Source organism: Eriocheir sinensis, unplaced genomic scaffold (assembly GCF_024679095.1).
Source record: "Eriocheir sinensis breed Jianghai 21 unplaced genomic scaffold, ASM2467909v1 Scaffold46, whole genome shotgun sequence".
NCBI classification, from domain to species: Eukaryota; Metazoa; Arthropoda; class Malacostraca; order Decapoda; family Varunidae; genus Eriocheir; species Eriocheir sinensis.
Window position 1 is genome coordinate 983,731 of NW_026111787.1, and position 71,719 is coordinate 1,055,449.

Consider the following 71,719-nt stretch of genomic DNA (forward strand, 5'->3'; position numbering starts at 1 on the left):
TCTCTTCGTAGATGAGCCCGGAGATGCGCTTCACACCGCCACGGCGCGCCAGACGACGGATGGCCGGCTTGGTGATGCCCTGGATGTTGTCCCGAAGAACCTTGCGGTGACGCTTGGCGCCTCCCTTTCCGAGTCCCTTGCCTCCCTTGCCGCGGCCAGTCATGGTTCAGGTGGGTAGCTCAACAGTGGAGTGAGTGTTGGGCTGCCTTGCTTTAATAGTTTATTGATAACTTTTACATAAGATACAAAAATAAAAATAAACATGAAAATTACAAAAATAAGCGGTTACCAAAGCAGGCTCTAAACAAGCAGCCTGCCCGATGTACGATACATAGTTGGCACTAGTTACAATTGGACAAGATTACACATGGATGAAATGTCTTTTTATTCAGTGGTCACCGGCGTAGTAGCTTTCGAGCTCAGCGTCGGTGAGGTCTCTGTCTGCGTTGAGGAAGAAGTCGTCGTCCACGTCTCCGACGTCGACCTCGTCCTCCGAGACGTCTTCCTCCTCGTAAGTCGCCCACTCAACCTCCTGCCTGTGGTCGAAGTGACGTGGGGGGTTACCCAGTGGGCGGGCCGTGCGGATGGAGGCTGGGAGCGGCTTCCCTTCACGGAGTGTCCTCCTCACTAAGGGGAGGGCTGTCTCGTGCGGGATCCTCTCGAACCTAGCCTCCTCCTCTTGTTCAGTGAGGTGCTCGTAGCGGATCAGGAGATCCACCAACTCGCCCTCACTGAAATTGTAGGTCCGTGGGGTCTGGGTCGCCTGGCAGCTGCCGGGGGCCTCGCGGGGTGCTGGCTCCACTGCAGTCGCCGGCGCGTCCACCGTCTCGAGTGTCTGGTCCCTGGTCCTCTTTGTCTTCTTCGGCGCGGGTACATCTGGGGACACTACTGGGGGTGTCACCTCGGGTACATCTGGGGACACTACTGGGGGTGTCACCTCGGCGGTTGCCGCAGCCGTCTCCGTTCTCGTCGGCCGTGGTGGGTCCACCTCCATCTCCCTAGCGGGAGACTTTGGTGTCGGGACGCTCAGTTCCGTGGGTCCCGTCCTCCTCTTCCGTCTGCGGCGCCTCCTCTTTCGTCCTTCACCGTGGGGTGGCGTCCTCTCCTCCGTGGGCGGCTGCCTTGGCCGCGCTGCTGCCGGGTCCGCCGAAGACGTCGTCCTCTGCAGCTTGGCTCCCGGGATTCTGCGGAGTCGAGCGGGGCACCTGCGGTTCCAGGCATGGTGACCTGAACTGCAGTTGGGGCACACAGCCACCGGGCGCGCCACGCCTTCCCTAAGGCGGCGAACGCAGTCCCTCGTAGCGTGGTCCCCGCTGCACACGCCGCACAGCTCCTTCGTCCTGGTACACTGCCGCTGCCTGTGGCCGAAAGCCTGGCACTTGTAACAGCGCACAGGCTCCGGCACGTAGCGGCGGCAGGTAAAGCGTCCCCAGCATCCGAGGTCCAGCGAGGCGGGGACACGTCCCGCAGCGTCAGCTGCACGCTCCGGGTGGGCAGGCGTCGTCCGTGGCCGGCGTTGTAGTGGCACCTCACTGCAGCTGCAACGCAGGGGTGCGCCAACACCGGGTCCAATGGGAGGTGGGTTGGGTATCCAAGCAGGACACCCTTCACCGCCGCCTCCTTTTTCTCCAGGGTGATGCCGCGGGTCCGTCCAGCAGCAATCTCGTCCAGGGTGGTGGCGTGGTCCCAGTCCCACGCACGGATGAGGAAGTCCCCCGCGCGGGAGACCGTCACCCGGAGTCGCAGCTTCCGCTCGTCCTCCATCCACCGAATGGCCTGTTAGTGGGTGCTGAAGTCCGAAGACACCAGCCTCCACTCCGGCAGGGGTCCGCTCGATCGGTCCTCCCCGCCGTCCTCGTGAAGCGTCCTCCTTCGGGCCCGCTTGCTCTGCACGCGGGTCCATCCGTCCCCGTCGTCAGGAGCAGACTCCGTGGGCCGCTTCCTTCTTGCCGCCATAGCAGAGGCGGGAGCTGAGAGCTCAACCGGGCCGTCTGCAGGGGCAAGTCAGGGAGAGCAGCAGTGAGGAGAGAGGGTCTGCACTCACTGCTGTCTGCGCCGGAACTGTTGGGCTGCCATTGCTTTAATAGTTTATTGATAACTTTTACATAAGACATAATAAAAATAAACATGAAAATTACAAAAATAATCGGTTATCAAACAGGCTCTAAATAAACAGCCTGCCCGATGTACAGTACATAGGTTACACAGGATACAAATGTTCATAAATACACAGGGGAAAATGTCATATTATTCACAGGTCACCGGCGTAGTAGCTTGCGAGCTCTTCGTCGGTGAGGTCTCTGTCTGCATTCAGGAAGAGGTCTTCGTCCACGCCTCCGACGTCGACCTCGTCCTCCGAGACGTCTTCTTCCTCATACGTCGCCCACTCAACCTCCTGCTTATGATCGAAGTGGCGTGGGGGGTTGCCCAGTGGGCGGGCCGTGCAGATGGAGGCAGGGAGCGGCTTCCCTTCACGGAGTGTCCTCCTCACTAGGGGGAGGGCTGTCTCGTGCGGGATCCTCTCGAACCTGGCCTCCTCTTCTTGCTCAGTGAGGTGCTCGTAGCGGATCAGAAGATCCACCAGCTCGCCCTCACTGAAGGTGTAGATCCGTGGGGTCTGGGTCGCCTGGCAGCTACTGGGGGCCTCGCGGGGTGCTGGCTCCTCCGTAGTCGTCGGCGCGTCCCTCGTCTCAGGTGTCTGGTCCCTGGTCCTCTTTTTCTTCTTGCTGGCGGGTACCTCCGGGGACACAGCTGGGGGTGTCACCTCAGCGGTCACCGCTGCAGTCTCCGTCCTCGTCAGACGTGGTGGGTCCACCTCCATCTCCCTAGCGGGAGACTTTGGTGTCGGGACGCTCTGCTCCGTGGGTCCCGGCTTCCTCCTCCGTCTGCGGCGCCTCCTCTTCCGTCCTTCTCCGTGGGGTGTCGTCCTCTCCTCCGTGGGCGGCTGCATGGGCCGCGCTGCTGCCGGGTCCGCCGAAGACGTCGTCCTCCGCAGCTTGGCACCCGGGATTCTGCAGAGCCGAGCGGGGCACCTGCGGTTCCAGGCATGGTGCCCGGAACTGCAGTTGGGGCACACAGCCACCGGGCGCTGTTGCTCCTTTTCCCTGAGGGCAGCCCTGCGGATGGGACACCGCATGGCCCGAGCACTGTGCTCCCCGTCGCAGTTGGGGCACTTTTTTTGCTCGGCAGCACAGACTCTGAAGGAGTGCGGGCCCGAGCACTCCGAGCAAAGGGGGGCGGCGTCAGGTAAGGGGCAGTTGGGGGTGGTGTGCTGCTCGATTTTATGGCAGCGGTTGCAGGCCATGAGGGGGGTGTACACCTCCGCCCGGATTTGCTCCGGAGTCACGGAGAAAGAGAAGAGGAGAAGCCCCTTCTCGATCGCCTTCCGGGCCATCTCGCTGGACCGGAAGACGATCTTCAGGGTGTGGGAGTGAGGGAATTTGAAGATATCCTCCACTTTCGCCCACCCATGAGCCCTTTCGAGTTCAGTCCTGAGCTCGCCAGGGGCACCCGGATTCCCTCCTTTATGGCGGCGCCGCTTGATCGGGATCGCGGGGACGCGAGGCAGCACGCGCTCCCATTGGCAGGCTCGCCAGGCCGTCCCCGCCCTCCGATCCTGCGCTGCACTATATATAGGGCGAAAAAGCCGCGAAAGCAGGTATTCGCTCTCCGAGCCCACAGCAGAAGCGCAAGTCCACGCCCCCACCACTCACTGTCGACATGTCTGGACGCGGCAAGGGAGGAAAGGTGAAGGGGAAGTCAAAGTCCCGCTCCAGCCGTGCCGGCCTGCAGTTCCCCGTGGGCAGGATCCACCGTCTCCTGAGGAAGGGCAACTACGCCGAGCGCGTGGGCGCCGGCGCCCCCGTGTACCTGGCGGCCGTCATGGAGTACCTGGCCGCCGAGGTGCTCGAGCTGGCCGGCAACGCGGCCCGCGACAACAAGAAGACCCGCATCATCCCCCGCCACCTGCAGCTGGCCATCCGCAACGACGAGGAGCTGAACAAGCTCCTCTCCGGCGTCACCATTGCCCAGGGAGGTGTGCTGCCTAACATCCAGGCGGTGCTCCTGCCCAAGAAGACCGAGAAGTAATCGCCCTCGGCCTTTCAGGGACGACAACAGTACCGTTTAATCCGGCTCCCCTTGGGAGCCACACCCTTTTCCAAAAAGAGACTTCTGGACACACCCTCAACTACATAGTGACATTCCTAGGTCAATTCCTGCTGATATTACTAGGAAGAAGACCCTCAGTCATGACATCAATTAACAACCCCCACGTATGGCAGGCTTCCCACACTTAGTTTGTTTTCTTCACGGCAGGTAAGGGACTCCTCTGCTGACAACGACGATAACAACAACCCACAAGACATAACATAACAAATAAAAAAAAACGCAAAACAGAGCCGGGAGGTAGGTCGTTGAGACGATGATGGCCGTCGTGCAGATCGGATGCGGCGCTGCCCCCGCCGAGATGAAGTAGGTAGGTAGGTAGTAGCTGGGTGGGCTCCGACCCGCTGTGGCCTGTGGAGTAGGTCCGGAATGAGTAAAATGAATCAGTCAGTCAGTCACTGACGTCATGTATGATCCCCTGCCTCACCCGAGAAAGCATGCATCGGTTTGTACCTTCACCTTCACCTTCACACGGTATAGTTTAACCCAACCTAAACATCCGGCCTCACACACAGGTGCTAGGTGGCGAGGTAGACCCTGAGGAGAAGAAGAAAACGTTTGGGAGGGTAAGCTAAACTAAGCGCAAAACCACCAGGGCCAGCCAGCACAGACACTGCGATACAGGAGTCTCACCTCGCGCTAGCTAATAAGAATTAGAATTAGAATTAGAAGAACACACACACACACACACACACACACAAAAAAAAAAAAAAAAAAAAAAAAAGTTTAAGGAGAACCACGCACATAGCTCCGCCGTAGGTTCCCCTAGCGGACGGGGAACCCCACGAGTTGCTCTTCTGCTGTAACTAAAAGCCATTGCTAAGGAGTGATTTTTTTTTTTTCCTTGAGAAATAACTTTAGCATATTCTTTGGCCAGTATGTGGGTAGAGTTTATTACATTGTATGATTCTCTCTTGATTATATCTTTGAAGTCTTTTGCTACCATAAACCATACAGGAGCAGTATATTCACACCTACTATACATTTCAGCGGCGGACAAACGCTGTTTTTCGCAAATATCTCCTAAACGAATCATTGGATCAGTATGATATTTCAACACACTGCCTTTAACACCCGGACCTAATTTATGGCTAATATACCATGTTGCAATATGTGTTATGTTAGGAGCTTACTGAGTGATATTAAGCCTAATCCAGTCATCATATCTAAGGTGTTAAACAGAATCGGACGAGTGTGGGGTACTCCTCTAGCCCCTCCACCAACGCCCCGAACAACCCAAAGACCACTCCTTCCCTACTCCAATATCGCACTATCCCCCTCCTGGTTGCCCTCTTCACCCCCCTACTCACACCATCCCCCTTCCCCAGCCCGAGGCTATGACTTAAGCAGACTACACTATCATTATTATATATATATATATATATATATATATATATATATATATATATATATATATATATATATATATATATATATATATATATATATATATATATATATATAATTACATACTTTTTTCATATTGCTTCCACTTAATAAGTAGTGGAATGTATGTAATCGTATTTACAATAATACACGATGTACATATGTATATAGTAATGACTACGTATTACGCATGATAACCATATGTATAGATGGAGAAAAATATATGCGGTTTATAATTTTGGCAAAATATAAATATGAAAGAGACAAGTCAACAAAATAACATTATATTAGCTGGACCAAGTTGACATTTTATGATGAATATGTACTACACAGTATGTAATAACAGTAATAACTTTTCCTAGAAGGTCCAGACCACAGGTAATGCCAGTACATCGTGTTCACTTGGGTGACCATAAGAACTGCAAACATGGACCTTCTACATACTATATGTATGTAAACATGCTGTTGTACAGTAATTATCAACGTGAAATACGTCTTGCCTCCATGGAACTGTACCATGCTCTTAGTTAATAATCATACTATCTATACATATACACGTACATAACATTCTAATATATAATACAGTGATGGGAGAAATAGGGAGGGACACAAGAGTGATGAGGGAGGCGAGAAGTTAGGGGGAGAAGAGGAGGGATAACGAGAGCGAGAAGGGGGAGTAGTTGTGGCTAGGAATAGTTTGGGAGGGTGCAGGGGGGGGGGCACACTTTCCTTCGAATGCGTCAACATGACTCGTCGGGTTTGTGTTATTTTTCACAAGTAAACTCGTCACATAAGACATATAGTAATGTGGTAGGTTAGCCATAAATTAGGTCCGGGTATTATAGGTAGTGTGCTGAAATATCATACTGATCCAAAGATTCGTTTAGGAGATATTTGTATATGTATAGTAGGTGTTACGGGAGTTATGAATAGAGATCTTATATGATTTTTCTCCTTCGGTAATCATTACACTTTTAACTCTGAACTTTTTAGACTTTTTTGAGGTAGATTCTTAGAATAAAAGCCTTAACAAGCAATTACTTCCCTCTATACCTCTCACATACAATAATGAAAATATATCTGTTCTGGTTGTAGGTATTAGAATATTTCAGTAACTATGAAAGAGTTGATAAAAGCGCTGTTAGATTTCATTTTTCCTCCCATATGCACAGGATGTAAAAACAAACTTGTTCAAGGAGAATGATTTATTTGTACCATTTGCTTGAGTAACAGATAATCCTATTACCAATCGTTTTGTAGATACAGCCAACGTTGCCAGATTGTCGTACTCTGCCTTTAATGTTTGCCGATATCCTACCCCAAAACCGCTTTCATCACCCAAATAACTGCCTTCATATATGGTTATCGTTTAAATGGTTAATTATTGGTGCTTCTTGGCAACAGTTATGGGCCAGAAACCGGTAAATACGAGGCTCTGAGTACGATAATCTGGCAACTGTGGATACAGCTACTATTACCTATGGTCTTGCATTAAAAAAAAAAAAAAAAAAAAAAAAAACAATTGGGGAGGTATTAGGAGTTGAGTATTTTTGTATCAACATCCAGCTATTTCAGTGATAGATGAAATAATACTTATTCCATTGCACAGGCAAATATTGCAGGAAAGACACTATAATCCAAGTGATTATTTTCGCTGAAGGACTTTCAGAATCACTAAAGAGAGACAGTCATCTAACATATGTAAAAAGAAATCGCAATACTCCATCCCAAGCAAGCAACCCCCCCCCCAAAAAAAAAGGAAAGCCAACACGCATTACAAACCTCAACAAACTAAGAACCAAACTCCCACAACAAAACTAACTAACAAGTTAGCTTGCAACAAACAAACGAGCTAGCTCCCTAATTAGCTTTTTTGCTAGTTAGCTAGTTAGTTAGTTAGTTAGTTAGTTAGTTAGCTAGTTTGTTAGTTAGTTTGTTTCTTTGTTTATTTGTTTGTTTGCTTGCTTGCTTGCTAGTTAGCTTGTTATTTTGTTTGTTTGCTAGCTAGCTACCTTGTTAGTTAGTTAGTTAGTTAGTTAGTTAGTTAGTTAGTTAGTTAGTTAGTTAGTTAGTTAGTTTGTTTGTTTGTTTGTTTGTTTGTTTGTTTGTTTGTTAGTTAGTTAGTTAGTTAGTTAGTTAGTTAGTTTGTTTGTTTGTTTGTTTGTTTGCTAGCTAGCTTGTTTGCTTGCTTGCTAGCTAGCTTGTTTGTTTTTGTTTGTTTGTTTGTTTGTTTGTTTGCTAGTTAGCTTGTTATTTTGTTTGTTTGCTAGCTAGCAACCTTGTTTGTTTGTTAGTTAGTTAGTTAGTTAGTTTGTTTGTTTGTTTGTTTGCTAGCTAGCTTGTTTGCTTGCTTGCTTGCTTGCTAGCTAGCTAGTTTGTTTGTTTGTTTGTTTGTTTGTTTGCTAGTTAGCTTGTTATTTTGTTTGTTTGCTAGCTAGCTACCTTGTTTGTTTGTTTGTTTGTTTGTTTGTTTGTTTGTTTGCTAGCTAGCTTGTTTGCTTGCTTGCTAGCTAGCTAGCTAGTTTGTTTGTTTGTTTGTTTGTTTGTTTGTTTGCTAGTTAGCTTGTTATTTTGTTTGTTTGCTAGCTAGCTACCTTGTTTGTTTGTTTGTTTGTTTGCTAGCTAGCTTGTTTGCTTGCTTGCTTGCTAGCTAGCTAGTCAGTTTGTTTGTTTGTTTGTTTGTTTGTTTGCTAGCTAGCTAGTTTGTCTTTTAGTTTGTTAGCTAGCTAGTTTTGTGTTTGTCTGTTAGCTAGCCCGTTCGCTTTAATTGGCAGGCAGGCAGGCAGGCAGGCAGGCAGGCAGGCATTTTTTTTTTTTTTTTTTTTTTTTTTTTTTAGAGAGAGAGTGAAGAAGAAGAAGGGGGTGGAGAAGGGAAAGGGGAGAAGAGAGAAGTACAGGAGGAGGTAGAAAGATGGTGGGCGTCCACCTGACAAGGACATATTTATTCATAGTTATATAATTTTACATTGATTTCTGTATGTTGAATTGACAATATATATATATAGTTATTTTATAAATACACAAATAACGAATTTGATAGTTGTAGATGTTGGTGTTATGTAGTAGGTGTAGGTTTACAGTTTGTGTGTGTGTCGTGGTGTGGGTGTTTTGTTGTTTGGTATCTAGCTAGCTAGGTGTCGTCAGGGAGAGATGTGGGGTCAGTGAAAGAGCGGGGTGGGGATGGTGTTGAGTGCAGCCAGGCTGCTGGGGAATGATTGGTGGTAGCGGCGAACGTTATGGGCATTGTCAGTGAGAGTGGTGAGGTAGGGTAAGCTAGCTAGCTAGCTAGCTAGTTAGTTTGTTTGTTTGTTTGTTTGTTTGTTTGTTTGCTAGTTAGCTTGTTATTTTGTTTGTTTGCTAGCTAGCTAGCTTGTTTGTTTGTTTGTTTGCTAGCTAGCTTGTTTGCTTGCTTGCTTGCTTGCTAGCTAGCTAGTTTGTTTGTTTGTTTGTTTGCTAGCTAGCTAGTTTGTCTTTTAGTTTGTTAGCTAGCTAGTTTTGTGTTTGTCTGTTAGCTAGCCCGTTCGCTTTAATTGGCAGGCAGGCAGGCAGGCATTTTTTTTTATTTTTTTTTTTTTAGAGAGAGAGTGGGGGTGAAGGGAAGAAGGGGGGGGGTGGAGAAGGGAAAGGGGGGAGAAGAGAGAGAAGTACAGGAGGAGGTAGAAAGATGGTGGGCGTCCACCTGACAAGGACATATTTATTTATAGTTATATAATTTTACATTGATTTCTGTATGTTGAATTGACAATATATATATATATAGTTATTTTATAAATACACAAATAACGAATTTGATAGTTGTAGATGTTGGTGTTATGTAGTAGGTGTAGGTTTACAGTTTGTGTGTGTGTCGTGGTGTGGGTGTTTTGTTGTTTGGTATCTAGCTAGCTAGGTGTCGTCAGGGAGAGATGTGGGGTCAGTGAAAGAGCGGGGTGGGGATGGTGTTGAGTGCAGCCAGGCTGCTGGGGAATGATTGGTGGTAGCGGCGAACGTTATGGGCATTGTCAGTGAGAGTGGTGAGGTAGGGTAAGCGGAGTGACTCGAGGCGGAGCCACGTTTTGACAGCCCGGTCGTGAAGTCTTACGTTAAGGGGGAGGGTTTTTGTGGCAGTGTGTATTTGCTCTGTGTTCATCGTGAACGGGTAGTTTTGGTTCGTGGCGAACCGGAGTGCTTTGTTTTGGATGCGTTGCAGCTTCCCAAGCTGGGTGTTGCTTAGGGTGTGTGTGGGGATGGGGGGGTAATCAAGGATAGGAAGGATAAGGGTTTTAACAAGGTGGAGTTTGATTTTCGGAGGCATGAGTTTGAACCGGTACAGCCTAGTGAGTTGACTGTTTGCGTACTGCGCCCTGTGCTGGACATGCTTTTGATAGGCAGGCAGGCAGGCAGGCAGGCAGGCAGGCACACCTATTTACATGCCGGCACACCTACTTTCATAGCAACGTATTTGCAGCTTTTTAGTCATCCACCTGTCTACTGTTGGGCATGTAGACGCTTGCCCAGGGTTCCGGCGGGCTACTCGGTGGCGGGGCTGGTTCAACGTATCTGAAAAAGCGGGTCCAGTAAGAGAGGGCGCAACGTTATGATGAGGACGACAACGAGAAACAAGAAGAAGAAGAAGAAGAAGAAGAAGAAGAAGAAGAAGAAGAAGAAGAAGAAGAAGAAGAAGGAGGAGGAGGAGGAGGAGGAGGAGGAGGAGGAGGAGGAGGGAGAGGGAGAGGGAGATTCCCACTTCCTCAGCCTTTCCCTTTCAAAGGTCGCTCTGAGCCTGTCCCTCACCCTCTAACCCTACCCTTGCTTTCCTATACACTCCTGCACAATCCAAGAGACAATAGAAGGAGTGGATCAAGAAGGGGAGGCTTCTTTCTCTCTGTCTATATATTTGCCATCTTTCTCATTATTGCTTTCTTTCTCTTTTTCTCCTCCTTTTTTTCTTTCTCTTTCTTTCTTAACCTTTCTATGTCATTCTTCCTCTCTTTCTTTTCCTCTTCCCGTCCAGACGTCGCTTTGTTTTGTCTATATATTTTCCAACATAGTTTTCTCTCTCTCTCTCTCTCTCTCTCTCTCTCTCTCTCTCTCTCTCTCTCTCTCTCTCTCTCTCTCTTTTCATAAATATCCTGTTACTGATTTTACAAAGAATTGACAGGGACAGGGGATATTATGGCAAAATGATGTTTCTGTAAGAACTGAAACAAACAAATTGGAGCTTCCTAGTGGCAAATGAGGTGGATGGGGAGCAGTGGGCGGAGGTGTGAACCATCATTAGGGAGGGAGGGAGGGAGGGAAAAAGATGGGATTGAGGAAACAAACAAACTAGTGTCAAATGAGGTGGATGGGGAGCAGTGGGCGGAGGTGTGAACCATCATTAGGCAGGGGGGAGGGAGGGAGGGAGGGAGGGAGGAAACAGAAAGAAAGAAAGAAAGCAAATATAACTGAAGTAAAAAGTGTGCTACTATTCTCTTAGTGAATAAGAATGTGGACCTCAAAGAGGTCCGGGGTGGGTTAGGTCGGGCTCGCTCAGGCAGCGGCATTAACCACCGAAGCCGTACAGGGTGCGGCCCTGGCGTTTGAGGGCGTACACCACGTCCATGGCGGTGACGGTCTTGCGCTTGGCGTGCTCAGTGTAGGTGACGGCATCCCTGATGACGTTCTCCAGGAACACCTTGAGCACACCACGGGTCTCTTCGTAGATGAGCCCGGAGATGCGCTTCACACCGCCACGGCGCGCCAGACGACGGATGGCCGGCTTGGTGATGCCCTGGATGTTGTCCCGAAGAACCTTGCGGTGACGCTTGGCGCCTCCCTTTCCGAGTCCCTTGCCTCCCTTGCCGCGGCCAGTCATGGTTCAGGTGGGTAGCTCAACAGTGGAGTGAGTGTTGGGCTGCTTGCTTTGCTTTAATAGTTTATTGGTAACCTTTACATAAGAATTACAGAAAAATAAACATGAAAAATTACAAAAATAATCAGCTACCAAAGCAGGCTCTAAACTAGCAGCCTGCCCGATGTACAATACAGTAAATACACAGGTTACCAAAATGGTCAAAAATACACGTGGGGAAATGTCTTGTTTTTCACTGGTCACCGGCGTAATAGCTTTCGAGCTCCGCGTCGGTGAGGTCTCTGTCTGCGTTTAGGAAGAGGTCGTCGCCCACGTCTCCGACGTCGACCTCGTCCTCCGAGACGTCTTCCTCCTCGTATGTCGCCCACTCTACCTCCTGTTTGTGGTCGAAGTGACATGGGAGGTTACTTAGTGGGCGGGCCGTGCGGATGGATTCCGGGAGCGGCTTCCCTTCACGGAGTGTCCTCCTCATTAAAGGGAGGGCTGTCTCGTGCGGGATCCTCTCGAACCTGGCCTCCTCCTCTTGCTCAGTGAGGTGCTCGTAGCGGATCAGAAGATCCACCAGCTCGCCCTCACTGAAGGTGTAGATCCGTGGGGTCTGGGTCGCCTGGCAGCTACTGGGGGCCTCGCGGGGTGCTGGCTCCTCCGTAGTCGTCGGCGCGTCCCTCGTCTCAGGTGTCTGGTCCCTGGTCCTCTTTTTCTTCTTGCTGGCGGGTACCTCCGGGGACACAGCTGGGGGTGTCACCTCAGCGGTCACCGCTGCAGTCTCCGTCCTCGTCAGACGTGGTGGGTCCACCTCCATCTCCCTAGCGGGAGACTTTGGTGTCGGGACGCTCTGCTCCGTGGGTCCCGGCTTCCTCCTCCGTCTGCGGCGCCTCCTCTTCCGTCCTTCTCCGTGGGGTGTCGTCCTTTCCTCAGTGGGCGGCTGCATAGGCCGCGCTGCTGCCGGGTCCGCCGAAGACGTCGTCCTCCGCAGCTTAGCACCCGGGATTCTGCAGAGCCGAGCGGGGCACCTGCGGTTCCAGGCATGGTGCCCGGAACTGCAGTTCGGGCACACAGCCACCGGGCGCGCCACACCTTCGCGAAGACGGCGAACGCAGTCCCTCGTGGCGTGGTCCCTGCTGCACACGCCGCACAGCTCCTCCGTCCTGGTACACTGCCGCTGCCTGTGGCCGAAGGCCTGGCACTTGTAACAGCGCACAGGCTCCGGCATAGCGGCGGCAGGTAAACGTCCCCAGCAACCGAGGTCCAGCGAGGCGGGGACACGTCCCCGCAGCGTCAGCTGCACGCTCCGGTGGGCAGGCGTCGTCCGTGGCCGGCGTTGTAGTGGCACCTCACTGCAGCTGCAACGCAGGGTGCGCCAACACCGGGTCCAGTGGGAGGTGGGTAGGGTACCCAAGCAGGATACCCTTCACCGCCGCCTCCTTTTTCTCCAGGGTAATGCCGCGGGTTCGTCCTGCAGCAATCTCGTCCAGGGTGGTGGCGTGGTCCCAGTCCCACGCACGGATGAGGAAGTCTCCCGCGCGGGAGACCGTCACCCGGAGTCGCAGCTTCCGCTCGTCCTCCATCCACCGAATGGCCTGGTAGTGGGTGCTGAAGTCCGAAGACACCAGCCTCCACTCCGGCAGGGGTCCGCTCGATCGGTCCTCCCCGCCGTCCTCGTGAAGCGTCCTCCTTCGGGCCCGCTTGCTCTGCACGCGGGTCCATCCGTCCCCGTCGTCAGGAGCAGACTCCGTGGGCCGCTTCCGTCTTGCCGCCATAGCAGAGGCGGGAGCTGAAAGCTCAACCGGGCCGTCTGCAGGGGCAAGTCAGGGAGAGCAGCAGTGAGGAGAGAGGGTCTGCACTCACTGCTGTCTGCGCCGGAACTGTTGGTTGGGCTGCCATTGCTTTAATAGTTTATTGATAACTTTTACATAAGACATAATAATAAAAATAAACATGAAAATTACAAAAATAATCGGTTATCAAAGCAGGCTCTAAATAAACAGCCTGCCCGATGTACAGTACATAGGTTACACAGGATACAAATGTTCATAAATACACAGGGGAAAATGTCATATTATTCACAGGTCACCGGCGTAGTAGCTTGCGAGCTCTTCGTCGGTGAGGTCTCTGTCTGCATTCAGGAAGAGGTCTTCGTCCACGCCTCCGACGTCGACCTCCTCCTCCGAGACGTCTTCTTCCTCATACGTCGCCCACTCAACCTCCTGCTTATGATCGAAGTGGCGTGGGGGGTTGCCCAGTGGGCGGGCCGTGCAGATGGAGGCAGGGAGCGGCTTCCCTTCACGGAGTGTCCTCCTCACTAGGGGGAGGGCTGTCTCGTGCGGGATCCTCTCGAACCTGGCCTCCTCTTCTTGCTCAGTGAGGTGCTCGTAGCGGATCAGAAGATCCACCAGCTCGCCCTCACTGAAGGTGTAGATCCGTGGGGTCTGGGTCGCCTGGCAGCTACTGGGGGCCTCGCGGGGTGCTGGCTCCTCCGTAGTCGTCGGCGCGTCCCTCGTCTCAGGTGTCTGGTCCCTGGTCCTCTTTTTCTTCTTGCTGGCGGGTACCTCCGGGGACACAGCTGGGGGTGTCACCTCAGCGGTCACCGCTGCAGTCTCCGTCCTCGTCAGACGTGGTGGGTCCACCTCCATCTCCCTAGCGGGAGACTTTGGTGTCGGGACGCTCTGCTCCGTGGGTCCCGGCTTCCTCCTCCGTCTGCGGCGCCTCCTCTTCCGTCCTTCTCCGTGGGGTGTCGTCCTCTCCTCCGTGGGCGGCTGCATGGGCCGCGCTGCTGCCGGGTCCGCCGAAGACGTCGTCCTCCGCAGCTTGGCACCCGGGATTCTGCAGAGCCGAGCGGGGCACCTGCGGTTCCAGGCATGGTGCCCGGAACTGCAGTTGGGGCACACAGCCACCGGGCGCGCCACACCTTCCCGAAGGCGGCGAACGCAGTCCCTCGTGGCGTGGTCCCTGCTGCAAACGCCGCACAGCTCCTCTGTCCTAGTACACTGCCGCTGCCTGTGGCCGAAGGCCTGGCACTTGAAACAGCGCACAGGCTCCGGCACGTAGCGGCGGCAGGTGAATCGTCCCCAGCATCCGAGGTCCAGCGAGGCGGGGACACGTCCCCGCAGCGTCAGCTGCACGCTCCGGGTGGGCAGGCGTCGTCCGTGGCCGGCGTTGTAGTGGCACCTCACAGCTGCTGCAACGCAGGGGTGCGCCAACACCGGGTCCAATGGGAGGTGGGTAGGGTATCCAAGCAGGACACCCTTCACCGCCGCCTCCTTTTTCTCCAAGGTGATGCCGCGGGTCCGTCCAGCAGCAATCTCGTCCAGGGTGGTGGCGTGGTCCCAGTCCCACGCACGGATGAGGAAGTCCCCCGCGCGGGAGACCGTCACCCGGAGTCGCAGCTTCCGCTCGTCCTCCATCCACCGAATGGCCTGGTAGTGGGTGCTGAAGTCCGAAGACACCAGCCTCCACTCCGGCAGGGGTCCGCTCGATCGGTCCTCCCCGCCGTCCTCGTGAAGCGTCCTCCTTCGGGCCCGCTTGCTCTGCACGCGGGTCCATCCGTCCCCGTCGTCAGGAGCGGACTCCGTGGGCCGCTTCCTTCTTGCCGCCATAGCAGAGGCGGGAGCTGAAAGCCCAACCGGGCCGTCTGCAGGGGCAAGTCAGGGAGAGCAGCAGTGAGGAGAGAGGGTCTGCACTCACTGCTGTCTGCGCCGGAACTTTTTTTGGGCTGCCCTTTGCTTTAATAGTTTATTGATAACTTTTACATAAGATACAAAAATAAAAATAAACATGAAAATTACAAAAATAAGCGGTTACCAAAGCAGGCTCTAAACAAGCAGCCTGCCCGATGTACGATACATAGTTGGCACTAGTTACAATTGGACAAGATTACACATGGATGAAATGTCTTTTTATTCAGTGGTCACCGGCGTAGTAGCTTTCGAGCTCAGCGTCGGTGAGGTCTCTGTCTGCGTTGAGGAAGAAGTCGTCGTCCACGTCTCCGACGTCGACCTCGTCCTCCGAGACGTCTTCCTCCTCGTAAGTCGCCCACTCAACCTCCTGCCTGTGGTCGAAGTGACGTGGGGGGTTACCCAGTGGGCGGGCCGTGCGGATGGAGGCTGGGAGCGGCTTCCCTTCACGGAGTGTCCTCCTCACTAAGGGGAGGGCTGTCTCGTGCGGGATCCTCTCGAACCTAGCCTCCTCCTCTTGTTCAGTGAGGTGCTCGTAGCGGATCAGGAGATCCACCAACTCGCCCTCACTGAAATTGTAGGTCCGTGGGGTCTGGGTCGCCTGGCAGCTGCCGGGGGCCTCGCGGTGTGCTGGCTCCACTGCAGTCGCCGGCGCGTCCACCGTCTCTCAGTGTCTGGTCCCTGGTCCTCTTTGTCTTCTTCGGCGCGGGTACATCTGGGGACACTACTGGGGGTGTCACCTCGGCGGTCGCCGCAGCCGTCTCCGTTCTCGTCGGCCGTGGTGGGTCCACCTCCATCTCCCTAGCGGGAGACTTTGGTGTCGGGACGCTCAGTTCCGTGGGTCCCGTCCTCCTCTTCCGTCTGCGGCGCCTCCTCTTTCGTCCTTCACCGTGGGGTGGCGTCCTCTCCTCCGTGGGCGGCTGCCTTGGCCGCGCTGCTGCCGGGTCCGCCGAAGACGTCGTCCTCTGCAGCTTGGCTCCCGGGATTCTGCGGAGTCGAGCGGGGCACCTGCGGTTCCAGGCATGGTGACCTGAACTGCAGTTGGGGCACACAGCCACCGGGCGCGCCACGCCTTCCCTAAGGCGGCGAACGCAGTCCCTCGTAGCGTGGTCCCCGCTGCACACGCCGCACAGCTCCTTCGTCCTGGTACACTGCCGCTGCCTGTGGCCGAAAGCCTGGCACTTGTAACAGCGCACAGGCTCCGGCACGTAGCGGCGGCAGGTAAAGCGTCCCCAGCATCCGAGGTCCAGCGAGGCGGGGACACGTCCCCGCAGCGTCAGCTGCACGCTCCGGGTGGGCAGGCGTCGTCCGTGGCCGGCGTTGTAGTGGCACCTCACTGCAGCTGCAACGCAGGGGTGCGCCAACACCGGGTCCAATGGGAGGTGGGTTGGGTATCCAAGCAGGACACCCTTCACCGCCGCCTCCTTTTTCTCCAGGGTGATGCCGCGGGTCCGTCCAGCAGCAATCTCGTCCAGGGTGGTGGCGTGGTCCCAGTCCCACGCACGGATGAGGAAGTCCCCCGCGCGGGAGACCGTCACCCGGAGTCGCAGCTTCCGCTCGTCCTCCATCCACCGAATGGCCTGGTAGTGGGTGCTGAAGTCCGAAGACACCAGCCTCCACTCCGGCAGGGGTCCGCTCGATTGGTCCTCCCCGCCGTCCTCGTGAAGCGTCCTCCTTCGGGCTCGCTTGCTCTGCACGCGGGTCCATCCGTCCCCGTCGTCAGTAGCAGACTCCGTGGGCCGCTTCCTTCTTGCCGCCATAGCAGAGGCGGGAGCTGAGAGCTCAACCGGGCCGTCTGCAGGGGCAAGTCAGGGAGAGCAGCAGTGAGGAGAGAGGGTCTGCACTCACTGCTGTCTGCGCCGGAACTGGTTGGGCTGCCTTGCTTTAATTTGCTTTAATAGTTTATTGATAACTTTTACATAAGATACAAAAATAAAAATAAACATGAAAATTACAAAAATAAGCGGTTACCAAAGCAGGCTCTAAACAAGCAGCCTGCCCGATGTACGATACATAGTTGGCACTAGTTACAATTGGACAAGATTACACATGGATGAAATGTCTTTTTATTCAGTGGTCACCGGCGTAGTAGCTTTCGAGCTCAGCGTCGGTGAGGTCTCTGTCTGCGTTAAGGAAGAAGTCGTCGTCCACGTCTCCGACGTCGACCTCGTCCTCCGAGACGTCTTCCTCCTCGTAAGTCGCCCACTCAACCTCCTGCCTGTGGTCGAAGTGACGTGGGGGGTTACCCAGTGGGCGGGCCGTGCGGATGGAGGCTGGGAGCGGCTTCCCTTCACGGAGTGTCCTCCTCACTAAGGGGAGGGCTGTCTCGTGCGGGATCCTCTCGAACCTAGCCTCCTCCTCTTGTTCAGTGAGGTGCTCGTAGCGGATCAGGAGATCCACCAACTCGCCCTCACTGAAATTGTAGGTCCGTGGGGTCTGGGTCGCCTGGCAGCTGCCGGGGGCCTCGCGGGGTGCTGGCTCCACTGCAGTCGCCGGCGCGTCCACCGTCTCGAGTGTCTGGTCCCTGGTCCTCTTTGTCTTCTTCGGCGCGGGTACATCTGGGGACACTACTGGGGGTGTCACCTCGGCGGTCGCCGCAGCCGTCTCCGTTCTCGTCGGCCGTGGTGGGTCCACCTCCATCTCCCTAGCGGGAGACTTTGGTGTCGGGACGCTCAGTTCCGTGGGTCCCGTCCTCCTCTTCCGTCTGCGGCGCCTCCTCTTTCGTCCTTCACCGTGGGGTGGCGTCCTCTCCTCCGTGGGCGGCTGCCTTGGCCACGCTGCTGCCGGGTCCGCCGAAGACGTCGTCCTCTGCAGCTTGGCTCCCGGGATTCTGCGGAGTCGAGCGGGGCACCTGCGGTTCCAGGCATGGTGACCTGAACTGCAGTTGGGGCATACAGCCACCGGGCGCGCCACGCCTTCCCTAAGGCGGCGAACGCAGTCCCTCGTAGCGTGGTCCCCGCTGCACACGCCGCACAGCTCCTTCGTCCTGGTACACTGCCGCTGCCTGTGGCCGAAAGCCTGGCACTTGTAACAGCGCACAGGCTCCGGCACGTAGCGGCGGCAGGTAAAGCGTCCCCAGCATCCGAGGTCCAGCGAGGCGGGGACACGTCCCCGCAGCGTCAGCTGCACGCTCCGGGTGGGCAGGCGTCGTCCGTGGCCGGCGTTGTAGTGGCACCTCACTGCAGCTGCAACGCAGGGGTGCGCCAACACCGGGTCCAATGGGAGGTGGGTTGGGTATCCAAGCAGGACACCCTTCACCGCCGCCTCCTTTTTCTCCAGGGTGATGCCGCGGGTCCGTCCAGCAGCAATCTCGTCCAGGGTGGTGGCGTGGTCCCAGTCCCACGCACGGATGAGGAAGTCCCCCGCGCGGGAGACCGTCACCCGGAGTCGCAGCTTCCGCTCGTCCTCCATCCACCGAATGGCCTGGTAGTGGGTGCTGAAGTCCGAAGACACCAGCCTCCACTCCGGCAGGGGTCCGCTCGATCGGTCCTCCCCGCCGTCCTCGTGAAGCGTCCTCCTTCGGGCCCGCTTGCTCTGCACGCGGGTCCATCCGTCCCCGTCGTCAGGAGCGGACTCCGTGGGCCGCTTCCTTCTTGCCGCCATAGCAGAGGCGGGAGCTGAAAGCTCAACCGGGCCGTCTGCAGGGGCAAGTCAGGGAGAGCAGCAGTGAGGAGAGAGGGTCTGCACTCACTGCTGTCTGCGCTGGAACTGTTGGTTGGGCTGCTTTTGCTTTGCTTTAATAGTTTATTGATAACTTTTACATAAGACACAAAAATAAAAATAAACATGAAAATTACAAAAATAATCGGTTATCAAAGCAGGCTCTCAATAAACAGCCTGCCCGATGTACAGTACATAGGTTACACAGGATACAAATGTTCAAAATATACACATGGAAAAATGTCAAGTTATTCACAGGTCACCGACGTAGTAGCTTGCGAGCTCCTCGTCGGTGAGGTCCCTGTCTGCATTCAGGAAGAGGTCTTCGTCCACGCCTCCGACGTCGACCTCGTCCTCTGAGACGTCTTCTTCCTCATACGTCGCCCACTCAACCTCCTGCTTATGATCGAAGTGGCGTGGGGGGTTACCCAGTGGGCGGGCCGTGCAGATGGAGGCAGGGAGCGGCTTCCCTTCACGGAGTGTCCTCCTCACTAAGGGGAGGGCTGTCTCGTGCGGGATCCTCTCGAACCTGGCCTCCTCTTCTTGCTCAGTGAGGTGCTCGTAGCGGATCAGGAGATCCACCAACTCGCCCTCACTGAAATTGTAGGTCCGTGGGGTCTGGGTCGCCTGGCAGGTGCCGGGGGCCTCGCGGGGTGCTGGCTCCACTGCAGTCGCCGGCGCGTCCACCGTCTCGAGTGTCTGGTCCCTGGTCCTCTTTTTCTTCTTCTTCGGCGCGGTTACATCCTGGGACACTACTGGGGGTGTCACCTCGGCGGTCGCCGCAGCCGTCTCCGTTCTCGTCGGCCGTGGTGGGTCCACCTCCATCTCCCTGGCGGGAGACTTTGGTGTCGGGACGCTCAGTTCCGTGGGTCCCGTCCTCCTCTTCCGTCTGCGGCGCCTCCTCTTTCGTCCTTCACCGTGGGGTGGCGTCCTCTCCTCCGTGGGCGGCTGCCTTGGCCGCGCTGCTGCCGGGTCCGCCGAAGACGTCGTCCTCTGCAGCTTGGCTCCCGGGATTCTGCGGAGTCGAGCGGGGCACCTGCGGTTCCAGGCATGGTGACCTGAACTGCAGTTGGGGCACACAGCCACCGGGCGCGCCACGCCTTCCCTAAGGCGGCGAACGCAGTCCCTCGTAGCGTGGTCCCCGCTGCACACGCCGCACAACTCCTCCGTCCTAGTACACTGCCGCTGCCTGTGGCCGAAAGCCTGGCACTTGTAACAGCGCACAGGCTCCGGCACGTAGCGGCGGCAGGTAAAGCGTCCCCAGCATCCGAGGTCCAGCGAGGCGGGGACACGTCCCCGCAGCGTCAGCTGCACGCTCCGGGTGGGCAGGCGTCGTCCGTGGCCGGCGTTGTAGTGGCACCTCACTGCAGCTGCAACGCAGGGGTGCGCCAACACCGGGTCCAATGGGAGGTGGGTAGGGTATCCAAGCAGGACACCCTTCACCGCCGCCTCCTTTTTCTCCAGGGTGATGCCGCGGGTCCGTCCTGCAGCAATCTCGTCCAGGGTGGTGGCGTGGTCCCAGTCCCACGCACGGATGAGGAAGTCCCCCGCGCGGGAGACCGTCACCCGGAGTCGCAGCTTCCGCTCGTCCTCCATCCACCGAATGGCCTGGTAGTGGGTGCTGAAGTCCGAAGACACCAGTCTCCACTCCGGCAGGGGTCCGCTCGATCGGTCCTCCCCGCCGTCCTCGTGAAGCGTCCTCCTTCGGGCCCGCTTGCTCTGCACGCGGGTCCATCCGTCCCCGTCGTCAGGAGCAGACTCCGTGGGCCGCTTCCGTCTTGCCGCCATAGCAGAGGCGGGAGCTGTAAGCTCAACCGGGCCGTCTGCAGGGGCAAGTCAGGGGCTGCCATTTTGCTTTTGCTTTAATAGTTTATTGGTAACCTTTACATAAGACATACATAGAAAATAAACATGAAAAATTACAAAAATAATCAGTTACCAAAGCAGGCTCTAAACAAGCAGCCTGCCCGATGTACTGTACATATACTACACTTGGTACAAATCTATCAAAATTACACGTGGGGGAAATGTCTTTTTAATCACAGGTCACTGGCGTAGTAGCTTGCAAGCTCCTCGTCGGTGAGGTCCCTGTCTGCATTCAGGAAGAGGTCTTCGTCCACGCCTCCGACGTCGACCTCGTCCTCCGAGACGTCTTCTTCCTCATACGTCGCCCACTCAACCTCCTGCTTATGATCGAAGTGGCGTGGGGGGTTACCCAGTGGGCGGGCCGTGCAGATGGAGGCAGGGAGCGGCTTCCCTTCACGGAGTGTCCTCCTCACTAAGGGGAGGGCTGTCTCGTGCGGGATCCTCTCGAACCTGGCCTCCTCTTCTTGCTCAGTGAGGTGCTCGTAGCGGATCAGAAGATCCACCAGCTCGCCCTCACTGTAGGTGTAGATCCGTGGGGTCTGGGTCGCCTGGCAGCTACTGGGGGCCTCGCGGGGTGCTGGCTCCTCCGTAGTCGTCGGCGCGTCCCTCGTCTCAGGTGTCTGGTCCCTGGTCCTCTTTTTCTTCTTGCTGGCGGGTACCTCCGGGGACACAGCTGGGGGTGTCACCTCAGCGGTCACCGCTGCCGTCTCCGTCCTCATCAGACGTGGTGGGTCCACCTCCATCTCCCTAGCGGGAGACTTTGGTGTCGGAACGCTCTGCTCCGTGGGTCCCGGCTTCCTCCTCCGTCTGCGGCGCCTCCTCTTCCGTCCTTCACCGTGGGGTGTCGTCCTCTCCTCCGTGGGCGGCTGCATAGGCCGCGCTGCTGCCGGGTCCGCCGAAGACGTCGTCCTCCGCAGCTTGGCACCCGGGATTCTGCAGAGCCGAGCGGGGCACCTGCGGTTCCAGGCATGGTGCCCGGAACTGCAGTTCGGGCACACAGCCACCGGGCGCGCCACACCTTCGCGAAGACGGCGAACGCAGTCCCTCGTGGCGTGGTCCCTGCTGCACACGCCGCACAGCTCCTCCGTCCTGGTACACTGCCGCTGCCTGTGGCCGAAGGCCTGGCACTTGTAACAGCGCACAGGCTCCGGCACATAGCGGCGGCAGGTAAAACGTCCCCAGCATCCGAGGTCCAGCGAGGCGGGGACACGTCCCCGCAGCGTCAGCTGCACGCTCCGGGTGGGCAGGCGTCGTCCGTGGCCGGCGTTGTAGTGGCACCTCACTGCAGCTGCAACGCAGGGGTGCGCCAACACCGGGTCCAATGGGAGGTGGGTAGGGTATCCAAGCAGGATACCCTTAACCGCCGCCTCCTTCTTCTCCAAGGTGATGCCGCGGGTCCGTCCAGCAGCAATCTCGTCCAGGGTGGTGGCGTGGTCCCAGTCCCACGCACGGATGAGGAAGTCCCCCGCGCGGGAGACCGTCACCCGGAGTCGCAGCTTCCGCTCGTCCTCCATCCACCGAATGGCCTGGTAGTGGGTGCTGAAGTCCGAAGACACCAGCCTCCACTCCGGCAGGGGTCCGCTCGACCGGTCCTCCCCGCCGTCCTCGTGAAGCGTCCGCCTTCGGGCCCGCTTGCTCTGCACGCGGGTCCATCCGTCCCCGTCGTCAGGAGCAGACTCCGTGGGCCGCTTCCGTCTTGCCGCCATAGCAGAGGCGGGAGCTGAAAGCTCAACCGGGCCGTCTGCAGGGGCAAGTCAGGGAGAGCAGCAGTGAGGAGAGAGGGTCTGCACTCACTGCTGTCTGCGCCGGAACTGTGGGCTGCCTTTTTTGCTTTAATAGTTTATTGATAACTTTTACATAAGATACAAAAATAAAAATAAACATGAAAATTACAAAAATAAGCGGTTACCAAAGCAGGCTCTAAACAAGCAGCCTGCCCGATGTACGATACATAGTTGGCACTAGTTACAATTGGACAAGATTACACATGGATGAAATGTCTTTTTATTCAGTGGTCACCGGCGTAGTAGCTTTCGAGCTCAGCGTCGGTGAGGTCTCTGTCTGCGTTGAGGAAGAGGTCGTCGTCCACGTCTCCGACGTCGACCTCGTCCTCCGAGACGTCTTCCTCCTCGTAAGTCGCCCACTCAACCTCCTGCCTGTGGTCGAAGTGACGTGGGGGGTTACCCAGTGGGCGGGCCGTGCGGATGGAGGCTGGGAGCGGCTTCCCTTCACGGAGTGTCCTCCTCACTAAGGGGAGGGCTGTCTCGTGCGGGATCCTCTCGAACCTAGCCTCCTCCTCTTGTTCAGTGAGGTGCTCGTAGCGGATCAGGAGATCCACCAACTCGCCCTCACTGAAATTGTAGGTCCGTGGGGTCTGGGTCGCCTGGCAGCTGCCGGGGCCCTCGCGGGGTGCTGGCTCCACTGCAGTCGCCGGCGCGTCCACCGTCTCGAGTGTCTGGTCCCTGGTCCTCTTTGTCTTCTTCGGCGCGGGTACATCTGGGGACACTACTGGGGGTGTCACCTCGGCGGTCGCCGCAGCCGTCTCCGTTCTCGTCGGCCGTGGTGGGTCCACCTCCATCTCCCTAGCGGGAGACTTTGGTGTCGGGACGCTCAGTTCCGTGGGTCCCGTCCTCCTCTTCCGTCTGCGGCGCCTCCTCTTCGTCCTTCACCGTGGGTGGCGTCCTCTCCTCCGTGGGCGGCTGCCTTGGCCGCGCTGCTGCCGGTCCGCCGAAGACGTCGTCCTCTGCAGCTTGGCTCCCGGATTCTGCGGAGTCGAGCGGGCACCTGCGGTTCCAGGCATGGTGACCTGAACTGCAGTTAGGGCACACAGCCACCGGGCGCGCCACGCCTTCCCTAAGGCGGCGAACGCAGTCCCTCGTAGCGTGGTCCCCGCTGCACACGCCGCACAGCTCCTTCGTCCTGGAACACAGCCGCTGCTCAGGCCGAAAGCCTGGCACTTGTAACAGCGCACAGGCTCCGGCACGTAGCGGCGGCAGGTAAAGCGTCCCCAGCATCCGAGGTCCAGCGAGGCGGGGACACGTCCCCGCAGCGTCAGCTGCACGCTCCGGGTGGGCAGGCGTCGTCCGTGGCCGGCGTTGTAGTGGCACCTCACTGCAGCTGCAACGCAGGGGTGCGCCAACACCGGGTCCAATGGGAGGTGGGTTGGGTATCCAAGCAGGACACCCTTCACCGCCGCCTCCTTTTTCTCCAGGGTGATGCCGCGGGTCCGTCCAGCAGCAATCTCGTCCAGGGTGGTGGCGTGGTCCCAGTCCCACGCACGGATGAGGAAGTCCCCCGCGCGGGAGACCGTCACCCGGAGTCGCAGCTTCCGCTCGTCCTCCAACCACCGAATGGCCTGGTAGTGGGTGCTGAAGTCCGAAGACACCAGCCTCCACTCCGGCAGGGGTCCGCTCGATCGGTCCTCCCCGCCGTCCTCGTGAAGCGTCCTCCTTCGGGCCCGCTTGCTCTGCACGCGGGTCCATCCGTCCCCGTCGTCAGGAGCAGACTCCGTGGGCCGCTTCCTTCTTGCCGCCATAGCAGAGGCGGGAGCTGAGAGCTCAACCGGGCCGTCTGCAGGGGCAAGTCAGGGAGAGCAGCAGTGAGGAGAGAGGGTCTGCACTCACTGGGTGGGTGGTGGGTTTTTGAGGGTTGTTAGCCCTCGCGGGCTATGTGCCATAGGCTGGCCCGCCTCTCTCTTGGATCTCTCTAAGCCACGGACGCGTCACGCCCAGAAACGCCAGTGCCGCACCCAACACGGCCCCAATGGCCAGCGCGCAGCGTACCATGAGCGACCGACAAAACCCCACTCCAGGTCCCGAGGATTGAAAGGTGTGAATAATTGAAATTAAGGAAGTCAGAGGGCGACAGTGGTTTGTACGTATATTTGGCAGAGTGGATGGTTTGAGAAGTACTCCGTATAGCGGAGGGACCTTTAGATGGGGTCCAGCCCTGATAGTCGGAGGGAGGCGAGCGGAACGGAGGGGATTCTATGAGGGTAAAAGGTGGCACAGTAAGATAACAGAAGGAAGAGACCTTTGTACAGCAAAGGGATCATTTGTTTAAAGTGGGTCATTCGAACCACGCAAGTAAAGTGGGAGGCAGTAGAAACAGACCTTTTGGTGGGGTCAAGCCACAGGTGGTGAGCGGAACGGAGGGGATTGCATGAGACCGAAAGATTGAACAGTAAGTGACAGTTGGAAGAGTCCTTTGTATAGCAAAGGGATCATTTGTTTAAAGTGGGTCATTCGAACCACGCAAGTATAGTCGAAGGTTTTTAGAAAAAAAAAAAAAAAAAAATAATAATAATAATAATAATAATAATAATAATAATAATAATAATAATAATAATAATAATAATAATAATAAATAAAATAAAAATTAAGAAAATAGATAAAATAAAAAATAAATAAATAAATAAATTAATAAATAAATAAATAATAATGATAATAATAATAATAATAATAATAATAATAATAATAATAATATAAATAATAGTAATAGTAAAAAAAAAAAAAAAAAAAAAAAAAAAAAAAATATATATATATATATATATATATATATATATATATATATATATATATATATATATATATATATATATATATATATATATATATATATATATATATATATAATAATAATAATAATAGTAATAATAAAATTAAATAAATACATAAATAAATAAGTTAATAATAAAATAAAATCTAAATAACTAAGTAAATAACTAAATAAAAATAAATAAGTAAATAAAAATAACTGACTAAAAAAAAAAAATAAAAAAAAAAAAAAGGAAGTCATACTGTCTCGTCGTTTACCGTGGAGGCTCTCTGTCTGAGGAACCTCGTGAGTGTCCTGAGGTCGTCCGTCAGGTACCGTACCATCCTTGCTGCAGCTGTTCTTCTCTCCGCAAGGGTGTAACCTCCTGGCCGCCATCGTCCTTAGCGGGCCTGTTCTGCGCACAGTCCAGGAGGTAGTGGACGAGGGGTCGTCCGCATCCTCCAGGCAGTGCAGACACAACTCGCCCTCGTAGTCCGCTATGGGAGCGAACGGTCGGGTAGCCGAGTCGCAGTCTGTGGATCATTATTCTATCCCTCCTCGCTAAGGAGGAGGGAGGAACGGTCTCGTAGCCGGTGGCGTTGGCGTACCAATGAAGGGACGCTGAGGTTGCCTCAGCGTCCTTCACCAACGCGAGCGCGCGCCTTCCTGTGGTCCTCTTCGCTGTGCGTTTTAGCTGTTGTAAGCTAACAGGGACCTCGATCGCGATCCGGTCCTGGTCCAGCGCCTGCTTGGCTGCTGCATCCGCCGCCTCGTTGCCCGGGACACCCACGTGACTGGGTATCCAGGCGAACGTCACGGCTCGCTCGTCGCGTCGCAGGCGTGCCAGAGTGTCTAGTGTCATAGTCACCAGTCTGATGTTGTCACGTACCCTGTCTCGTCTGAGCGTCTGGAGTGCTGTCATCGAGTCAGTGTAAACGTTGATGTCCTTGTTGTCGGTGCGTAGGGCGTGCTGGAGCGCTGTCAGGAGTGCCACTAGCTCTGCCTGAAGGGTAGAGCAGTGGTCGCCGGTCCGCCAACCGTGTGTCTCCTCGCCGCTCACGAAGGCCGCCGCTGTTCTGCCTCTCTCTCGGTCAACGGATCCGTCCGTGTAGTATACACTTGCCCCATCCGAAGATGTGCGGGCAAGGGTTCCTCTTGCGTGGGCGAGTAAGGTCTCGCGTGAGCACTGCTGCTTGCTGAAAGGCAAGGGGTCCATGTGGAAGCGAGCCACATCCGCAGCCCATGGCGGCGGGTCGACGTAGCCCTCTGCCTTCTCATCCGGTCCTCTTCCTGCCAGGTCCACGTCCGGGAGTGAGAGTCGGGTCGCTCTCGCTATCCCTCGTGCCCACGTCCTGTCGGTGAAAAGCCTGGCATCCTGTGCTAGAGAGGTTAGTAACCTCCGTCTCGCAGGGGTGTCGGACAGTCTGACGACTGTTTTGGCTGCCCACGCGGCTGCCACCTGTTCGATCCGGAGCATCAGGGGAGGGAGCTCAGCCTCTGCTCGCAGAGCCTCTAGCTTCGTCCACCTGGGCGCTCCGAGGATATGCCGCAGCGCGTCGTTCTGGCACCTCTCGAGAGAAGTCGCGACGCTGTCTGAGAGGGACACCATCGCCACCGCCGCGTAGTCCGCGAGGGTACGGACGGCCTGTACGTAATACAGTTTAAGGACTCGGTGCGTCGCCCCCGCTCTCGTGGTCGTCATCCTCCGCATCACGGTGAGCCGGCACTTCATCCTACTCTTCAGGTACTCAGCCTCCTTCGAGAAGGTGAGCCTGTGGTCGATCCACACTCCAAGGTACTGGTACGCTGTGCACCACTCGAGTCGTACACCCTGTATCCTCAGGCTCTGCTCAGGCGTCGGGCCGAGGATCGACATCGCCCTCGACTTCCCGGCTGAAACCGAGAGACCTAGGTCTCTGCAGGCAGCGGTGACTGAGTCGAGGGCCTTCTGTGCCCATGAGAGCCTGTTGCCTCTACCTACGGCGACTAACGCGAGGTCGTCGGCGTAGCTGAGTAGGGTGACGTTGCGTCCTAGCGGAAGCCCGGCAAGGGCTTCCATGAGGGCGTTGAAAAGCGTTGGGCTGAGGACGCCCCCTTGCGGGGTGCCGTTCTCGAAGCCCTGCTTGCTGGAGACGTGGCCCTGGAACCTTACCTTTGCTGTGCGGTCGCGAAGGTAGTCGTGCCCAACTGAGGAGCCGCCCTGACACACCTTTTGCCGCAAGAGCATCAGCAATGGCAGTGGGCGAGGCCAGCTCGAAGGCCTTCTCTAGGTCGAGGAAGACCACAACAGCCGGCTGGTTGTTGATCGTGGACAGAAGGGAGGCCATGCTGTCAGCAGCACTCTTCCCCTCTGTGAACCCGTACACGTTGTGATGGGGCGGGCCATTTGCCACTGTAGGCGAGTCAGTACCATTATCTCAGCAGTCTTGGCAGCACAGCTGATGAGAGATGGGCCGTGTCGTGCCTGGGTCCGTGGGTTTCGGTACCGGGTGGACGAGTGCCGCCTTCCAACGGACTGGAAGGCGACCCGCCTCCCAGGAGGCGTTGATGAGGGCCAGAAGGGCGCTCTCACCAGCCGACCCCATGTTGCGTAACATGGAGTAGGTAATACCATCCTCGCCGGGCGCGGTGTCTTTGCTTCTCTTCTCTGCTCTCTTCAGTTCTTCTCTCGTAAAGAGTGGGTCGGTGACTGCAGGCCGGGCCTCCGCACGCCGGATGCGGGCCAGCCTGCCTTGTAGTAGCTCCTGCTGCTTTCGTTGCACTTCTTGGGGGAGGTTGCCTGCGGATGCGCGGTCCGCGTACGAACGGATGAGCCTGTTGGCTTCTTCCTTCGGGGTGGGATGTGCGGCAGGCCTGGAGGTCTCCTCCTGTTGCCCGCCGGAGGCATGACCAGAGCGTTCTGAGGCTGGTGCGCGAGCCGAAGCTCTCACACCAGCTCAGCCACTTGGTCTCCCTCTCCCTGGCAACATGTCGTGCGTTGTCCACTTCTTAGAGAAGTAGCTGTAGATTCTACTGCGTGCGGTACATGAGAAAGAGCTTGCGGATGTTGTTGACTCGATGGTTCATCTCCTTGACTCGGGGCTGCGGAACCATCCGTTCTTGGTAGGCGGTCTACGACCGACTGCCTTCGGGATGGCTCTGTCGGCGGCGTCGGTCAAAGCTGCAGCAAGGTCTCGGTCGAAGCGGTCTATGTCATCAGGCTGGCTGTAGTGAAGCCACCACTTAGCCACCTCTCTACGAAAGGTGGCCCAGTTGGCCCTGTCCAGCCGCCACCTGCTCGGCCCGGCCTCCTTCGGCGGGAGGGGGACATCGAGCGTCGTCAGAATCGCAAAATGGTCGCTCGTCAAGGTCGGGTGTAGTCGCCAGTCTGCTCCGTCGGCCAACGCGGAAGAAACTAACGTGAGGTCCAGGGCGTTGCCCTGGACGTGTGTCGGCTCACCTGTGTTTAGCAGCACGGCGCCCTCAAGATCCTGGAGCAGCGTTGCCAGATGCTGCCCTGCAGCGTTGGCGTTGCTCCTGGAACCCAGCACCTCGTGGTGGGCGTTGAAATCGCCTCCAACAAGGACGCTGGCCTCTCCGGCAAGAGTGAGGAGCTCAGTGAGGTCAAGCTCACGTCTCGGCTTGCTGTATACATTGTAGACTATGACCTCCGTCCCGTTAAGGAGGAGGGTGACGGCTTGGGTCTCGACACCTCGCCGCAGTCTATGGGGCGTTCGACCACCCTATGGGGATGGAGTTGCTGACCAAGATCAGGGAACCTCTACCCCCAGTCTCGTCCCTGATCGGGAGATGGTGAGCCGTGTATCCGGGAAAGCGGAGGTGGCAATCCCCCCTAACCAGCGTTTCCTGTAGGAGGCAAACACTTACTTCATCCTCGATGAGAGCGGCCTGGAGCAGAGTCTTGTTGGCGCGGAGTCCTCGGATGTTCCACTGTAAGAACCTCAGGCCTGGGCGGCCCGGAGGTCCTCCAGCATTGGGTTCTCCTCGTCCACGGAGTTCGTCGTCGGTCGCGTCTTCCTCGGCGTCCCTGGCGTCAAGGTCAGTAGGTCGGTCTCTGCTCTCTTCAGGACAGCGTCCGTCGCCGAGGTGCGATGGGCGCCCAGGGCTTGTAGCAGGTCGCAGTGCATTCTTGCCATCACTGCTTGCAGGCGCACCATCAGGTCGTGCAGGTCGAAGGTCGGAGCGGTGGGGCGATAGGTGACGGTCGCTTTCCTGGTGGAGTCTGGGCTGATCCAAAACGTCTTCGTCAACCCAGCGTCTAGACGGCCGGGCGCGCTCATCCTCCTCGAACGGCTGAGTGGCGGGGCGTCCTCCGTCCCGGTCGACGCACGCGTCTCCGCTCCGGCTGAGCTGAGGTGCTCCGTCTCTGTGGGCGTGCGCCGCTCCACTGGGGCGGGAGTGGGTCCCTCCGCCGTGGTTGCTGGTCGTCTCTTCTTCTTGTTGCGGTTCCTCCTGCGGCGGGGTGCGCTCCCTGGCCGCATTGGCTGCTGAGCGGGTAGCGGCGGATAGTCTTCCTCCGTCGGGGGCGGGGCCGTGGTGGCGCCGTCATCTCCGTCTGGCCGTGGCCTCGCGGCTGGGGCACCGGTCCCCTCTCCGTGGTTGGAAGTCGCCGCCTGCCCGCGCACCTCCGCGACCTCGCTGGGTGTCTCCAGCCGAAGTTGCCGCATCTTGGCGGATGCCGGCTGGCGTCCTCCCGTCTGGCTCGTATAGTCACGATGGAGTCGTGGCTGCCCGCACACACCGCGCAGGTTAGCCGCGACCCGCGGCAGAGCCTGGCCACGTGGCCAAACTTCTGGCACTTGAAGCACCGCGTCGGCTCCTCTACGAAAGGCCGTACGCGGTACCTGCCGAGCCAGCCGAGTGACAAGTCCTTGGGAAGCGATTCCCGGTCCATGACCAGTTCCACGTTCCTCGTGGGTAGTCTCCGTCCTTCTCTCACGACATGGCAACGCCTGACGTGAGTCACTCCGCTGTCTGTTAGCTTCCTGATGTCCTCGGCATCGTACTCGAGGGGGTACCCCACAAGCACCCCCTTCACTCTCCTCGGTGCTTGATCCAGCCTCTGGAGGACAATGCCTCGAGGGCGACGAGCTACTACCTCCTCGAGAAACTCGGCCGCGGCCGCGTCCCTCGGAGTCAGGAGGAATGGCGTCGGGGTCTGGAGGTGCACAGCCGGCGCCGGGCGGCGCAGTGTATCCAGGTGGCGCACCGCGAGGTAATCGCTGGTGCAGTCTCCCCTGTGCACTAGGCGGTACCGGGGGGGCCCCTCCGTGGGTCTCCTCCGATCCGCTTCCCGGGGGGCAGGAGCGACCTCCACGGCTCGTGTCTGCTGCCTCTTCCTCTGCTGGACGGTCTTCCTCTTGTGGGTTGTTGCAGCGTTCGCTCTATATATGCAGAGCCAGAGGCGGCGGTGGTGGGTCTTTGGGCGATAGGCTGGCTCCTGCCGTCTACTTCCGGACGGCCCAGTGACGTTGGGTGAGCCTCCACACTGTACTAGGCTCTAGCATATGCAGACAGCTCCAAGACACCCCTAAATTCCTCCAATAGGGCTAGATAGATGCACTGCCTGACGGGGGCGGGCAAGCGCGGGACTAGGAGGCGGCGCACGCGCAGGGCGCGGCGGACCACCGCTCCTCCCCCGGCCGCCAAAACTATAAAAACCAGAAACGGCTGGCAGACTCAACTGTTCTGTTCGTCCGTAGCCATGGCCCGTACCAAGCAGACTGCCAGGAAATCCACCGGTGGCAAGGCGCCCCGCAAGCAGCTGGCCACCAAAGGCCGCTCATAAGTCGGCCCCGGCCACCGGAGGAGTCAAGAAGCCTCACCGCTACAGGCCCGGGACCGTGGCCCTCCGTGAGATCCGCCGCTACCAGAAGAGCACCGAGCTCCTCATCAGGAAGCTGCCCTTCCAGCGTCTGGTGCGCGAGATCGCCCAGGATTTCAAGACCGATCTCCGCTTCCAGTCCTCTGCCGTCATGGCTCTGCAGGAAGCCTCAGAGGCCTACCTCGTCGGTCTCTTCGAGGACACCAACCTCTGCGCCATCCACGCCAAGCGTGTCACCATCATGCCAAAGGACATCCAGCTGGCCCGTCGCATTCGCGGCGAGCGTGCCTAAGCGGGCGTTGCCCGTCTGAGTACTACAATCTGCTCACACTATATCTAGGCCCTTTTCCGGGCAAAAGTCACTTTCCGGGAGAGAGTTTAGACAGACACTGGGGCGGGCAGGGGGGGAGGAGGATCACTGGCTTGTTGCCTTTCCCACATATCCTTCTGCTTCATAATCTCATATCAATTGATTGGGGGGCTTTGATTTCTCTCTTAACTTATTTCAACTGGCGGGTGCACGAGTAGGGAATAAGTGGGGACTACATGCAGGCAGGAAGACAGGAATTACCAGAACAAGTAAATAAATATAAACGGAGGGGCGTAATCACTAACTACTGATGACGGCTGCTATGTAGGCATATATCGCTCATCGTGATCCCCTGCAGCTAACAACAAACGACCGAGAGAAGCATTGGCGATTTCAAGCTTTGGTCGCGGTTTGGCGAGCACTGGCGGGACTCGGTCCGCTTATTGATGCCATGCATCCCTTGGTGGGTCAGCTCAGTGGAGTGAGAGAGTGGGTGGAGAGAGTGAGAGAGAGAGAGAGAGAGAGAGAGAGAGAGAGAGAGAGAGAGAGAGAGTTCTTTCAGAGAGAGCAGAGAGAGAGAGAGAGAGAGAGAGAGAGAGAGAGAGAGTAACTGTCTTGCTCTTTCGAAATAGTTTAGGCTCCGATGGAGCCGGTTCTTTTCCCAGTGGTGGGTTGCTTATTTGGAGGAGGTGTACTTGGTGACGGCCTTGGTGCCTTCGGACACGGCGTGCTTGGCCAGCTCACCGGGCAGGAGGAGACGGACGGCCGTCTGGATCTCCCGACTGGTGATGGTGGAGCGCTTGTTGTAATGGGCCAGGCGAGAGGCCTCGGCGGCGATGCGCTCGAAGATGTCGTTCACGAAGGAGTTCATGATGGACATGGCCTTGGAGGAGACGCCGGTGTCGGGGTGGACCTGCTTGAGCACCTTGTAGATGTAGATCGAGTAGCTCTCCTTCCTCCTGCGCTTCTTCTTCTTGTCACCCTTGGCGATGGCCTTCTGGGCCTTGCCAGCCTTCTTGGCGGCCTTTCCTGATGCTTTGGGGGGCATGTCTGCTTCTTCGTTCCCAGACGGCGAGCGAATGTTGCCGGGCCGCCCCCGGATTCCCCCTTTATGGCGGCGCCGCTCCCTCGGGATCGCGGGGACGCGTGGCGGCACGCGCTCCCATTGGCAGGCTCGCCCGGCCGTCCCCGCCCTCCGATCCTGCGCTGCACTATAGGGCGAAAAAGCCGCGAGCGGCAGGTATTCGCTCTCCGAGCCCACAGCAGAAGCGCAAGTCCACGCCCCCACCACTCACTGTCGACATGTCTGGACGCGGCAAGGGAGGAAAGGTGAAGGGGAAGTCAAAGTCCCGCTCCAGCCGTGCCGGCCTGCAGTTCCCCGTGGGCAGGATCCACCGTCTCCTGAGGAAGGGCAACTACGCCGAGCGCGTGGGCGCCGGCGCCCCCGTGTACCTGGCGGCCGTCATGGAGTACCTGGCCGCCGAGGTGCTCGAGCTGGCCGGCAACGCGGCCCGCGACAACAAGAAGACCCGCATCATCCCCCGCCACCTGCAGCTGGCCATCCGCAACGACGAGGAGCTGAACACGCTCCTCTCCGGCGTCACCATTGCCAAGTGAGGTGTGCTGCTAACATCCAGGCGGTGCTCCCGCCCAAGCAGACCGAGACGAAGGACTCGACCTCGGCCTGTCAGGGACGACACTTCAGTACCGTTAATCCGGCTCCCTTGGGAGCCACACCTTTCAAAAGAGACTTCTGGACACACCCTCAACTACAGTGACATTCCTGGGTCAATTCCTGCTGATATTACTAGGAAGAAGACCTCATTCTTGACAAAAATGAACAACCCCGACGTCTGGCAGGCTTCCCACACTTAGTTTGTTTGTTTGTTTGTTTTCTTCACGGCAGGTAAGGGACTCCTCTGCTGACAACGACGATAACAACAATTAACCCACAAGACATAACATAACAAATAAAAAAAAAAACGCAAAACAGAGCTGGAGGTAGGTCGTTGAGACGATGATGGCCGTCGTGCAGATCGGACGGCGCTGCCGCCGAGATGAAGTAGGTAGGTAGGTAGTAGTAGCTGGTGGGCTCCGACCCGCTGTGGCCTGTGGAGTAGGTCCGAATGAGTAAAATGAATCAGTCAGTCAGTCACTTACGTCGTGTATGATCCCCTGCATCACCAGAGAAAGCATGCATCGGTTTGTACCTTCACCTTCACCTTCACACGGTATAGTTTAACCCAACCTAAACATCCGGCCTCACACACAGGTGCTAGGTGGCGAGGTAGACCCTGAGGAGAAGAAGAAAACGTTTGGGAGGGTAAGCTAAACTAAGTGCAAAACCACCAGGGCCAGCCAGCCAGCACAGACACTGCGATACATTAGTCTTGCGCTAGCTAGTAAGAATAAGAATTAGAATTAGAATTACAAGAACACACACACACACACACACACACACACACACACACACACACACACACACACACACACAAAAAAAAAAAAAAAAGAGTTTAAGGAGAACCACGCACATAGCTCCGCCGTAGGTTCCCCTAGCGGACGGGGAACCCCACGAGTTGCTCTTCTGCTGTAACTAAAAGCCATTGCTAAGGAGTGATTTTTTTTTTTCCTTGAGAAATATCTTTAGCATATTCTTTGGCCAGTATGTGGGTAGAGTTTATTACATTGTATGATTCTCTCTTGATTATATCTTTGAAGTCTTTTGCTACCATAAACCATACAGGAGCAGTATATTCACACCTAGGTGTTACGGGAGTTATGGATAGAGATCTTATATGATTTTTCTACTTCGGTAATCATTACACTTTTAACTCTGAACTTTTTAGACTTTTTTGAGGTAGATTCTTAGAATAAAAGCCTTAACAAGCAATTACTTCCCTCTATACCTCTCACATACAATAATGAATATATATATATATATATATATATATATATATAAATATATATATATATATATATATATATATATATATATATATATATATATATATATATTCTGGTTGTAGGTATTAGAATATTTCAGTAACTATGAAAGAGTTGATGAAAGCGCTATTAGATTTCATTTTTCCTCCCATATGCACAGGATGTAAAAACAAACTTGTTCAAGGAGAATGATTTATTTGTACCATTTGCTTGAGTAACAGATAATCCTATTACCAATCGTTTTGTAGATACAGCTACTATTACCTATGGTCTTGCATTAAAAAAAAAAAAAAAAAACAATTGGGGAGGTATTAGGAGTTGAGTATGGCAATATTTTTGTATTAACATCCAGCTATTTCAGTGATAGATGAAATAATACTTATTCCATTGCACAGGCAAATATTGCAGGAAAGACACTATAATCCAAGTGATTATTTTCGCTAAAGGACTTTCAGAATCACTAAAAAGAGACAGTCATCTAACATATGTAAAAAGAAATCGCAATACTCCATCCCAAGCAAACCCCCCCCCAAAAAAAAGGAAAGCCAACACGCATTACAAACCTCAACAAACTAAGAACCAAACTCCCACAACAAAACTAACTAACAAGTTAGCTTGCAACAAACAAACGAGCTAGCTCCCTAATTAGCTTTTTTGCTAGTTAGTTAGTTAGTTAGTTAGTTAGTTAGTTAGTTAGTTAGTTAGTTAGTTAGTTAGTTAGTTAGTTAGTTTGTTTGTTTGTTTGTTTGTTTGTTTGTTTGTTTGTATGTTTGCTATTTAGCTTGTTATTTTGTTTGTTTGGTAGCTAGCTACCTTGTTTGTTTGTTTGTTAGTTAGTTAGTTAGTTAGTTAGTTAGTTAGTTAGTTAGTTAGTTAGTTAGTTAGTTAGTTTGTTTGTTTGCTAGTTAGCTTGTTATTTTGTTTGTTTGCTAGCTAGCTACCTTGTTTGTTTGCTAGCTAGCTACCTTGTTAGTTAGTTAGTTAGTTAGTTAGTTAGTTAGTTTGTTTGTTTGTTTGTTTGTTTGTTTGTTTGTTTGTTTGTTTGTTTGTTTGTTTGTTTGTTAGTTAGTTAGTTAGTTAGTTAGTTAGTTAGTTAGTTAGTTAGTTAGTTAGTTTGTTTGTTTGTTTGTTTGTTTGCTAGCTAGCTAGCTAGTTTGTTTGTTTGTTTGTTTGTTTGTTTGTTTTTTTTTTTTTTTTTTATAGTTAGCTTGTTATTTTGTTAGTTTGCTAGATAGCTACCTTGTTTGTTGGTTTGTTTGTTTGCCAGCTTCAGCAACCTTGTTGTTTGTTTGTTTGTTTGTTTGTTTGTTTGTTTGATTGATTGCTAGCTAGCTTGCTTGCTAGCTAGCTAGCTAGCTAGCTAGTGAGTTTGTTTGTTTGTTTGTTTGTTTGTTTGTTTGTTTGTTTGTTTGTTTGTTTGTTTGTTTGTTAGTTAGTTAGTTAGTTAGTTAGTTAGTGCTAGCTTGTTTGATTGCTTGCTAGCTAGCTAGTGAGTTTGTTTGTTTGTTTGTTTGCTAGCTAGCTAGTTTGTCTTTTAGTTTGTTAGCTAGCTAGTTTTGTGTTTGTCTGTTAGCTAGCCCGTTCGCTTTAATTGGCAGGCAGGCAGGCAGGCAGGCAGGCAGGCAGGCAGGCAGGCAGGCAGGCACACCTATTTACATGCCGGCACACCTACTTTCATAGAAACGTATTTGCAGCTTTTTAGTCATCCACCTGTCTACTGTTGGGCATGTAGACGCTTGCCCAGGGTTCCGGCGGGCTACTCGGTGGCGGGGCTGGTTCAACGTATCTGAAAAAGCGGGTCCAGTAAGAGAGGGCGCAACGTTATGATGAGGACGACAACGAGAAACAAGAAGAAGAAGAAGAAGAAGAAGAAGAAGAAGAAGAAGAAGAAGAAGAAGAAGAAGAAGTAGAAGTAGAAGATGATGGCCGTCGTGCAGATCGGATGCGGCGCTGCCCCCGCCGAGATGAAGTAGGTAGGTAGGTAGGTAGTAGCTGGGTGGGCTCCGACCCGCTGTGGCCTGTGGAGTAGGTCCGGAATGAGTAAAATGAATCAGTCACTCACTCACTGACGTCATGTATGATCCCCTGCCTCACCCGAGAAAGCATGCATCGGTTTGTACCTTCACCTTCACCTTCACACGGTATAGTTTAACCCAACCTAAACATCCGGCCTCACACACAGGTGCTAGGTGGCGAGGTAGACCCTGAGGAGAAGAAGAAAACGTTTGGGAGGGTAAGCTAAACTAAGTGCAAAACCAACCACCAGGGCCAGCCAGCCAGCCAGCACAGACACTGCGATACATTAGTCTTGCGCTAGCTAGTAAGAATAAGAATTAGAATTAGAAGAACACACACACACACACACACACACACACACACACACACACACACACACACACACACACACACAAAAAAAAAAAAAAAAAGAGTTTAAGGAGAACCACGCACATAGCTCCGCCGTAGGTTCCCCTAGCGGACGGGGAACCCCACGAGTTGCTCTTCTGCTGTAACTAAAAGCCATTGCTAAGGAGTGATTTTTTTTTTTTCCTTGAGAAATATCTTTAGCATATTCTTTGGCCAGTATGTGGGTAGAGTTTATTACATTGTATGATTCTCTCTTGATTATATCTTTGAAGTCTTTTGCTACCATAAACCATACAGGAGCAGTATATTCACACCTAGGTGTTACGGGAGTTATGAATAGAGATCTTATATGATTTTTCTACTTCGGTAATCATTACACTTTTAACTCTGAACTTTTTAGACTTTTTTGAGGTAGATTCTTAGAATAAAAGCCTTAACAAGCAATTACTTTCTCTATACCTCTCACATACAATAGAATACATATATATATATATATATATATATATATATATATATATATATATATATATATATATATATATATATATATATATATATATATATATATATATATATATATATATATATATATATATATATATATATTCTGGTTGTAGGTATTATAATATTTCAGTAACTATGAAAGAGTTGATAAAAGCGCTATTAGATTTCATTTTTCCTCCCATATGCACAGGATGTAAAAACAAACTTGTTCAAGGAGAATGATTTATTTGTACCATTTGCTTGAGTAACAGATAATCCTATTACCAATCGTTTTGTAGATACAGCTACTATTACCTATGGTCTTGCATTAAAAAAAAAAAAAACAATTGGGGAGGTATTAGGAGTTGAGTATGGCAATATTTTTGTATTAACATCCAGCTATTTCAGTGATAGATGAAATAATACTTATTCCATTGCACAGGCAAATATTGCAGGAAAGACACTATAATCCAAGTGATTATTTTCGCTAAAGGACTTTCAGAATCACTAAAAAGAGACAGTCATCTAACATATGTAAAAAGAAATCGCAATACTCCATCCCAAGCAAACCCCCCCCAAAAAAGGAAAGCCAACACGCATTACAAACCTCAACAAACTCAGAACAAAACTCCCACAACAAAACTAACTAACAAGTTAGCTTGCAACAAACAAACGAGCTAGCTCCCTAATTAGCTTTTTTGCTAGTTAGCTAGCTAGTTAGTTAGTTAGTTTGTTTCTTTGTTTGTTTGTTTGTTTGCTAGTTAGCTTGTTATTTTGTTTGTTTGGTAGCTAGCTACCTTGTTTGTTTGTTAGTTAGTTAGTTAGTTAGTTAGTTAGTTAGTTAGTTAGTTAGTTAGTTAGTTAGTTAGTTAGTTAGTTAGTTAGTTAGTTTGTTTGTTTGTTTGTTTGCTAGCTAGCTAGCTACCTTGTTTGTTTGTTTGTTTGTTTGTTTGTTTGTTTGTTTGTTTGTTTATTTGTTTGTTTGCTTGCTTGCTTGCTAGCTAGCTAGCTTGTTTGCTTGCTTGCTTGCTTGCTTGCTAGCTAGCTAGCTAGTTTGTTTGTTTGTTTGTTTGTTTGTTTGCTAGTTAGCTTGTTTTTTGTTTGTTTGCTAGCTAGCTACCTTGTTTGTTTGTTTGTTAGCTAGCTAGCTACCTTGTTTGTTTGTTGGTTAGTTAGTTTGTTTGTTTGTTTGTTTGTTTGTTTGTTTGTTTGTTTGTTAGTTAGTTAGTTAGTTAGTTAGTTAGTTAGTTTGTTTGTTTGTTTGTTTGTTTGTTTGTTTGCTTGCTTGCTAGCTAGCTAGCTTGTTTGCTTGCTTGCTTGCTTGCTTGCTTGCTTGCTAGCTAGCTAGCTAGCTAGTTAGTTTGTTTGTTTGTTTGCTAGTTAGCTTAATATTTTGTTTGTTTGCTAGCTAGCTACCTTGTTTGTTAGCTAGCTAGCTACCTTGTTTGTTTGTTTGTTTGTTTGTTAGTTTGTTTGTTTGTTTGTTTGTTTGTTTGTTTGTTTGTTTGTTTGTTTGCTAGCTAGCTTGTTTGCTTGCTAGCTAGCTAGCTAGTGAGTTTGTTTGTTTGTTTGTTTGTTTGTTTGTTTGTTTGTTTGTTTGTTTGTTTGTTTGTTAGTTAGTTAGTTAGTTAGTTAGTTAGTTAGTTTGTTTGTTTGTTTGTTTGTTTGTTTGCTAGCTAGCTTGTTTGATTGCTTGCTAGCTAGCTAGCTAGTGAGTTTGTTTGTTTGTTTGTTTGCTAGCTAGCTAGTTTGTCTTTTAGTTTGTTAGCTAGCTAGTTTTGTGTTTGTCTGTTAGCTAGCCCGTTCGCTTTAATTGGCAGGCAGGCAGGCAGGCAGGCAGGCAGGCAGGCAGGCAGGCACACCTATTTACATGCCGGCACACCTACTTTCATAGAAACGTATTTGCAGCTTTTTAGTCATCCACCTGTCTACTGTTGGGCATGTAGACGCTTGCCCAGGGTTCCGGCGGGCTACTCGGTGGCGGGGCTGGTTCAACGTATCTGAAAAAGCGGGTCCAGTAAGAGAGGGCGCAACGTTATGATGAGGACGACAACGAGAAACAAGAAGAAGAAGAAGAAGAAGAAGAAGAAGAAGAAGAAGAAGAAGAAGAAGAAGAAGAAGAAGGAGGAGGAGGAGGAGGAGGAGGAGGAGGAGGAGGAGGGAGATTCCCACTTCCTCAGCCTTTCCCTTTCAAAGGTCGCTCTGAGCCTGTCCCTCACCCTCTAACCCTACCCTTGCTTTCCTATACACTCCTGCACATTCCAAGAGACAATACAAGGAGTGGATCAAGAAGGGGAGGCTTCTTTCTCTCTGTCTATATATTTGCCGTCTTTCTCATTATTGCTTTCTTTCTCTTTTTCTCCTCCTTTTTTTCTTTCTCTTTCTTTCTTTCTTAACCTTTCTATGTCATTCTTCCTCTCTTTCTTTTCCTCTTCCCGTCCAGACGTCGCTTTGTTTTGTCTATATATTTTCCAATATAGTTTTCTCTCTCTCTCTCTCTCTCTCTCAGATCAGATGGCAAAAGGGAGCTGAAGATAATTATTGATCATCTGAAGAGTAATGTCCACAAAGCTGCAGTTTGTGCAGAGGAGACCCCAAAACTCTAGTTAAGTCAGTCTGATGAACACACATGGGTAAATATCATGAAGTCATATGAAGCAGAAACTGTATCCCAGTTAATCGAGTTAGCAGTTGATGTGCATAATGACAGCAAGCAAATTACATTATCTGCGAATTCATGGCCTAGCCGATCACTGGCAAAAATGCATTGTAGCAACCAGATCTCTGTATACCGTGAATATGGGCTAGATGCATCCTTTTGTGATTTTCAGCCACCGGCATCTGCATTTCATTATCGAGATCCAAATGTGTATCGAGAGATGCTTGACACTGTTGCTGAAGTAGTTATGGAAGCTACTGTTCAAAAAATAATTGATGCTGACTGCTTTTCACTACAAGTTGATGGTTCTTTTGATAAATATTCAGTTGATAACAAATTTTTTACAGCTCGTTTTGTGGGGAGGGAAAAGAACATGAAGAACATTTTCCTTGGTGAAAGTCATTCCGAAAAACGTGGGGCTGAAGGATTAATGGATGCTGTACTGACTAATTTCAAATACCTGGGTATTGGCGAGGTGGCAAAGAAGAAGCTGACCGGATTGACTACAGATGGCGAGAGTGCAAATATCGGAAGGAAGTCTGGGTTATGGGCCAAGCTAAATGAATATCTAGGTAGAGATCTTCTTTGTGTATGGTGTGTGGCACATCGATCAGATCTAGCATTTTCTGATTCAGAGGCATCAGTGGCTGAGATCAAACATTGGAGAACAAATATCAAAGCTGTAGCATCTTATTACAGAGCTTCTGCAGTTCGAACAGATGAGCTTAAGAAAATTGTTGCAGAATCAGGATTTGCTTTTTTTAGGTTTCCTGAGCACTTTGAGGTCAGATTTGTCGAGCATCTTTTAAATCTGTGTGAATCAGTTTGGAAGAATTTGTCATCCATACCGGCACACTGAAATTCTGTATCCACATAAAAAATTAGCACCCGAAATGAAAAAGCAACAGTAAATGGCTTCCTGAAACTCTGGAAAGAAGGTGGCGACCAAAAGTTTTATTCAGCACTAATGCTTGATCTCCTTCGCCTGTTTGAAAAGCTACAAAAAGATAGTCAGAAATCTGTGGCCACGCTCTGTGATATTGAAGTATCTAAAGTTGCTGCTCTTGCATCTGTGACATTAATGAAAGCTGGTCCATATCCAGGAGGTATGAAAGAAAAGCTGAGGGAAAAGCATGAAGCTTCAACAAGTGAAAGTGGAAGAAGAATCTCTCACAATCACTATTTTTCAACAAGGAGGAGTACATCAAGTGTTAGAACTGGAATTGTCTTGGGTGCAAAGGAATATTTGTCTCAAAGACTTGACCTGGAACAAGAGGACATAGTAAAACAAATTAAGGTATTCCTCGAAGGAAAAACAGCTGCACAAATGATCAACTCAACAAGAAAGGTTGTAGAAGGTATTTTTATAATAGATTGCATTACTGAATTCTCTGATGAAGTTCTTATACATTTTTCCTCTGAAAACCTTCCTGTTCCTGGTAACATTACAGACGGAACAGGGAAACTCTACCACATGTTAAAAATCTCCCAATCCGGAACTGTGTTTTCCAAACTAGTTCAAGCCTATGTCTCACTAACCCCTCACAGTACTGGTCCTGAACGAGCTGTCTCATGCCATACTATTCCCAAAGGCCCTAAACAATCCAGCTACTCAAGAGAGGCCATCAATAGTCGGATGTATATTGCCCTTAACAGTAGTGGGAAAGCACACTTTGATCCTAAACCCGCTGTAGCAAAGTTTCTCCAGAAAAAAACAGCGCAGATACAAAGTTCCAGACAAAGGATTATATCAAGATAGGCATTTTATAAAGAAGCTCTTTGCCAAGGAGAGCTCAGTTTGAGGTCTTTATTTGTTTCTTGATCATGCTGCTTCATATTTAAACTTTTTTTTTTTTTTGAGTTTCTGAAAAAAAAACGTTTGTGGCAATTATTGTGCATATTTTCTTTCTTTTGATACACATGTGGATTAAATAATCTTTTTATTTTCTATATTGCATATTTTGCTATTTTTTGTGATATGGAGTAATTTACCGGAAAAGTATATTATTTCCAGTATAAAACTATAAATACATGTATTAATTTGGTACTGATAGGACCACGAGGTACCTCCTCATAAGTTTTGTTAATGTGTATTCTTGGTTTATTGTATTTCTTTGAAAGAAAATGATGCATTACATTACACAAGATATTACATTACAGCGTGCAAAGTTCGAATTAAATTCCTCGATCATTGATATTAATATTTATATAACTTAGTCTTATTAAATTCCTTATCATTTATATACATTGATTTTAGCTCTGGGTTTGGGATATTTAAGTCATGTCGCCCAGTGAAATTTCCTTAAAAAATGCACTGTTTCGGAGTGTTCATGTCTTTATGTCTTCCGTCATACCAGTGGTTCCAAAACTTTTTACATGATGCCCTCTATTGATTTCTAGGAAATCCTCATGCCCCCACTATCCTTTGTTTATATATATATATATATATATATATATATATATATATATATATATATATATATATATATATATATATATATATATATATATATATATATATATATATATATATATATATATATATATATATATATATATACGCGGGTTCGAATCACGCCACTCGGATTTTTCGGTCACCGCCGAGTGGCTTAAACTACCCACATGCTGTCCTGAAGACCACCCATCAACCCGGACTCTAGAGGAAGCCGTCCAAGCGAATCAAGTACGAGTTCCGGGGCATGAGCCAATGCAAGATGGCGCCACTATAAACACTCGCCTGCGCCAGAACAGGCTGGGCCGACCATCAGGCCCCACCTGGAAGAAGCCTTGGGCCGACCATCAGGCCCCACTGGGAAGATGCCTACCAGCGCAATATATATATATATATATATATATATATATATATATATATATATATATATATATATATATATATATATATATATATATATATATATATATATATATATATCCAGCCCCCTGTATCCAGCTCATGTCTCCCCCAGTTTGGGAACCACTGCATTACACACAACTTTCTAATAGTATCTTGGAGATCCGCTATAGTCCCTAGGCATTGTTAATCTAGTCCCTAATGTATTAGGGCAATTACCTACTGGAATAAGTTTGTTTGGTGAAATTATTTTGATTTCAGAGGAAAGTATATCTTTTTTCATATATGATTCAAGCAATGATTGTGTGTATGTATTTCTTCCTTTATGAGAAAAAGGAATATCTAGTTTTGTTTCCTCATGACTCATATTTTGGGATCTAGCGATTCAGTAGAAAAAAAAAATATTGGATTTTATAATTTTGCTGTCAATTTTACACATCATTGTCCTAGCATGCTCTAGGATATGATTATATAAATTTTTAATCTCCGTAATTTTTTTTCTATACAAAAATTCTCTACTCTACTTCCAAATGTATTAAAGATTAAATTTGAAGATTATATACACCAAGTATTCGTTATATGCTAGGATTACGTTTTGCGAAAAGCTCGCATTATGTGAATTCGCATATATCAAACCTATCATCCCATTAATTATAGGGGGTTATGTTCCACGACAACGTTTTCGAAGCCTCTAAATATTTATTCCGGCACTGTTTCACAATAATAAAGCAATAAAGCATTAAAGATTGCTTCCGGGGAGACACACCCAAAGTCTACGATTTAACCCAATAAGCTCCGACGTTTCCAAATTCTCGCGCTCGTAACACCGAGCATCGTACTCATTTATCTGAACAACGATAACGCTCATGAACACTAAGTACGGGTACCGAATCAATAGTGTAAAACAATAGTGAATAATGAGTGAAAAGAAGCTAGTGGAAAGTAAAAAGAAAGAGTATAAAAAAAACGGAGGTAACTCTCTCTCTCTCTCTCTCTCTCCCCCTCTGTCGCTCGTCACAGGCTTGGAGGAAGAATGGAGACATCTTCACTCGGCAAACAATTGTCGTACACACGCATCATGTATGTAGCTACCTCGCTGTTGATTTTATAATTCAGGAAAAATCAGCACAAAATAGACAGCGATGATGATAAGAAATACGTACAAGTGTGTCTGAGAGAGAGAGAGAGAGAGAGAGAGAGAGAGAGAGAGAGAGAGAGAGAGAGAGAGAGAGAGAGAGAGAGAGAGAGAATTTCTGCCACTTGAGTAAGACACACTTACACACGAACACATCCATGGTGGAGAGCCTTTGAATTACCTTTTATTTTATTAGTAAGTTTCTGATACGTCAAGGGGGTGGAAATAGGTTGACCAGAAACAATTTTATCCATTGCTGGGGCGGCGCGGCGCGGCGGGGACTGCGAGAGCTTTTATACGGGGACTGCGGGAGCTTTTATACGGAGATAAGAATCACAAATATTACGCTACAGACATTGCAAATACCCTTAGAAGAACGATTTGTTACATCGTTATAATAAATAAATACCTAAATAACCAGGGCAGGAAAGACGGAGAATAAGACACAATCAATCAGTCAACTTGCATTTACATTTCTATATCCTCGTTTTGGCATTCAAGAAAAAAAAAAAAAACATCAAAATCGTACCAAGAATTTGTCTAGTTAACTAATCATATATCTTCATTTCTTTTTTCCATTATGGAGAGAAAAAAAGCGGAAAGATAACCAGCTCTGAAACCGTAGAGTAGCTACCTAGTTTTCACCATTAGGCTACTTCCTCGAAAACAAAGAGACAGTCATTTGGAAGCGGGGGGAGAAGAATGGCCAGTACTTCGTCTATTATTTCTTTTCTTCGCCCCTCTCCGTCACTTGAACTGCTATTACTTCTTTTCCAGTATTTCTTTATCCTCGATGGTAAAACAGAGGCAATTAGAATGTTCAAAAGGAAGGGGAAAAAGTCAGTGGGGCGTAGTGTAGGGACGGACTGGAGGCCTGAGGCAAGCTGGCGTGAGTGACGTCTGACAGACTCAGCGACCCAGCAGAGTTACCGTCATTCACTCAAGGACGTATGTTTTTTTTCTTTATTAGCTAAAAGAATTGTCTGGCCAAAGTAAAAGAAATAAACAAATGCTATAATGTACGAGACACAGCTATCACCTCATGGTAATGCCAAAATAAGTATTGTATGTACCATAATTCTTCATTCAAAACGAACATGTGTAGCCGCCGCCGCCGCCGGCCCTAGAGACTCGCGCCCGTTGACACACGCCGACACGCACACACGAACGCAACTCCCCATGTATTACTAGGGTTGGGATGGCATGTTCCTCCCTTCTCTAATGTTGTTTATTTGCGACAATAAACTATCAATCAATCATCAATCACAGGCTCGTGTCGAACGGCCGCCCGTTGCTAGAACAATGGTTCGTGCAGCAGCTCCTTCCAGTACCTGTAACCTGTGTGTCATAACTCTTATTTCCCTTTACTGCTCCAGTCGCAACCATATTCCTTACCTCTTTTTTTTATCCATATAATCAACAATGAAAATCAATGGTTCTTTACTAGATCACCTGAGCCTTAAAATCTAAGTTGGTCTTAACCAGCAAATGAACAAAGATAGAATGAGATGTGGTGAGCTGATATTCTATTCATGCTTTTCTCCTTTCTCTTTTGAAAATCAGTATATGCAATTACAATATAACATATTTACTTGGATCATGTCAGAGTCCAAATTATTGACGAGGCGGATTTATTTTCAGAGAGCAGATAGGCTAATATAGTTTGCTAGTTAAGCCACTTATTCTGTCCATACAATAAGAAAGTTATTTTGATGAAAGTAGAATCCCTATTTGATACCTGACCTCCATAGAAGCTTAGTGATTAGAAAAAAAATGTAGGTAAGATTGCAGTTTGAATCCATTTACTTAGATTTTAAGGCTCAGCTAATCTACAAGTGAACTACCATTGATTTTCACTGGTGATAATATGCATAAAAAATAGATAAATAATATGGTTATGTGACTGAAGCAGTAAAGGAAAATAAGTTATGATACCGGCTACAGGTACTGGAAGGAGCTGTTGCACGAACCGTTGTAGAAAGCTAATTGTACGTAGCAGGAAGGTCGTGGCTCTATGCACGCTAAGGGCAGCAATAACGAAACAAAAACGTAATTGATACGTAGTAAATGGGTTGTTAAAAGGTGATGAGGACGTGGTAAAAAGGTAGTACAAACGTCATAAAAACGTGTTAATGGTACGTTGTCATAAGGCTGCAGAAAGGTCGTGAGTTACGTAGTGAAATGCGTTTTGAGGACGTACCTGGGAGTCCACACATTTTCGTAATAACTGTATCTTGGCTACGTAAAAGCTACAAAACCGTTACCTTTATACTACGTAATATATACGTAATAGTGTTTCTTGGATAGCTGTATTAATAAGTGCGACAAGAATTCAAAGAAAGAAAGGCATCACATTTCTCAAGTATGTATTATTCTGATGGCTGCAGTGTGATGAGAACACCACTATTGGTTTCAGGGGATTTTTCGAAAGTAACATTTAAACAAAACGTCGATAAATGCTGGTATTTTGGGGGAGGATGTTTGAGACCCGGACCTGATTGGCAAAAAATACCTACGTGCCAAATGCGGATGATTACGGCACTTGTAGGAGTAGCTTTAGGGCAAACTTCGCTAAAACATACGGGCACAGGTAGCGAGGCCAGGCGTGTCATCATATTAATTTGCACCTCCTCTCAATCATGTCGAGACGTCGACGTTTAACCTTGTCGTATTAGTCTCTTTGTTTTGTCCTTCTACCTTTCACACACACACACACACACACACACACACACACACACACACACACACACACACTGTAACAATATTTCAGCCCTACACATGGAGTTGATGCTCATATGAAAATATTTGCGAAAAAGTTTTACTCTAAGGAAAATATTTATCCTCTGCATGGAAAATACTGCCATTAGTACTACATGGTATATGCATGTAACAAGAAGCAATGGTTCTTAACCATTTTGCCACTAAAGAATTCTTGCAAAAAAAGTCTGCGGCAGAATGCTACTTTTCCAGTTATATTTTATAATATTAGCAGTTTGATAAAAGATGAGAGGGGGCGTTGAGAAAAAAATGCCAGGATATGTGGATGGAATGATCATGTAGCTATTTGAGGGATAAACCAAGTACTGGGGGGCGTGGAGGGGTGAACCAAATAGCCTACCAGAGCGGCGCGGTGATAACATGACTAAGAACCACTGTTCTATGGTAAATATGCAGGTGTGTGTTTGTGTGTTTGTGTGTGTGTGTGTGTGTGTGTGTGTGTGTGTGTGTGTGAGGCAAAAAGACAGAACTGCCGTTTGGGACAGTGATAAATACTACTTCATAGTTAGACGTTACGTCGACGTCTCGACATGATTGTGAGGAGTTGCAAATTAATATGATGACACGCCTAGCCTCGCTACCTGTGCCCGTGTGTTTTATCGAGGTTTACCCTAAAGTTACTCCAACAAGTGCCGTAATCATCCACATTTGGCACGTAAGCATATTTTTATTAATCAGGTCTGGGTCTCAAACAAACTCCCCCAAAATACCAACCTTTTTCGACGTATTGTTTAAGGGAAGAGTCCTCCCTGAAAATACGAAAATAATTTTCAAAAAATACGAAATTGAGTTACATGGTCTATGGCAACATCCTCTCCTTTGGTTTTCGTTTGGTAGATCTTTTTTCGGTCAAACATACATTTAAATGTCAATAGCGAGGAGATTTAAATGGGTACTGTGTGGGCGTGGCACGCTGACTGCGGCGCATTAGCTGGCATGCCAAAGTATGGAATAAATGTTGAAAAATCAAACATGCAACAATCTTCAGGCTGAGGTTTGTAACCCATGTAACAGTTTTAGAACATAATTTGGGTAGGCGGTGGCTGAGTGGTTAGCGTGCGTGCCCCGCATTCATTGCGTGATGGATGACGCGGGCTCGAATATGCCGCTACCACCTGGGATTTTTCAGTCACCGCCGTGTGGCTTGAAACTACCCACATGCTGTCCTGAAGACCACCCATCAACCCGGACTCTACAGGAAACCGTCCAAGTGAATCAAGAACGAGCTGCGGGGCAGCATGAGCCAAGAAAAGATGGCGCCACTAATAAAACACATGCCTGCGCCATAACGGGCTGGGGCCGAATACCATCTAGACCCCTCAAGAGAGCCTACCGGCGCTATAGGCTGGCAAGTAAAATAAAAAATTTGGATATGAAAAGCGCAACCTGCTCACAAAAAAAGTTTGGAACAAATGAATACATAGAAAAAAAAATATAAATGAGAGAAAATACAAGAATTACACCGAAGACGACAATAGAGAAGAAGAGGAAGGCAGACAAAGGACTTCCAACCGATAGCTATGCATATGGAGAGTACTGATTGAACCTTGCAACAATGAGGGGCGTGGCGCGCCCTGACACCCTCACCTTTGAGCGATTAATACCTTTATAAGGGGGACAAGGTGCCTGATCCTTTTATGCACTCACTGATATGTGATTACTGATCCCATGAAATTCATATCAAAGTAGCATTGACAGTATAGTACCTACACTGGGCCCAAGAACTTTGGCAAAACTTTAATCGCGTTTTTCTCAAAAGTAGTACAAAATAAATATAAAAATATTTGTTTGCTTTTATTTTCTGCACGACTTTCATGAAAATTTAGGACATACAAGATCATATATCGTACTAATATTCTACAAGATGTTTATTTTTTTAACAGCATAGTTTTGATATATGGGAAAATTCTCCAAAACAATTAAAAAAAAATTACAGATTAACAAAACTAGTCTTCAAGAAAACATCTTGACCATCTGTTAGAATAACAATGGATTATCAGATGTGCATGTCACAAGGAAATCAGTAAAAAAATGGCTGAGAGAAAATAGTTCAAAATGTTCATAAAAATTACGAAAAATAATATTCTTAATTTTTCATTTCATCTGATCAGCTTGAAATTTTCATATGATAACAAAGGTACTAATATATATATATATATATATATATATATATATATATATATATATATATATATATATATATATATATATATATATATATATATATATATATATATATATATATATATATATATATATATATATATATAATTATTCATGACCATAGATGCATTTTTAATCCACGGCGGACTTTTTCCTCAAATGTTATTTTCGAAAAACTATGTTCTCATGCATGCAGATCAAAATGTAGTTATGATACATGATGAGACCGAAAAGTGTTTCCAAAAAATAAGTACAAGATTATTTTACCCTAAACAACAACCCATAATGTTTGTTGTATTAACAGTTGTACTGCACAACATTTCCCACAAAATTTCAAAAGGTAGGCTATAATATTTAGTTCCCTAGATTCTCATATGCAGTAGCGGATCCAGGGGGCGTCCCTGGACCTAAATTGCGCCCTTTCAAAGATTCACTGAGATCTGGGCGGGTATCATTCCTGTGAACACAACTACTAGCCTACTAATTATAATGATAATAATAATAACAATACTACTACTACAACTACTATTACTACTACTACTACTACTACTACTACTACTACTACTACTAATAATAATAATAATAATAATAATAATAATAAAAATAATAATAACCTATCTGATCGCCAGTATGGGTTCCGCAAGGGGCGTTCTACTAGGGGGGGGTGGTGGGGGGATTGCTCACTCTTGCACGAGGGAGCACGGGCCTTTGCCAAAAGCGGCCCGTAGCAGGGAGCCGACAGACCGACTCTATCAGCGATCGAAATCTAGCACACCAAGTCGGTCTGTCGACGAGGACTGGCTTGTCTCTGTTCTACTGGGGATCTTCTTGCTCTCTTAACTGACTCTTGGTCATCCTCTCTTAGCCGTTTCGGTGAAACTTTCTCTCTTGCTCTAGACATATCGGAAGCTTTCGATAGAGTTTGGCACAAATCTTTGCTCTCTAAACTGATCTCTTTCGGATTCCATCCTTCTCTCTGTTCCTTTATCTCCAATTTCCTTTCCTGCCGCTCTATCTCAGCTTATCAACAGTGGTGTTCCACAGGGCTCTGTCCTATCAACCACTCTCTTCCTGTCATTCAACAATGATCTTCTTTCCATAACAAACTGTCCTATCCACTCATACGCATTATTCAACTTCTTTCAACAGAAGACCCTCTCAACAGGAATTACAAGACTCCAGACTGGAGGCTGCAGAACGCTTAACCTTAGTCCTTGCTATCATTTCCGATTGGGGTAAAAGGAACCTTGTGTCCTCCAATGCCTCAGATACCCATTTTCTCCACCTATCAACTCGACACAATCTTCCAAACACCAATCCCCTATTCTTCGACAACACCCAGCTGTCACCTTCTTCAACACCAAATATCCTCGGTCTATCCTTAGCTCGAAATCTCAAGTGGAAACTTCACATCACATCTCTTACTAAATCAACTTCCTCGAGGTTGGGCGTTCTGTATCGGGTCCGCCAGTTCTTCTTCCCCGAACAGATGTTTTCCATATAGAGGAGATTTTTCCGTCCTCGTATGGAGTATACATCTCACGTGTGGGGGGGCTCCACTCACACAGCTCTCTTGGACAGAGTGGAGTCTAAGGCTCTTCGTCTCATCAGCTCTCCTCCTCTTACTAATAGTCTTCTACCTCTTAAATTTCGCTGCCATGTTGCCTCTCTTTCTATCTTCTATCGATATTTTCATGCTGACTGCTCTTCTGAACTTGCTAACTGCATGCCTCCCCCCCTCCCGCGGCCTCGCCACACACGACTTTTACTCAAGCTCATCCCATTACTGTCCAAATCCCTTACGCAAGAGTTAACCAGCATCTTCACTCTTTCATCCTTCACGCTGGTAAACTCTGGAACAATCTTCCTTCATCTGTATTTCCTCCTGCCGACGACTTGAACTCTTTCAAGAGGAGGGTATCAGGACACCTCTCCTCCCGAAATTGACCTCTCTTTCGGCCACCTCTTTTAATTATTTTTAGGAACAGCGAGTAGCGGGCTTTTTTATTATTGTTTCCTTTTTTGTGCCCTTGAGCTGTCTCCTTTGTTGTAAAAAAATATATATTCATAAATGTAAGAAGGCAAACAGGTATTCGAACATGGAAAATAGGAAAAGACACGAAAAGCACACTAATAAAACAAGCAAAAAGGTACATAAACAAGAATTAAAACGAAACACGATCAAACAGACGAAAAAAATATGGAAAAAAAAATACTGGAAAAACTTTAAAAAATTACATTTATGAAAAAAACCTGCAATAAATTACACAAACACAGAATGGAAAAAAGTAGGAACACATGCATAAACACACACACACACACACACACACACACACACACACACACACACACACACACACACACACACACACACATCCGGAGGAGGTAGGAAGACACCCACCGAACGGGCGTAAACTACTCCCGGTGAGGATATATGGGAAGCGAGGAGGGTGCTGAATCCCTTCAAAGACCCTTTCCATGCCCTCACTAACCGTTTCCCTTTTGTCTCATCAACACCAGAGAGCAGCTCAGCATTCTCTCTAAAGACAGTTCCTCTCTCTTTTTACACCATACTACATTCACACAACACACACACCTTTTCCCAAAATTCAAAATTCAAAATGATGAAAAACAACACTGCCTTGGAGTCCCCGCCTGAAGGGGACCATAAATTCCCCCAGGGAGGACTCCCCTTCTGGCTGCCGAATTGAGAGGTGTCCTGATAACTCCTCGAACCTCCTCCTTATCAATTTCTGCAACATTCGTGGTCTTCGTTCTAATTTTCATTCTCTGGAACACCATCTCTCCTCCTCTAAACCTCATCTTCTCTTCCTCACCGAAACACAGGTTTTTGAGGCTACTGACAGCAATCTCTACTCTGTTCCCTCCTACTATCTCTATCCTAAATTTCAATCCAGAGTTGGATGTTGCGTCTACGTGCGCAACGACATCACTTGCTCTTGTGCCCACGACCTTGACTCTTCTGAATTTTCCACCATCTGGCTAAGACTTCATTGTCATTCTATTACTAAATACATCTGTGCTGTTTATCTCTCACCTAACTCTACTAACTATGTAAAATTCTTTGACTATTTGAATTCTAAAGTGGAGCACATCTTGACTCACTCTCCCTTCCCTGAAATCTCCATCTTGGGAGATTTCAATGTTCACCACCAGCTTTGGCTTTCATCCTCTTTCACTGACCAACCTGGTGAACAAGCCTACAACTTTGCTCTCCTCAACGACCTAGAGCAGTTGGTTCAGCACCCTACACGTATTCCCGACCGTCTTGGAGAAAGGCCCAACATTCTAGACCTCTACCTTACCTCTAATCCTTCTGCTTACTCTGTCAAACTGTTCTCTCCGTTGGGCTACTCCGATCATAACCTTATTTCTGTTTCCTGTCCTATTGCTCCTGAATTCTACGCTCAAACTTTCTGTAAGAACTCCACCAAGGACGATTCTCGGCATATTCCTCTTATTCATCCCCCCTCTGACTCCTTTATGCCTGTTATTAAGATTCTTCCAAGTGATGTTTTCTATGCCCTCTCTGGCCTCAACTCTCAGAAGGCTTATGGACCTGATGGAATGCCTCCTATTGTCCTTAAAAACTGTGCTTCCGTGCTGACACCCTGCCTGGTCAAAGTATTTCGTCTCTGCCTATCAACATCTACATTTCCTTCCTGGTGGAATTATGCCTTTGTACAGCCTGTGCCTATGAAGGGTGACCGTTCCAATCCCTCAAACTACCGCCCTATAGCTTTACTTTCCTGTCTATCTAAATCTTTTGAATCAAGTTTGATGAGCTGAGATGTCTTGCTCTAACAAAAAATATTGACATAATTGCTATAACCGAAACATTTATCGACACCACATATATTGATTAAAGTTTCGAATACAACATAGATGGCTACAGACCCTTCAACAAAGATCGTGTAAACCATAGAGGTGGTGGCGTCGCCCCTTTTGTCAAAAGCTATTTTCAACCCACTGACAAAACACCAAGAGACAGTAACGTTGAACATTTGTGCGTGCGAGTAAACATTGCAAAAGTCAATTTAAATATATCTGTCACCTACAGGCCTCCCGGGTAATCCCTCGATGACGATCTTGAAATGTACAGCGTTTTAAGGCAGTCACTTAATAACAACGACTCACTGATATTAGGAGATTTTAACCTCCCCCATATCGACTGGGCGACACTGTCAGGTACAGAAGGCGAGCCACATAGAATGATCGAATTTTTAGAAGAAAATTATGTAAGCCAAATGGTTTCTGAACCAACTCGACAAAATAACATACTCGACCTTGTTATAACTACCCAAGATAACCTAGTCAGTAATGTCACGGTAGGAGAACACCTCGGTTCTTGCGATCATAAATTAGTCCGCGTCGACATTAGAGCTCAAACATCAGTGACTGAAAATAAAGTAAAGGTGCCCAATTTCAAAAGAGCTAACTTCGTAGAAATCCGACAAAAACTAACAGAAATACAGCTATCAGATGACGGCAATGTAGAGGAATCCTGGCTAAGCTTTAAAAATCATTTACTCACTCAGCAACATTCGTCCCCTTGTGCGAGAAGCGAAATAACACTAATAAAAGCCCACCTTGGTTTAATAGCGAAATTAAACACTCAGTCAAGGAGAGAAAATTGTCTTACAGGTTAAAGAAAGAACAAAGCACGCCCGAAAACACTAGACTTTATAACGATGCCAGGCGACGAGTAAAAAGATTAGTATGTCAGGCAGAGCGTAGATATGAAGAAACTATTGCAGCCAACTGTAAAAATAATAAGAGAAGATGGAAGCAGGCCAGAATAAAATAATAGAGCTTTCTCTCATCAGGCTTCATCTCGAGACGAGCAAGAAGAGAAGATGGAAGCAGGTCAGAGTAAAATAATAGAGCTTTCTCGCACTGTTGCCTCCTTGCAGGAATTCATCCAGGCTAACGTTGCTGTGGTGCCAAACCCTTATCCAACCGCTCCCTTCCCCTCAGCGGTACCGTCGACACCAGCGGACAACACCACGCGGCGGGAGGATACTAGTGGCACCGCCCATGATGGCTTCACCATCGTGAATGGGGGAGCCAAACCAGCCAGACAAGCAATTTATCCTGTTCATTGCTTCAACAGGTTTGCCATTCCGGAGGAGGAGGACGAGCAGGAGAGCACCTTCCTAGTGGGTGACTCCATGATTCGCCAGCAGGTCGTTGAGTTCTGCGGCAGAGTTCCTCGTCGAGGACGGAACTATTGCTATCCTGGTGCTGGGATCAACGATATAACTGCTGCTCTTGAGGAGATCTCCCCCCAGGCTACTAATGATTCACTGTTTGTTAGTCACACAGGTACGAACGACGTCACCACGACCCGGTCTGAGGAACTCCTGGACAAGTACCGTAGGCTCATCCAGCAGTAAGTCTAAATCCCCTAACATTTTGATTTCAGGAGTTCTACCACGGACTTGGGCGGAGAGCGGCTTCTTCAGTAAGGCCTTCAGCCTAAACAACCGCTTACAGACTCTTTGTAGGGAGCTTGACGTGGAGTTCTTCAACGCCTGGGACAATTTCTACGGACAAACTGAGCTCTTCCACAGGGACGGATTACACCTGTCTCCCATCGGGGCAGCCAGATTCGGAAGGCTCCTCAACGACGCAGTACATGTCATTCAAGCAAAAAACGAGTCACGGCCACGTCCCTCCACCCCGCCCGTGTAAATATACGCCGTGCATAGCAACAAACCCGTAACCGTGATCCCGCAAGTACCACCACCTCTATTACCAAGCCTCTAGATAACTTAAAAAATCCTTAGTTTCAATCCGCGTAGCCTAAAAAACAAATTTGATGAACAGAGATGTCTTGCTTTAACAGAAAATTTTGACATAATTGCTATAACCGAAACATTTATCGACACCACAAATATTGATTTAAGTTCCGAATACAACATAGATGGCTACAGACTCTTCAACAAAGATCGTGTAAACCGTAGAGGCGGTGGCGTCGCCCTTTATATCAAAAGCTATTTGCAACCCACTGACAAAACCCCGGGAAACAGTAACGTTGAACATTTGTGCATGCGAGTAAACATTGCAAAAGTCAATTTAAATACATCTGTCACCTACAGACCTCCCGGGCAATCACTCGATGACGACCTTGAAATGTCCAGCGTCTTAAGGCAGTCACTTAATAACAAGGACTCACTGATATTAGGAGACTTTAACCTCCCCCATATCGACTGGGCGACACTGTCAGGTACAGAAGGCGAGTCACATAGAATGATCGAATTTCAAGAAGAAAATTATCTAAGCCAAATGGTTTCTGAGCCAATTCGACAAAATAATATACTCGACCTTGTTATAACGACCCAAGATAACCTAGTCAGTAGTGTCACGGTAGGAGAACACCTCGGTTCTTGCGATCATAAATTAGTGCGCGTCGACATTAGAGCTCAATCATCAGTGACTGAAAATAAAGTAAAGGTGCCCAATTTCAAAAGAGCTAACTTCGTAGAAATCCGACAAAAACTAACAGAAATACAACTATCAGATGACGGCAACGTAGATGAAGCCTGGCTAAGCCTTAAAAATCACTTACTCACTCAGCAGAATATATTCGTCCCCTTGTGCGAGAAGCGAATTAACGCTAATAAAAGCCCACCGTGGTTTAATAGCGAAATTAAACAATCAGTCAATGAGAGAAAATTGTTTTACAGGTTAAAGAAAGAACAAAGCACGCCAGAAAACATTAGACTTCATAATGATGCCAGGCGACGAGTAAAAACACTAGTAGGTCAGGCAAAGCGTAGATATGAAGAAAATATTGCAGCCAACTGTAAAAATAATCCGAAATCTTTCTTCAGTTACATAAACAACAGAAGGCGATCAAAAGTGGTATTGGACCTTTAACAAACAGCGACGGTGCACTAGTGACTGACAGCCAACACATTGCAAACCTCTTAAACAATTACTTTTCCTCGGTGTTTAATGCTAACAGTCTTCCTCTCGCTACCAACAACACCAGTACTATTGTAAATCTCGAGCATGCATTGCCTAATTTTGAAATAACAACCGATGAAGTCCTTAAAGCTCTCCATTCACTTAAAACAAATAAAAGTCCCGGACCCGACAAAGTATATCCTATACTGCTTAAAGAAACAAACAGCGAAATACTCTCCTCCCTCACTACCGTATTCAATATGTCCCTGCGACAAGGCATCGTCCCTTCGGATTGGAAAAAGGCTAACGTGACACCGATTTTTAAGAAAGGAGACAAAAAAATACCAGGTAACTACCGACCCATTAGTCTAACTTCAATTGTAGGTAAGCTACTCGAGAGCATAATTAGAGACAAAATTGTGAGTTACCTCGAAAGCCACTCATTAATTGGGGATTCACAACATGGCTTCCGTAACAAAAGATCCTGCCTGTCAAGCTTACTGACCTTTTATAACGATCTCTTCTCAATTTATGACGTAACCAAATCAGTGGACGTAGTCTATCTTGATTTCCAGAAAGCGTTTGATAAAGTCCTACATCATAAATTACTTTATAAATTAAAGCAAATAGGCATTGACGGTCAAGTAAACCAATGGATCGCGAATTGGTTGAGCAACAGACAACAAAGAGTAGTGATTGACGGATTTAACTCAGAGTGGGCGCCGGTCACTAGTGGCGTCCCTCAGGGCTCGGTTCTTGGCCCAGTGCTCTTCATTATTTACATCAACGACGTGGATGTTGGACTCAATTAGTAAATTTGCAGACGACACAAAGATTGGTAACTCGGTTCTCACTGACGAAGACAGGCAAAGCCTCCAAGAGGATTTGCACAAAATTTCAGCTTGGTCGGATAAATGGGAGATGCCCTTTAACGTAGACAAGTGCCAGGTCCTTCAAGTTGGAACAAAAAATAAGAAGTTCGATTACGAAATACGCGGCGTTAAACTCACAAGTGTTCAATGCGTTAAGGACCTGGGGATTAAAACCGCATCAAACCTCAAATTCTCACATCAATGCATCGATGCAGCATATAAAGCGAACAGAATGTTGGGCTTCATTAAAAGAAACTTTTTATTCAAAAATAAAGATGTAATACTTCCGCTCTACAATAGTTTAGTCAGACCCCACTTGGAATATGCGATACAGTTTTGGTCTCCCCACCATGCAAAGGACATTACTAAACTAGAAGGTGTGCAGCGTCGAGCAACAAAAATGATCCCTTCCTTGCGCAACAAATCCTACGAAGAAAGGCTTTCCACCCTTAACATGTTCTCTCTTGAGAAACGTCGCCTCCGAGGAAAACTGATCGAATGTTTTAAAATACTTAATGGTTTCACGAATGTAGACAGAACAAAATTGTTTATGATCGATGACACTTTGCGAACGAGGAACAATGGCACAAAACTCAAATGTAGACAAGTAAACTCAGACTGCACCAAATTTTTTTTCACCAACGTTGTAGTGCGAGAATGGAATAAGCTCCCACCATCAGTGGTCCAGTGTAACACGATTGACTCCTTTTAAAACTAGCTCGACCGTCACTTCCTTGAACTTAATATTAACTAGAGTAGAAAAGCAACGTTTTGGAGCCATCTGATTAATGTAAAATCACTTAGGTTTAAGGACAGACCACCTAGTCTGGACCATGGGTCTGTGTGGTCTGATTTTCTATGTAAATCTATGTAAATCTCTCTCTCTCTCTCTCTCTCTCTCTCTCTCTCTCTCTCTCTCTCTCTCATTGCTGGTCAAGCTACATGTACTCCTTCTCTTTCAATCCCTCTCTAAACGCTTTTATCCAATGTAATCTCAGAAGTATGCGAAAACACACTCACACTCACACACACACACACACAACACATACGATAAAAAACGGCATATGAGGAAAAAAACCCAGATGGTATGAAATTAAACAGGATGAGGAAAACTGAATGCAATTATGTGTGTGTGTGTGTGTGTGTGTGTGTGTGTGTGTGTGTGTGTGTGTGTGTGTGTGTGTGTGTGTGTGTGTGTGTGTGTGCGAGTGAGTGAGAGAGAGACAGAGACAGCAACAACGACAATAACAACAACAAGGACACACCAAACACTAGAACAACGTCACGCTCCAGTTCTCTACATAGTCAGCTTAATTTAACGGGCCATACTTCGCCGCCGCTGTGTGTCTCCAGCGAGGAAAGTCCTGGCGCGGCGGAGTTCCCGGAGACTGAAAGGCCACGCAAGATTAGTCACTTGCTTGGCTCTGTAATTCTGTTCCTCCGCCTCTCGTGTTCTTTCTGTGCGACTCAGGACTCAGTTTACAGAGAAAACGAGCTCCAGAGATCGCCAAACCAAGGAAAGCTTATAGAATAACTCAGTAGCTTCAGAAGCCAGCAGAAACATCGCTCCACAAAACGACTGGAAAACATAATATATTATAACCTGCTAGATTTAGAAGGAAAACATAACTCGATAATATATCAGAAGCCAGCAGAAACCACTTACTAACACGACTGAAGGAAGCTATATATTATTGTTTGCTATATCTACAGATCGCTCAGAGACCAAAGAGAGACATTGTTAGAAAACTCAAGGATCGCAAAACAAATGAAAACATTAATTACTCAATAACTTCAGAAACCAGCAGAAACATCGCTCCTCAAGACAACCGGAGAACATTGATTATTACGTGCTAGATTTAGAAGGAAAACACGTTACGCGATAGTATACAGAAACCAGCAGAAACATCGCTCCACAAGACGACCGGAAAACATTGATTATTACTTGCTAGATTTAGAAGGAAAACACGTAACGCGATAGTATACAGAAACCAGCAGAAAACACTTAATAACACGACTGAAGGAGACTATATATTATTGTTTGCTATATTTAGAGATCGTTCAGACCAAAGAGACACACTGTTAGAAAACTCAAGATCCGTCAAACAAATGAAAACAAAAAAAAACCTCAACAGTAAATCAAAAACCAGCAGAAAACGAGCTCAAGAAACTAACTGGAAATCATATTATCACTTGCTAAATTTACAGAACGCACGAGACCATAGAGGAATACAAACCCCAAAATACTTCACAAACCAACAAAAAATCGTTTGAACACGCTACTACCACCACAACCCCTGGTATTAAAACTTCTCAGTGCCTGCAAACTTCAGAGACCAAGCAGCGACATATTATACTTCAGGAGCACACGAGGACACATTAATCATAGAAAACGAGACTCAGGCGGCGAGGGGGAGACACAAGCGAGGAGGCACGCACACAGAGGCGCCTATCCGACCCTCGCCACCCGTCTCGCTGTCTCCCTTCTGCTAATCTTTACAGGCCCTAAACGCTCATGTGAATCGCAACTCATTACTACATATCACGACATGACGAGGCTACTTGACCGACGTGACATTAAACAATTTGACACTATTGTTTTAGATTTTGCCAAAGCCTTCGACAAAGTCCCGCACAAAAGACTAACATTAAAATTGGAATACTACGGTACTCCAGGACCTATTCTTAACTGGATCACTGCATTTCTTACTAACAGGACTCAGCGTGTTCTTCTTGACGGATCTTCATCTGACACTGTCCCTGTTTCTGCAGGTGTCCCACAAGGCACCGTTCTAGGCCCCATTCTTTTCCTAGCTGTGTTTCTACCTCATGGTAAACTTGCTGCTAAGGACATAGGTAGTTGTGTTGCTACCCCCTGAGGTAGTCTCGTTGTAGGTAACGCGTTCTTCTATGCTGGTTCAGGATGAGGAAACCAAGACGCACCGGGCTTGGTTCGTCTGCAACGACTGGGCGGTGCGGCGGTTCCGCTTCCAACCATACCCGTAGACCCCCGGCCTCTACCCGCTCCTCTGAGGGCAGCGAGCAGAACAACGCCTCCGCTGATGACAACATGCCTGCCCCATCATCATCTTCCCGGCGACGAAAAAGTACGAAGGTGTGCCCTGCTGATTCCGACTCCGACCCTTGTTACTCTCCTGCCAATGTCACTCCAACCGACTGTCTCTCTGCTGCCGCTGATCCTGCTCCTGCCCCCGCCATCGCCTCTACTCCTGCCCTCACCACCGCCTCTACTGCCGCCACCGGCCCTGCTCCTGCCCCCGCCACCGCCTCTACTCCTGCCCCCGCCACCGCCTCTATTCCTGCCCTCACCACCGCCTCTACTCCTGCCCCCGCCACCGCCTCTACTCCTGCCCTCACCACCGCCTCTGCTCCTGCCCCCGCCACCGCCTCTACTCCTGCCCCCGCCATCGCCTCTACTCCCTACCCCACCATCCCTCCACTCCTGCCCTCACCACCGCCTCTTCTCCCCCTCCCACCACCTCTACTCCTGCCCCTGCCACCGCCTCCACTCCTGCCCTCACCACCGCCTCTGCTCCTGCCCGCCACCGCCTCTACTCCTGCCCTCACCACCACCGCCTCTATTCCTGCCCTCACCACCGCCTCTGCTCCTGCCCCCACCACCGCCTCTACTCCTGCCCTCACCACCGCCTCTACTCCTGCCCCCCACCGCCTCTACTCCTGCCCCCCACCGCCTCCACTCCTGCCCTCACCACCGCCTCCACTCCTGCCCTCACCACCGCCTCCACTCCTGCCCCACCACCGCCTCTACTCCTGCCCTCACCACCGCCTCTACTCCTGCCCCCACCACTGTCTCTACTCCTGCCCTCACCACCGCCTCTACTCTGCCCCCACTCCTGCCCCTGCCTGCCACCCCCTCTCCTGCCCCCGCCACCGCCTCTACTCCTGCCCTGACACCGCCTCTACTCCTGCCCCTGCCACCACCTCTACTCCTGCCCTCACCACCGCCCTCTACTCCTGCCCCTCACCACCGCCTCTACTCCTGTCCTCACCACCTCTACTCCTGCCTCACCGCCTCTACCCTCACCACCGCCTCCACTCCTGTCCTCTCACCCGCCTCTGCTCCTGTCCTCACCACCGCCTCTGCTCCTGCCCTCACCACCGCCTCTACTCCTGCCCTCACCACCGCCTCTACTCCTGCCCTAGCCACCGCCTCTGCTCCTGCCTACACCACCGCCTCTGCTCCTGCCCTCACCACCGCCTCTACTCCTGCCTCCACCGCCTCTACTCCTGTCCTCACCACCGCCTCTACTCCTATCCACACCACCGCCTCTACTCCTGGCCCCTCCACCGCCTCTACTCCTGACCTCACCACCGCCTCTACTCCTGTCCTCCACCACCGCCTCTACTCCTGTCCTCACCACCGCCTCTACTCCTGTCCTCACCACCGCCTCTCCTGCCCTCACCACCGTCCTCTCTCCTGTCCTCACCACCGCCTCTACTCCTGTCCTCACCACCGCCTCTACTCCTGCCGTCTCCACCGCCTCTACTCCGGCCCAAACCACCGCCTCTACTCCTGCCCTCACCACCGCCTCGACTCCTCCCCTCACCACCGCCTCTACTCCTGCCCCCGACACCGCCTCTACTCCTGCCCCACCCACCACCTCTACTCCTGCCCCACACCGCCTCTACTCCTGCCCTCACCACCGCCTCTACTCCTGCCCCTGCCACCACCTCTACTCCTGCCCCCGCCACCGCCTCTACTCCTGCCCACACCACCGCCTCTACGCCTGCCCCGCCACCGCCTCTACTCCTGCCCCACACCGCCTCACTCCTGCCCCTGCCACCGCCTCTACTCCTGCCCTCTCCACCGCCACTCCTCCTGCCCCCGCCACCGCCTCTACTCCTGCCCCTGCCTCCGCCTCTACTCCTGCCCTCACCACCGCCTCTACTTCTGCCGCCACTGGCCCTGCTCCTGCCCCCGCCACCGCCTCTACTCCTGCCCTCACCACCGCCTCTACCCCTGCCACCACTGGCCCTCCTTGGGCCCCTCCACTTTGTGAGATCATCCTGCCACGCAGCCGTCACCCAAGGGCAGCATTCGCAGTCCTTCTCCACCAAGAGAGCCTTGAGCAGACTGCTAGCCTCTCCACCTCTCATTCCTTACACTATTACACTGATGGTTCAGTAGATGAGAAGGGTGCTGCTGGAGCTGCGTTTGTGTGCGGCAACCACACGCATGCCTTCAGCCTAAGCACGGGCACGTCCATCTTCCAGGCTGAGCTCATAGCAATTCACCAAGTCCATTGGCACGCCAACAACACACATGACACCACTATTGTGCTGCACAGCGACTCACTCTCTGCCTTGAAATCACTCAGACAAACAAACTTTGCAGATAACGTGCATATCCTTACCTCCATCCAAAAAGAGATGCACACACTTTGCATGACAAACAACACTATCAAGCTACACCGGGTGCCTGGCCATGTGGGCATCTTGGGCAGCGAGAGGGATGATAGTGCCGCTCGTCGTGAAACGCAGCGCACAGATCCAGATATCACCACTCATCTCAGTCTGGCTCAGATAAAATCTCAGGTCAATGCAGCAGCCTTTCGGTCCATCTCACTTGACGTGAGGGATCACGTTGCCACATGCTCTCGTTCCGCCACTTACTACACAACAGCCACCAAACAAAAGCCTTTAGTCCTCCCTCCCAGGACAGCTCCGCACCTTGTCCACCACCTACACAGGCTGCGGCCTGGATTTCTGTGTGCATCACAAATCTATGACCGCCCTCAGCCTTGTGAGCACTGTCTTGAGGAGGACCCTGAACCTCTTCTCCACTATCTGCTCCGATGCCCAGTCACGCAGCATCTCCACAATTACCCTCAAGACCAAAATGCATCAGATACAGAAAAAGCTGCAACAGTCGTCGCCTCGTCGAGGACTGAGTCACTTCTTGCCCTCTGCAAAAATTATCCTCCACCGCGCTGAGTTCCCATGATTTACTGCTCTTCACTGACGGGCTCATAGGTTAGCCCGTGTCTCTTTACCTCAAAAGAGGCAATATTAACAACAACAACCACCACCAGCACCACTCTCAGACCTCTCTTCATCACCACTGTCTCTCCATATCCGCAATCACCCGCGTTGCTCTTCTCTCCCTCATCCACCTCCTTCCACTGCAATCACCACCACATCCACCACCAGTACTGTCTCATTCTCCGTTTTTTCTTCACCAAAATCACCACCACTAACACCACTGCCAACTCTCCTTTATGTCTCTCTTTCTCTCCCTCTCCTCCATTCCTCTCCACCATCACCAATACCCACACAAACTCTATATAATCCCTCTTTCCCCTTCCTTTACATTTCTTTCCCTCCCAAGATCACCACCACCCATCTCCTCTCCCTTATATACTCCCCTTACTTCTTCCCCGTCACCACTTCCACCAGGCCTCCATATCTCCCCTCCCTCTCCTCCCTACCTCCCCCTTTTCTCCCTACACCTTCATGAACTCATCCTCACTTGTCCTCACTTACTCACGGGGCAATCACGGAAACTCTAATATGGAGTACCTGACGACCTCCCTGCCTTCCTTACTTCGCCAGACATTCACGAGAGGGGATTCAGCAATATCTATTTTTCTCGGTGATTTGCTTTTATTTCTTGGCGGCAGTGTTTCAGGAGGTCGAGGTGAGGCCGAGGCGACGTATAAAGTTAGTGTGGCCGCTTCAGAGAAGGTTGTGAGTGAAGGAGATAAGTAAAGGCGTGAGGTGCGTGGGCTGGGGCTTACTGAGGCTCGTGTTCACAGACGCTTTCGGCTCTCCCAACAAATGTTTCTTAATTAAGCAACAAAGGAGATATGTCGGGTTCTCATGCAAGTTTGTTCGCATTCATGGTCTGGGAGCATTGTCAAACTATCACTAGGCTCATGTACACACCATGGAAATAGCCACAACAACCTCGACGAAAGCCATACCAAATGTGGATGTGTTAAGGTGTTGGAGAATATTGGCCTAAGATTAACCAAGGCAGCGGATTGATATTGTGTGGAGTGGTGTGTGGGGGTGACGGAGTGGGGCTGAGGGAGGTGGTTGTGTGTGGTCGTTAGTGCTTGGTGTGGGTGGCTGGGTAAGGTTTGGCGGGCGTTGGTGTGGTGATCTGGGTGGATGGGTTGCATTCTGAGTCGTGGTATTTATTATTATTTTTTTTTTTTATACGTGTTAGGCTATAGCGCCGGTAGGCTTTCTTCAGAGGCCTGGTCGTCGGCCCAAGCCCGGCATGGCACAGGCAAGTGTTCACAGTGGCGCCATCTATTCTTTTATTGCGAGACTAATGGCGAGCAAAAGCCTATTATAAAGTGAACAGGGAATAAGGGCAAGTAGGACTAAATATAATGCATAGAAAAGTCTAAAGGAATATTCGACAATGAACAATACAAAATCGCCATCCACGAGAAAGCTCTGGAAACAGTAAATGAATATCTACACCAACAATTAACGCAAACTAGCACAAACAAATCCCTCACTCGAACTGGAAATAAAACGACGTACTGGCTTTTGTGAGTGTTTCCTGAGAACACGGTAACACAGTGAGATCCAGACACTCGACCGAGGTGCTTAGAGTGGAAGGTGCTCAATCAGCGCGTCGTTCTCTCCGCCACGACATGTGACAGCAATGTGAGAAATGCCCAAGGAGGAACGGAGATGGGTGCTGCGAATCACTACAATGAATATGAAAAGCTGCAAAACGAAAAAACAACATATGAAAGTATATACCGTATGCGACATAATAAAGGCAATTTAAATCAAGAAATGGTAGTTGACAGGACACGTATGTAGGAAAGAGGACAACAGATTGACAAAACAAATGTTAATAGCAGAAAAGCTGTGCTAGATCGGCGTCGCATGACCCTCCCCCACTCCCCCCCCTCAACAATTTATATTATGCAATAGGGGTCTAGAATGGAAAATGCTGAAAAGTAAAGATGGCGCCACTATAAACACTTGCCTGCGCCACAACGGGCTGGGGCCGACCATCAGGCCCTACTATGAAGGCCTACCGGCGCCACAGGCCAAGACGTAAAAAAGTAAAAGCTGACTTTGTTAATAATGCCATGTTGTAGGGTTCATCAGAGCTATCAAATGTTATTATATAATGTCATGTCTACAATACATGGGTAAGAAAGGAAAACAACTTGAAGGGAACAACAACAAGATGGACAATCTGTTGATCGGCGTGATAAAAATGAGCGACTGATTGTGAATTATCAAATATAAATACAAAAAAAAAAAAAAAAAAACGTAAAACCTTCTGCACAGTAAAAACACTGACTTAAAACTTAATCAGCTACGCAAAGGTAGATAAATGAAAAAAATAGTACCAACATGCAGCCAGTGAATCAGTGTATTGTGTTAAGAATGCAAAGAACAGTCTTGTATGTTAAAGGAAATGAAAACTGTTTCTCCCCCCAAATATGTTCGTACGCACTGGCACTCGTATACGCTACAATAAGTCAACCAAACAAAAATAAGTGCAGAAGAAAGTCAAAAGGTTCATGCAAATTATCTCCACAACACCTCTGTGCAGCAAACACAGACCACTTGTAACCCCCCAATAAATAACTTATTTAAAAAAAAATCTTATTAAAAAAACTTATTCGCCCGCAGTCTTCGCCGCCAAAGCCGCGTCCTGACGGTGTTTTATCCGCGCCTCTTAACCCGCTGAGCACCGAGGCCACGCGCAGCTATGCCGTGTACCGCCAACTTTACCTTACCATCCCTCGCCGTGCTTGAGCCTACGGGAATTATTCACCAGCCGTCGATGCATAACAGATGACCCGAATGTGTCCCCACGCCCGAACACTGACGCCGACTCTGAAAACCGCTGAAAACGCCGCCTCGTGCGACTCGTGATGGGAAAATGAGCTTTTATTGCTGCTATTTTTGTACAGATAGAGAAGGATGTGTGAGAAGAGAAGGAAGAGCGAGACGCACGGATAACACATCAAGGCCTATACTTAACATGGAAACATGGAAACATGGACTACCAGGCAGCAGAAAGCCTGTTGGCTCATAACTAGGCTGCCTGCGCTCAGTGATTTATTCAGTCCGCTTGCCATAGGAGTGGCTTGCAGGGAAGGATTAAAGCACTTGTGTACCTACTCTTGGGAACGTTCAGTTCACTCCCGATCCAGCAAAGTGGCGATCAATGCGTTTCTTGAAGGAGCTGATGGTCTCTGCTCTAACCACTTCTGCAGGAAGGCTGTTCCAGTGGCGAACAACTCTAGTCGAAAAATAACTCCTGCCGATGTCGGTATTGCATCGCTTTGCTTGAATTGTTTTTCCGTTGTTTCTTGTTCTCAGGTTGGTTTGTAGCGTGAAGAGTTTGGAGTGATCAACGTTGCTGAGCTTGTTCCGGTACTTAAAGACTTGTATCATGTCTCCCCGCAGTCGTCTCTTTTCCAACGTGAAGAGGTTGAGTCGCTCGAGTCGTTCTTCATAAGGCTTCGTCCTCAGTGATGGTATCTTCGTGGTGCGGCGCTATACCCTCTCAAGTAATTCAATGTCTTTCTTGTAATAAGGAGACCAGAATTGCACGGCGTATTCCAGGTGGGGCCTTACCAGCGAGTTATACAAGGATAACATAACTCCCGGCGTCTTGTATTCGAAGTTCTTCGCTATGAACCCAAGCACTGTATTGGCTTTCTTACAGGCGGACTTGCAGTGTTTTGTTTGTTTCAAGTCACTGCTGATGGTGACCTCGAGGTCTCTTTCCTCTTGCACAGCATGTAGTGGTTCGTCATCCATGTGGTATGTGTGGTTGCTGTTTCTGGATCCGTTAAGGTAGAAAACAAAATTAATATCCACATAAAAAAACAACCGACTAAAAAAACAAGATATAAGGACAAAGGCAAGATCTATAGAAAATTTTGACCTAATCAAACCCTATGCAGTTCGGTATAACACTTAGAATTATTAAGTTTATCTTTATATTCTAACAACCCATGCAGTGACCTCATGTGAATTTTAACATAAACATCAACATGTTAAGTCCATTAATGTCAAAGGTTTCAGTCACATTTCCCAGCAACACTGAATTAATCTCCGCACATTTATTAACTAACGAACGTTAAAGCACTCGTGCCGCCCGCTGCCTCGCGCTACTCTAGACTTAAATAAAAAAAAATTAAAAAATGATCCACGTCGCAATTTTATCATGCGTGACATAACTGAATGTCTTGATACCTCTCACGGCTAACGCCCATTTGTGGAATTTAGTCTTCATCAAGTTTATTTACTTAAAAACCTAATCCAACGACCATTTACAACAAAAAAAATATTAAACAGTTACTCGTTATTTCGACATAAAAAACGCTGATTTGGACATCGAAGAAACAGACTATTTTTGTCATGCATTAGGTCATAAATATCTCCACCACCTGTGCTACACGTGACCCCCCCTGACCTCACATTGTCCATATAAATCATAAGCCTTTCACCTTTCATGGCCTTACCAATCCTGTTTTCACCTCGATGGCCCTTGCAACATGGCTTTCTTGCCTTGAATACATCTCATCTTTTCCTGCGACATGGTTTTATTGTACATTTTCCTCCACCTCTAATTTCCCTCTGCTCACTTTAACCTGACTCTGCTGCCTGTCTGAAAATCACCAACCAGTTCCCTCTGTGGCTTCCCCTTGACGACGCACCTCACGGCATGTCCTTCTGTGAAGTCGTCTAGTCTGTGTACCTTACACTTCTATCTTTGACCAAGTCTGACCTCGGTACTTAACATCTCCTTTTGTGCCCCCATCTAGCCTCTGTACTTATAATCTGTACCTGTGTTGTCCCTTATGGCTTATGTACTTCATGTACACTAGTCTAAAGCAGTTATGTAACGATGAAGGCGTAGGGTTCACGAACGCATGGCATCACTTCAACCAGCACCCAAGTTTGTTTTGGGAGGACGGACTCCACCTGAACGAGGCTGGCTCGGCGCGGCTTGGAAGGCTCCTGAACGAGTCAGTTGAAAGCTTCTCGAAGAGCTATTCAAAAAACTGGAGGCGAGGGCAAGGCAAAGGCAACCCTTGATCAACCGAACCGTAGCGTCAAAAGCGGCTTGCAAGAAACTGTGTAACCAACGACGCCTTCGACAAGCAAACTCATACAACACGACGCGGCCAAACCTGAAGTCACATTTCCATTTTGTACACAAATGCGCGTAGTCTATTACCCAAAAAGGACGAAATTAGGGCGTATATTGCAACTGAGAAACCAGATGTGGTAGCCATCACAGAGACTTGGGCCAACTCTGCACATCTAGTATCTGAACTGTCATTTCCCGGGTACGAAAGCTTCCCAAAAAATCGAATGCAAAAGAAAAGAGGAGAAGCAATTTTGTTGCGTAAAAAGTACGCTCCCTGCCATAAAAACAGACAAACAGAACGCAGAGAATTAGGATTCCGTCTATGTGGAAATAACTGCGAATAATAAGAAACTAACAATTGCGACCGTATACAGGCCTCCAAAACATCAGGCAGCAGACGACACTGCCCTGTACGAAGAGCTTCACTCTTTAACACAAAGTAAAGAAGCAATAATAATTGGGGACTTTAATTGCCCTAACATTGACTGGGGACAATTGACTGGAGATCAAGAGGGTAACAGGCTTGTAGAAATGGTGGAGGATTCGTTCCTCACTCCAGTTGTAGCTCAACCAACAAGAGGAAACAATCTGCTGGATCTGGTATTAGTAAGCGACCCCGACCTCATTCGCGACTGTGAAGCTGGTGAAAAAATTAACGGTTGCGATCACCACTTAATCCGTTTCAATGTCAACATAAGTCACAAACTCGTAGACAATCCGTCAGTGATACCAGACTACAAAAAAGCAAATTTCAACCTAGCCCGTGAGCTGTTTCCCTCTGCGACCTGGGACCAACTTCACCTAACCGACAATACAATCGACAACGTGTGGAACAACTTCAAAGATAAGCGTTTGGGAGTAGAAAAGGCTACAGTGTCTACGAAACCCAGGCGAGTAAATGGTGCCGTAGATCCACCGTGGATGACCAGAGAAATAAAAAGGGCGGTAAACCTAAAAAAAAAAAAAAAAAAAAAAATTATAACCTAATGAAAGAGAATGACACGGCCGAAGCCCGTACACAGTACCAAAACAGCCTCAGAGCTTGTCGCACCCTTATTCGGAGTAGTAAACGCAACTGCGAAAAACAAATAGCGCATGACATCAAAACAAACTCTAAAAAAAATCTTCACATACATCAGTTCGAAAAAGAAAGTAAAATCCAATACTGGTCCCCTGACAGACGAGACTGGATATGTAACTCAGGACAGTAAACAGATGGCCAGAATCCTCAACAGTAACTTCGCATCCGTATTCACAGTCGAGGATATCATCCCTTGACCTGACCTGGCCGATGCACCTCATTATGCCTTCGTTTGACCTCAACTGTCTCGGTTAACCTGTCCATACCTAACTTCCCTTTACTGCACCCTCACCTGCCCTAACAAACCCTCCCCTGACCTTTCCTCACCTGGCTCATGCATAAATCATTACCTGTCCTCTTTTTAACTGTCCTACCAAGGGCTCGTCTTTCTGTGGCCTCACCTGCCCCCACCTGGCCCATGTATCTGATTAACTAACCCCACCATACCTTCGTCACGTGTCCCCAGGTAGACTGTGACGTAATTTATTTGTCACCTGAGGGAATGTCTGATGGGAGAACCTGAGGGGACACCTGAAGGGACAACTGCGAGGAACACCTGCAGGGAACATCTGAGGGCGGCGAGGCTTTGCAATCCCATCGTGTTAACTGAATTTGTCCGAAAATTGATGAAGGTGCTGTTTGTTAGTGTGTGTGTGTGTGTGTGTGTGTGTGTGTGTGTGTGTGTGTGTGTGTGTGTGTGTGCGCTTCCATCTTCCTTCCCTCAATCTAAACACCCTTCCATCCAACTTGTCCGCGTCCATTCTCTATCATCTATTCTTTTCGTCGCCTTTGATTAATTTTCAGCTTCGTTTTGTTTGACTCATCGTAAGTTTTCATTCGTTTGTTTTGTTTTTGTTTCCATTTTGACGAAACTCCTAAGGACCGTGCGTGTTTGCTTGTTTCAGTCCGTGCATCTGTCTGCCTGTCTACGTCTATTTACCTGTCTGCCTATATGTTTACCTACCTATCTCTCTCTTTCTCTCTCTATTTATTTATTTAAATGTATATCTGTTAAACTGATTATCAGTTTAACTGTCTATTCATTTAGGTGTCTATCTATTTAACTGTATATTTAAGTCAGCCTGTCAGTCTGTCGCTCGTCTATCTGCCTGTCTCCAAATATTGTAATGAACATTTGTGTGTTTGTACAGAAACACCGCATGAGACCCTTGGAACACTAACAACCCAGACCCGAGGTGCCTTATACAGAGACCTATTTGACATTGGTCATTGCCTAGATTTTCTACACAAGGGAGATAAACGCAAAATTCAATAAAAAAATGTGACATTCGGTAATGAAAATCAATACTGACTAACGAGTGTTGCTCAGCGATTTTCCTTTCCATGCAAAATTTGATGATGTACCCTCTTTCATGTCTCTCCCGCAGCCTCTCTTCTCAATCTTATCTTTTTCTCTCACCGCCCTAACTTTTCCTTCCTGCCTCCTCTCTTGCATCTTCATCGCACATTTCTCCATCCTCACTTTGCTCTTGATTTCTAGGTTTCTTCCATCCCATGCAGTGTCTCTTATTTCACTCTTTCACACACTTTCGGTTATGAAAATCAATACTGACTAACGAGTGTTGCTCAGCGATTTTCTTTTCCATGCAAAATTTGATGATGTACCCTCTTTCATGTCTCTCCCGCAGCCTCTCTTCTCAATCTTCTCTTTTTCTCTCACCGCCCTAACTTTTCCTTCCTGCCTCCTCTCTTGCATCTTCATCGCACATTTCTCCATCCTCACTTTGCTCTTGATTTCTAGGTTTCTTCCATCCCATGCAGTGTCTCTTATTTCACTCTTTCACACACTCTCCTTTGTGTTTTTCCTTACAAAAAAAATATTTCCTTCCTTCTGTACCTTTTCAGTTAACTCCCTCGCACACACTTTTCCTTGCCCTCCCTTATATTTACAGAAGGTCTAAAAGTGTCATCCATCCCGATTAAATCTGAAAAGTAAATGGGTTTTAAATATTTCACAAACCAAGACACACACACATACAAACCTACACATATTCATTCATGTTCTTTCTCTCTTCTGTTCCTCCTTGGCCTTTTGTATTGCAGAACAACTGTCTGAATCATGAAAACAATTCCCGTGGATATGGCAAAAGGCAGCCTTCCGCTGATGGTTTGGCCGAGGTTTCCTGACGCGCCTACAACGACTGCACGTCACCCAGGGCATCACAGGCCGTCGCCCTCTCCACTACATCTGCTGATTAATCTTGGTATTTGTGGATATTCCATTCTTGTCCAAATTTGCCGACTCGGCTCATTTTCATTATTATCCGTGCAGAGGCACGATTTTTTTTTATTTCTGTGTTCCTAACACTGTTCTTCAGTCATAATTGTGAGAGTAACGTTCATTCGCATACGATATTGATTCTTTCTTATTGTTTGCTAGCGAGTCTATTGAGTATAGAGTGAGTTCCCTGATCAAATTTAATCTTCATCAGTGTGCCCTGCCTCCGTTTTCTTTTCACCGCTCGAGAGAAAACGTGAGCTTCAATGGTATACTCGCTTAACATACCACTTTGTTTATATTGTTATTCTTTCTATATATACCCATATCATTAGGGCATTCCATTATAACCTTAACTTCTATTACGTCTAAACAGGCACCTTGCTATCCATTCCTTCTTGCCTTTTTAGGGTTTCAACGCAAACTATTCATTCATACACGTTCCGTTTATTGGTTCATATTTACAGCTATCAACATATGCTCCTATTTTGTAAATGATTTACACCTTTAACCAGTTGGCTCGTCCTTCAAGTGAAGAGGGACTGGAACACGATACCACAACCGGTGAATTTACTAAGGTAATCTTATGTTCAGGCACTCATTATTTATCAATTACAGGCCGCAGAATTCGTTCACCCCCGGGTTCGTCTGCATACTTACAACCCACTCAAGGTTCAAGGACACCCTCACCAGCATCCCCTCGCACCAGCCGCAGTATTACAGGCTCAAAGTAAGGTCTCTCTCACCTGTAGTTTTTGCAAGCAATCAGGACATTCTGAACATTCTTGTTTCGCGAAACGTAGGGAATCAACACATTCAAGACGGGGC

General features: G+C 49.1%; 2 protein-coding genes across 2 annotated transcripts; both read right to left on the reverse strand.

Annotated features, from left to right (window-relative positions):
* Positions 1-212: 212 nt before the first annotated feature.
* Positions 213-16,755, reverse strand: LOC126992428 (uncharacterized). Its single transcript, XM_050851166.1, has 2 exons — positions 15,801-16,755; positions 213-901 (listed from the first exon to the last, which is right to left on the reverse strand). The coding sequence occupies exons 1-2, from the start codon at positions 16,626-16,628 to the stop codon at positions 389-391; spliced, it is 1,341 nt and encodes a 446-aa protein (XP_050707123.1). The 5' UTR covers positions 16,629-16,755; the 3' UTR covers positions 213-388.
* An 8,695-nt stretch (positions 16,756-25,450) lies between these two features.
* LOC126992427 (uncharacterized) lies at positions 25,451-27,349 on the reverse strand. Its single transcript, XM_050851165.1, has one exon. It carries the CDS (start codon positions 27,347-27,349, stop codon positions 25,451-25,453), a length of 1,899 nt encoding a protein of 632 aa, XP_050707122.1.
* Between the last annotated feature and the right edge of the window lie 44,370 nt (positions 27,350-71,719).

Coding starts and splice junctions, on each gene's coding strand:
- LOC126992428 (XM_050851166.1), bottom strand. CDS start 16,628: ATGGAGGACGAGCGGAAGCTGCGACTCCGGGTGACGGTCTCCCGCGCG. Junction 902..15,800: donor CGGCTGCGGCGACCGCCGAG/GTGACACCCCCA, acceptor GATGTACCCGAG/GTGACACCCCCAGTAGTGTC.
- LOC126992427 (XM_050851165.1), bottom strand. CDS start 27,349: ATGCTCTTGCGGCAAAAGGTGTGTCAGGGCGGCTCCTCAGTTGGGCAC.